The sequence below is a fragment of the Astatotilapia calliptera genome, chromosome 18, assembly GCF_964374335.1.
Source record: "Astatotilapia calliptera chromosome 18, fAstCal68.1, whole genome shotgun sequence".
In the NCBI taxonomy this organism is placed as follows: Eukaryota; Metazoa; Chordata; class Actinopteri; order Cichliformes; family Cichlidae; genus Astatotilapia; species Astatotilapia calliptera.
Genome location: NC_137439.1, coordinates 35172064 through 35244152, shown reverse-complemented (window position 1 = coordinate 35244152; position 72089 = coordinate 35172064). Strand labels below are relative to the sequence as shown.

The window sequence follows — 72089 nt, the reverse complement described above, 5'->3', positions numbered from 1 at the left end:
CAGGAAGAAGTCTGCATCCTTCAAGAAAAACATGATTTTCATGCAGGACAATGCTCCATCACACGCGTCCAAGTACTCCACAGCGTGGCTGGCAAGAAAGGGTATAAAAGAAGAAAAACTAATGACATGGCCTCCTTGTTCACCTGATCTGAATCCCATTGAGAACCTGTGGTCCATCATCAAATGTGAGATTTACAAGGAGGGAAAACAGTACACCTCTCTGAACAGTGTCTGGGAGGCTGTGGTTGCTGCTGCACGCAATGTTGATGGTGAACAGATCAAAACACTGACAGGATCCATGGATGGCAGGCTTTTGAGTGTCCTTGCAAAGAAAGGCAAGGCAAGCTAGCCTAAGTAAACAGTCTTCCAGCCAACCCAGGTGGCCTTGCATGGAATGGGAAGAACATACTAAACACAGTCGTTATCAGGGTGTTGTTGTTCAGCTCCAGCCTTGAGGCCGCAGCTGGTGCCAAAGGGGTATCCGCATGAAGTGATGGTGGTTTTTACTTTAGTGCAAACAGCTCATATGAATTTCAAAGCTGTTCTACAGTCCAACACTGGTCTCTCAATCTCCCGTTGGAGAGCCGTGAGCTTTGCCATACTTGCGCTCTGTGATGTTGTCATTTCTTGTGCTCAAGGAGCCGATTCTGAGAACTCGCAGCAGTGTGCCTCCCCAAGATGTCATCCAATTTGCGCCCAGAGATGTTATTCCGAGCGAGCCCTTCTTAGATGTATCCAGTCTGCAGTCAGAGATCTTATTCTGAGTATTCACAGCAGCCGTAGCCTCTCCAAGATCTTCTCCGTGCTGCGTTCAATCAGCCCATTTTGAGAAACTCACGCCTCTTCAGATTGTTCCAATCCCAGCGGGCAGCCTTGTGGGGGTTTGAACAGCCGGTTCCGCTTCCTTAATTCTTCGATAAGTCAGGGCCAAGCCAGCTCCGATCAACCAGAACCCTGTTACCATGGTTCCGAATAGGTAGATATCTTCAGCACTCAGGCTCACCCGAGCCCAGACTTCTCGTTGAGAAAGGGGTGTCAATTGCATTTAGGGACCAGTTGATCAAAACCATAATTCCTCTTTTAGGTTTTAGAGAACAGACTGTGAGAGAGTGTTCCAGGGAAAAGTAATACAAAAAACACGAGACTAGACAAGGACACAAGAGGCTAAGCAGGGAAGATAAGGGAGAGGAGAAAAGTGCGACCGCCTTCGTCAAGAGCAAGAGCAGGAATTTAACATACAGACAGCCTCCTGTATTGACTTAATGAAGGGAAGCCAAAACAGGAGAAACCTGCTCTCTCTTTCTAGTCCCTGTCAGGACTCTTGCTGCAGCATTTTGGATTAGCTGAAGGCTTTTTTTAGGAGTTTTTAGGACTTCCTGATAATAATGAATTACAGTCGTCCAGCCTGGAAGTAATAAATGCATGAACTAGTTTTTCAGCGTCACTCTGAGACAGGATATTTCTAACTTTAGAGATGTTGCACAAATGGAAGAACGCAGTCTGACATATTTGTTTAATATGTGCGTTGAAGGACCTGTCCTGGTCAGAAAGGACTCCAAGGTTCCTCACAGTGTTAATAGATTATAGATAATACTATCCATACTAATAGTTGGAAAAAAATAAGATGGAGACAAATGGAGAGAGATCATGTTATTTTGCTGTAAGTTATTTTTGTAATTTTGAAATTTTATTATCAAAACCTTATTATTTTCTATTTCCTGCTTAGTCATAATGCACACTATAAAGTTTATTCATACACTTAATCACTGATAATTATCACTGTGGATAAAGTCTGTTGCCACTTGTTAACTAATCAGGAGATCTTTCCCAAATTTCTTTGGGGTTATCAAAAGCTAACCAAGTTTGCTGTTCAGCACCATCTCAGCAGTCAAGAAGCAGCATCGGGGGAAAGTAATGCTTGAGTCTTCAACTAATGTAGTTTACAGGACTATAGGATTAGTGTCTGTCTGACTGTATAATACTGTCCAGTCAATATTTAGCTGAATCCAAACTCTGTGACGTTGCAGCACAACAGTGGCCTGCAGAATATCTCTCAAGTAATATGCAAAGTTCAGTTAGCCAGCTTAGGTTTTCTTGTGGTTTAACATGAATGAGTTATAACAATAGAATTTAAAAAATTTTAACAAAAGCAATAAGAACCAGAAGCCTCCTCCACTTCACCTTCTGGGTGATCATAAAACAGTGCAAACACCTGTGATCAAGAGGAATTCTGAAGTTGTACAATGCAGTCAGTTTAGTGACATGCTGTAAATACAAAGGTCACATTTGTTCTCTCCTCAGACTTCTAAACAATATTAGAGCCTCTACCTCACTCCCTGTGAAGCAGTTGAACATGTATTGATGCTTCAAGGAGATGTAAAAAAACAAACAAACATTGGTCTCTCTTTGTAAAGTTCAATTTAGAATATTCATGTTATAGTCATGAAACTATTCACCTTTGTTTGTCTTACTTGCCCTGTGGCTGTCCAACCACCTCAGATGTGTTCACATCTTGGCTAGTCTCTCTAGAAGATGTAAAAGAAAACGCCAGTAAACACCTGCTGCAGGTGTAAATGTCACATTTAGACATTCATTCAACTTTAGCTTCATTAAAATGCCCCCAAACTATTCAGAACACGATCTTGAACCACCACCGTCTTTGGTTAAAAAAACTGCCATAACATCTCATTTTTTGTTTTCCTAATGTTTCTATCTTTAACATTTCTCAAGCTGCCCCTCTTCTGTATATGCAGTTATTTTGTTTGAAACAAGATGGTTTATTACAGCCATCTAGTGGTATACCTTAAGAACCGTGACGTTCTCTTCAGTATAAATGTATAAATACATACAAGCACTACATTTTCTACATGCATATTTCATGACTTAAGTACATGATGAAGACCTTGGTTCATTAACATTACACAGTGTAATTTGTGTTGATTCAAATGGTTGAAGCAGTGTTTACCTGAAATGTCCATATTAAACATTTTTTAACAGCAATGCCATAACAATCATTATGCATCCTGAAGATACTTTGCTACTGTAAATATGAGTTTATTGACCCCAATAAAATGTTTCCAGCAATTAAACTACATTTATATTGATCAGTCCCTTTCCTCATTTTATGCATTCTACCACAAATGTAATATACACTGGTTAATTCTAAAAGCAGTGGTTACAGGAAGAGGGTGACAGACATTGAATCAAATCAAATCAAATCACTTTTATTGTCACATCACATGTGCAGGTACATTGGTACAGCACATGTGAGTGAAATTCTTGTGTGCGAGCTTCACAAGCAACAGAGTTGTGCAAAATACAATAATGTAAACAAGCAAAATACAAGAATGGCTAAATCTGAAACTAATAAATACATGTACAATATATAATAGTATATGCATTTCTGGATGTGTATACTAAATATTTTTCTATGTGTGTGTGTGTGTGTGTGTGTACACATATTTTACAAATTAAATAGAGTCAACAATAAATAAAATATATAAAAAGCAGTTAGCATTGAAGCAGTTAGAACAAGACAATGCTATTTCACATACAAGGGTCAGTTCTACAGGCAGAAACATGGGTGCACCATGGTTTCCCCAGTTTCACCCATCGTGGCCAATTTGCACATGGAAGAAGTGGAAAAAAGGGCTTTGCTATCCTACCCTGGAACACCACTTAGTCATTGGTTCAGGTATGTGGATGACACCTGGGTGAAAATCAAATCTCAGGACGTACCACAACTCACGGATCACATTAACTCGGTGGACCGACACATCAAATTCACCAGGGAGGATATGAACAGTGGCAGGTTAGCCTTCTTAGACTATGAGATTTCCATCAGTAATGGAGGACATCTAAAAGCTGACGTGTACCGTAAACCTACACATACGGATCAGTATCTAAGGTTTGACTCTCATCCTCCACTGGAGCACAAACTGGGTGTCATCAGGACGCTACAACACAGAGCAAACACCATCCCCACTGACACAGCAGCCAGGGAGGCAGAAGAACCCAGGTTATAGTGTGTGAGTATGCCTGTGTGTAGAGTATGATACTGAAAGATGTTTAAATAGTTAAGAATACTTAGAATAATTAGAAAAGTACACAGCAAATTCAAAAGTGTTAAATGTTTTGGTGTTAATAGTCTCCTTGCAAAAGTAGAGTTAATTTTACTCTAAGCAGAGTCACATTCTTTTAATGTAACTGAGGTGTAAAATGATAGTAGTTAAAATCGAGTGTTAAAAATGAGTGTTTCTCTGTCAAATCTGGAGGTGTTACAATGGAAACATTAACTCTTGACCTCTTAACTCTGAACTCCTACAGGGGCTATGACACCAACAGAGTAAATTCACAGACTCCGCCCCCAGCACGGCTCCAATCGAAGCTGAAGTGAAGCCGTTTCAGAACATTTTGCTCTACATATTTGAGTTGTTTGCCATGCTTGGTAAGTCATTTTTTCAAAGATTGTTTCAATTGTTATTATGAGCTTTTACTTCTGTGGCTCTTTGGAGTTGAGACAAAGCTGTGTGAAAGGCATTAGCCATGTTGCTCGCTGATAGCATAACATTCTGTTTTAGCTAGCTGAAAGGTATTGTTTGCGGGCAAATACCACAGCCTTGAAAAAAAGCTTGCATGTGAATTTTCAGTCAAACTTTTGGTCAAATACACCTAAAACAATGTCTAGAATGTGAAATGTTGGTATAATGGTGCTGCTTGAAGCCTGAAAACGATCGCCCATAAAAAAAACGAGCAAACAGCAGTAGCTGACGTCCTGACTGGATTCTACGTTAGCATAGATCCCTCCAGAGTTTTGTGCACACGGTTTAGGTAAAAATGAAAAAGGTTGAGGTTTTACATTTAGTTCAGTATTACCTGTTGCCTGTGTCCTTGTCTTTTGGGAAAATACTTTACACAAGTAATGGCTCAAAGAGGATTCCTTTTTTTTTTACTGTGCTGCAATTGTTTACTGGATTATTTGTGCCATTAATTAGTGTCAACTAATTTTTATTCAATCTCCGCACAGGATATGCTTGTGAAGATGGAATATGGGGGAGAGCAGAAGTGCGTTGAAGTTCCACAAAGGGATGAATGAAGGACATGCATATTGTATTGAAGAAATAAGTGATGAGATGCTGTTATTTGCATTTACCATGTCAGACCTTTTGATAAACAAAATTCTAATGAAAGTGAGAACATGTAGGGGAGACCGGGGATAGTTGTAACGTGGGTCAGTTGTAACACTTCCAATTTCTCCAATCAGGGCTAAGTTTCAAATGATGTGACTCATCCTGTGCATGCCCAATTCAGTTCTGCTATCACACGTGAAAAATCAGCACATTTTGTCAAACACAGACAATTTAACATGGAAAAAAGTAATTTGTATGCCAAAAAGTAAATTTTTCTACTTTATTTCAATTTGTGATAGCATTATCTGCTTTGCAGTTAAACTCATCAAACTTAAATTATGTTATTTGTATGTCTATGGGGATATATTCTGTGTAGGTCTTTAGTGCTAATGTTTTAGCCGTTGGCTGTAATGTTAGCTAGTTCATGGCTATAGGAGTCTGGGTCAGTTGTAACAGCAACAGTCTGGGTTAGTTGTAACAGCAACAGTCTGGGTTAGTTGTAACAATAATGCAGATGTTACAACTTGCCACACTATTACTTTAACTTATATTAAACAAGTTGGGGCAACGACATCAGCAGAGAGAGGTTCACTGGTCGCATTTGTATATGCGGTTAATGCCATTGGCAACACAATTCCTCCACTGTTTGTGTTCCCACATTATGCAGACCTCTGTGTCAGAGATGGGCCAGTAGGAAGTACTGGTAGTGGAAATAAATCAGGATGGGTGCAAGAAACAGATTCCCTCATCTTTCTGAAGCACTTTGCAAACCACACCAAGGTAAGCCATGATAAAAAGTAATGGAATTGCGATGCTGGTGAACAACTACATTTTTTCAGCTTCATTGTTATGTTCAAAATTGGTGCAAGAGTTGTAAGTTATAATGCCCACTGAGCCAATGAGGCCAAACTCAAGGAAGACCAACCAAAATTAATGTTCAGTTGCAGAAATTTCCATAATTTGTCTTTTTTTGGGGGTTGGAATATGTTCAAAAGCTAGATTTCTGCATTCTGTCACACACACACACAGCTACATAAATGGCTCTAAGTGCATTCATGTGTTGAATAAACAAAGATTACATGTTAATATTTTGTTAGTACCCTTATTTCATTGTGTTACATTTCACCCCAGGATATGTTACAACTAACCCAGACTATGGGGTTAATTGTAACATTTCACTCTTTGTGTTTGAGGCCATACCATGCACTGGGTAATTGTGCTGCAGAGAAAATAGCTGCACTATTTAATAGCAGAGACATGTAAATACTTTGCATTACATTTTGAATCCACTACCTTAAAAGAGCTCCAATTTACAGACAGAAATGTGAAAAATGTTACAACTATCCCCGGTCTCCCCTACACTGTTACATCTTTCAGAAAATGTTTTGAAATTGTGGTGCACAGTTCAGAATAAATGTTTTTCAAAAACCATTGCATCTTTTTAGTAAATGTTTATTTCCAAAAGAAATTTCTAGAAGTTCAGAACAGTAAAATTCCCGCTTTTTAGAATGAATTAGAAGATAACTCTTACGTAGTTAAACTAAAATACTCTTTGAGAGTTAATATATAAACTCTTAACACCAAGTGTTAAATTATCAACTCCAGACAGATTTGGTGTTTAACACTAAATCAGAGTTAACGTACCAACTCTCCAAAAAGAGTTAAATTAACACTCTCTGGTGTGGACCCATATAGACACTTTAATAGTGTTGAAATCAAATCCGACAGTGTTAATTTGGACATGCTGGATTTGCTGTGTACAGACTGTGTATTGTACCTGTGCATTAAAAAGTAGACAACTTCCTTTTTTTTCTTTTTTTGCCTGTCCCGTTTGGCTCTTTTGCATCAGAATTGTTGTCTAAAGGCAAAGAAAGATGCCCAACGGATTTACTTTACCAAATTGACCGTCCCAGCCTTGCCGTAATGGTCCATTTGATTCACCTTTTATTGTTTATTTTATTTTCACTTACTGAATACGGGACAGACTTGACTGGGGGAAAGAAGGGGAGAAAGAAAGAGGGAAAGAGAAACAGCTGAGAAGAGGGATGGGGAGAAGGGCAAAGAACAAAAACCAACAGAATGAGCAGAAAAAAAAGAAATAAAAAATGCATATATCAATCACCTGGATCACCTGCTGAGAAAGAAAAAAGAAAACAAGCAGAAGAGAACAAGAGCAATAGAATAAACAACATCACAATGATATATGGGAATATGACAGTAAATACTAAATATTAAACATTATTGTGCAGCACATAAGATCAACAGAACACAGTGTGCTTTGAGGTAGGAGCCAAAAAGGGTGTAGTTTGTGGGTGTGATCACCCGTGTGTACACCTGTGAGCATGGACGCGCTTGTTTTTAAAAGGTTCCTTCATGTAATAATCTGCTAGAGGGTGTGGGGGGGCCACAGGTATGGAGGAGATCAAAACTCCAGACATCCAGAGGCCCCCAGAACACAAGAGACCAAGGAAGACCAACAGAGGGGCAGCCGCGCCACTGTCCCAGAAAGAGCTGAGGAGAGTCCCAGATGAGGGCTCACTCAGCAGCCGCGGAGCAGAAGCCAGGGGGAGTTGCAGTGACGCGCCCGTGAGCTCCGCCGGCAGCCAGCCGTGCCTGAGTGACCGAGCCCCAGGCCGAGAGGCCGGGGGCACCCCACCTCCGAAATGACTCGAGCGAGCCCCAGGCTCCAGGCCCGCCAAGGAGTGAGCCGGTGTGTACCTGGACGCCCATCCCCGGACACAAAGAACCACCAACGCACCGACACCTGAGGGAGTCCGCCACTGGCAGGGGAAGTGGTGGTGGGTGGAGATAGGCCTCCAAACCTTGGAGGGCCTGAGATGTCCCCAGAGAGGTGGCGCCTGACACCCAACCTGACATATAGACACAGACATACAGGCACACACAGACACAAACATCCATTCCCACCCTCATGCTCTCATATGCACTTACTCCACACTCAACCAACGTGGAGACAGACATAAAGAGACGCTGTACACACGATCACACTCCCCAAGCGTACTCTACGAACCGGGTCTAGGTACCCTTGCCCTTGGAGGGGGGAACTGCACCCAGACCCAGGTGGTGTTACCCTTTTACCTGCGGTGGGGGGAGGCAGACCGCCCCGACTCCGCAGCAGCAGGTAGGCCCCACACTCCAGACCGCAGTCAGACAGTCAACTCCTCCTACTAGCCCCCCCGCTCCAGCAGGCCGCAGAGAATGGGGGTGAGAGAAGACTCCAAAGTAGACAACGTCCAATAAGTCAGTGTATATACATTGAGAAAAGTAATGTGCAAGTTATGACAGAAGTTTTTCGGTTGAGTAGTGCAAGTTACAGCGCTGATGTAAACATCTGTGTTTGTTGGGAGCAGGTCTGATTGTACAGTCTGACAGCTGCAGGGAGGAAGGACCTGCAGAAATGCTCCTTCATGCATCGAGGATGCAGCAGTCTGTCACTGAAGGAGCTCTGCAGTTCAGTAATATTTACATGCATAGGGTGGGAGACTCTGTCCATCAGAGATGTTATTTTGGCCAAAGTCCTTCTGTCTCCACCACCTGCACTGGGTCCAGGGTGCATCCCAGATAGGGCTGGGCGATATGGCCTAAAATCCATATCATGGGTATAATTTGAAGCATTTGTGGTAACGATATATATTGCAATATATTTCACTTAAAATCCTTTAATTTTCTCAAAAATCGACACTGTGCCTTATGTATGAATTCTGGTTGTGCTTACTCTCCTCGAATCGATTTTATGTGGTATGCGGCGCGCAGAAATCTGTCAAAATGTTTCAGTACAACTTTGGTAAGCTATGAAGCCGCACTGCTTGATGGATTGTCGGAGCATTACGGCTACCGTAATCAGGAGCTTCACGGAGTAATCTGGGTCCTAAACTCCGTCTTCTTCAGGTCCCAAAGTCAAACAAACACTGTAACATCACTGAGAGTTACAAACTTTCTAAATTCTTTCATTTTTAATAAAATGATCAGCGTTGGTGGTTCACCAGGTGTAACAATTAAGTTTAACATCCAGGCATCCATGAAAACAGAATTTATTAAGTTCAACGGAGTTAGAAGTGGTCATGTGATTGGGTTACCCTGACTACTTTATTCTTCCTCAGTCAAACAGCAGCACTCATGTGATTGTTTTGCCCCCTGAGCTCCAGGTGTTGTGCCAAAAAGTGATCGTCTACCAGAAAGTGTTTACCGCCCGTGGGAGCGTGTGGAGGTGCTTAAAGCTGTAGCGCCCAGATTACTTACAGCTACTTCCGTGCAACTGATGTAAGGTGCGGTAAGCTGAACACAGCTTCAACCATTTGTTTGTTGAAAAATAGTAATGTGACCACACCGCATTTTCCTGTTAGTAACGGTAACGGCGTTGTAACGATAGGAATAGTAATTAGTTCGATTACTTGTTACTGAAAAAAATAACACCGTTAGTAACGCCGTTATTTGTAACACCTGTATTCACATCACTGGTTGCTGATCACCTTTTCAGACGCACAATGTTGAAGACGCACATACTGTGGTCTTCTTGTCAGGTAATCAACAATCCAGGACACCAGAGAAGCATCCACCTGCATCGCTGTTAGCTTATCACCCAGGAGGGTCGGCCTGATGGTGCTGAATGCACTGGAAACTTCAAAAACATGACCCTCAGTAATCTGGTCCAGATGAGTGTAGGCATGATTGAGCAGATAGATGATGGCATCCTCAGCTCCAAGATGTGGTTGGTAAGCAAATTGAAGGGGATCCTGATGTGGTCTTACTATGGGTCCGAGCTGGTCCAGGATGTCTTTCCAGGGTCTTCATGATGTGGGATGTCAGTGCCACAGAACTGTAATCCTGGGGGCCACTGGGACGTGGCGTCTTTGGTACAGGGACGAGGCATGATGTGTTCCACAGCACTGGGACCCTCTGCAGACTCAGACTCAGCATGAACAGTTTATGAAAGACTCCACAAAGCTGGGGGGCACAGGCCTTGAGGACGCGGGGACTCACTCCGTCTGGTCCAGCAGACTTACCTGAGTGGAGTCTCCTCATTTGTCTTTGAACCTGGTCATGAGTGAAAGTGACAGGTGGGGGTTAGGGTTAGGAGTGGTGTGGCTGCGGACTGCAGGCTGACTACAGGTCAGTCTGCACGGGGGTGAGCATTCACTGCAGTGTCGAAGCTGTTAAAAAACACATTCAACTTATTAACTCTGTCCTCAACACCCCCCAGCTCCTCTGCTGATGGATGACCTGAATCCACTGATTGTCTTCATGCCACTCCACACCACTCTCGCTTTTGCTGGAGTTTCCACTCCAAGGGAAGAGAGAGGTTATTCTCCTGTAATTGTCCTTAGCCTCTCTGATCTTGCCCTTCAATAACACCTAAATCATTCTCACCTCCTCTTTATTGCCCACTCTGAAGGCCTTCTTCTTGTCATTCAGAGAAGCTTCGATGTCACTCACCCACAGCTTGTTTTTTGAGTAACAATGGACAGTCTGAGTTGGGACAATGGAGTCGGTGCAGAAGGCTATGTAGTCACTGATACACTCAGTAAGCCCACTGATGGGAAGAGGAAGGCACAATACAGTAAGGCACACATTAGAGGACAGGTTGCAAAGTGCTTGAAAGTAGCGCAGTAGACTTAGTCTGAACACAGAGTCTCTGTATTCACATGAGTCATTCAGATGTGTTTGTTGTTACAGAATTACACTCACTTGAATGTTTTGTTTTGGGGGGTTTTTGCCAACTTTCCAACCCTGCAGATATTCTGGCTCAAAAATGTAACAGACAGGAACATTTGATGAAAGTCTGATATGCATGTTTGTGCCGTACGATGTCAGTACGATGGATAACAGTAAATAGAAAACGTAGCAGGAAAAAGAAAAAAAATAGGAGCTTGTTATGGGGAGCAGGCGTTTGTGTCTTTCCAGCATTTCCAGTGAAAATTGATCCTCCCAGTTCATTTCTTTTGTTTTTTGTTAGTTTTTTTTCACTAGTTCGTTGTTATTGAGCTCAGACAGTAAGTAAAGTCTATTTAATAAGTGCTTTTCATAGACAGGCAGTCTGCACAGAAAGGGTAACATAACCAGAATGTTAAGTAACAAAATCAACAATATAAACAATACAAAAGGTTACACGTACATAAAAATGTCAAATTAAAAAAAACAGTAGATACAGTGGAAAGTTATTTGGTTTGGATTCTGCAGTCCCACAGAAGATTAGGTCATCTCAAAGTGATTATAAATCTGATATTGTTTCTCATATATCTCTGAATGTGGTTGAATCCAAACTATTTTTAATATTCTGATTTTCCTGTTGGAATCCCGACAGCATTAGATCAATGAAAATAAATATAGCACAGACCTTAGAGAAACCGCTGTCTGGGTTAATTCAAGTCCAGTGACCAAGAGCATGAACAGGTTTGCTTAGTGTTGCATTTTTTGTTCAGGAAAACTTAGCTGGTGAAACAAAACAGGACAGACGATTAACAAGCCCCTAAAATTAACAAGTGTCCAATGTCAGCCTCTTATATAGCCTCAAACAGAGTTTCTGTCTGATTTAGTGCTCAGCTCAGATAAAATAATTATTGTGGGTGATTTTAACATCCATGTAGATGCTGAAAATGACAGCCTCAACATGGCATTTAATCTGTTATTAGACTCAATTGGCTTCTGTCAAAATGTGAAAGAACCCACCCACCACTTTAATCACACTCTAGATCTTGTTTTAACATATGGCATAGAAACTGAACATTTAACAGTGTTTCCTGAAAACCCTCTAATTTGAGGTAATCTCAAAGTGTAATTGTTACGGTCGCTGACCTCTAGTGGCTCTGTGTAGGAGTTTTTTTCTCCTTTTCTTGTGTTGCAGTCCTGCCTCATGAGCCACAGCTGAGGTGTGCTCCAGCTCATCAGCCACGGCATATAGTCTGCCACGTCCCCCATTTTTGCCAGAGCTGTGAGCTGTAGTGTTTTGAGCAGCAGGTGTGTGTGTGTGTGTGTGTGTGTGTGTGAGAGAGTGTGAGAGAGAGAGAAGGTGAACTCTGTGAAACTTTGGTTTGCTTTTTGTTTTGGTTAGTGAGTACTTGGTTTGATTTCTAGCTAAAGGGGGTGTTTTGTTTGTTGTTTTGGCCTTGGAGACCCTGAAGAAAAGAGCTTCCCTGTGTTTATTTTTACTGTAGTAGTTTTGGGCAATAAATCATGTTTAATGACATCTATTCTCCGGTAGTTCATGTGTTCTCTTTCACTTTGTGTTACCCCTCACCCCAGTCAACACTTCATTTTTAAGTGGGGCGTAACAGTAATCAAAGGTAATCTCATTTCCTGATTACATTTACATTTACAATATAAATTCAAATTCAAATTTTATTCAAATTTTATTTGTCACGTACACAGTCATACACAGTACGATATGTAGTGAAATGCTTGGACAACTGCTCGTGACCTAAAGAAAACAAAAAAGGAAAAGGCTATGAATAAGATAGGAAATAAATATGAAAAATTAAAAAGGGTAAATTTAACTAGGAAGGAATAAAATATAAATTAAGGTTAAAAATGAAATAACTGTACAACACAAATTAGAATGAAGGGTAAATTTAACTGGGAAGAATAAGATAAAATATATAAATTAAAGTTGAAAATAAAATAACTGTACAACAAAATACACAATATAGAACTATATAAGAATGTATGAAGAAATCTAAATATAAATAAATATATACACAATAACAGCAGCTGTACAAGTATTAACCGGAAATGAAGAATATAGTGACCAGTGTTGTGCAAAACCAAAGTCCAGAAAGTCCAGTGTGTGTGTAAGAACCATATGTGTGGGTCAGTACTGTGTGGTGGTGTGATTGAGAGACCGTATCGCCTGCGGGAAGAAGCTCCTCCTCAGTCTCTCTGTGTTGGTCTTCAGGGAGCGGAATCGCTTTCCTGACCTCAACAGAGAGAACAGTCTGTTGTTGGGATGGCTGAGGTCCTTCACCATCTTCCTGGCCTTGGTCCAGCACCGCCTGCTGTAGATTGAGTGCAGGTCAGGGAGCTCGGAGCGGATGGTGCGCTCAGCTGACCGCACAACCCTCTGTAGAGCTCGTCTGTCCTGCATGGTGCTGTTCCCGAACCAGGTTAAGATGTTTCCCGTCAGGATGCTCTCTATGGTGCACGAGTAAAAGTTCCTGAGCACCTTGGAGGGCAGTTGGAAGTCTCTCAAGCGTCTGAGGTGGTAGAGACGCTGTCGGGCCTTTTTCACCACGGTGTTGATGTGACAGGACCATGACAGGTCCTGCGTGATGTGAACTCCGAGGTATTTGAAGCTGTCCACTCTCTCCACTGGGCACTCGTTGATGACGGGGGTCTGGTAGTTCCTCTCCTGCTTAGTGCTGAAGTCCACTATCAGCTCCTTTGTCTTACTGATGTTTAGAAGGAGGTTGTTCCTCTGGCACCAGTTCTCCAGATTCCTAATCTCCTTCAGGTAGGCCGTCTCGTTGTTATCAGAGATCAGGCCCACCACGACGGTGTCGTCAGCAAACTTGATGATGGTGGTGGAGCTGGTAGTGGCCACACAGTCATATGTGTACAAAGAGTACAGCAGGGGGCTCAGAACACACCCCTGGGGGGCTCCAGTGCTGAGAGTGGTGGAGGCTGAGACATGTCCGCCCATCCTTACTGCCTGTGGTCTGCCAGTTAGGAAGTTGGAGATCCACTGACACATAGATGAGCTGAGTCCCAGATGCTCCAGCTTGGTGGTGAGTGTGGAGGGAATTATGGTGTTAAATGCAGAGCTGTAGTCTATGAAGAGCATTTTAACATAATTCCCCCTTCTAGTGTCCAAGTGGGTGAGTGATGTGTGGAGGAGATGAGAGATGGCATCGTCTGTGGAACGATTTGGACGGTAAGCGAACTGTAGTGGGTAATTGATTACACTGGGCAGGGAACGGGCAGCACGGTGACACGGTGGTTAGCACTATTGCCTCACGGCAAGAAGGTCCTGAATTCAATTCCACCATCAGGCTGGGGTCTTTCTGTGTTGAGTTTGCATGTTCTCCCATGTTTGCCCGGGTTCTACCCGGGTACTCCAGCTTCCTCCCAAAGACGTGCACTCGCGGATAGGGTTAATTGAAAAATCTAAATTGTATGCGGGAGTGAATGTGAGTGCGAATAGTTGTCTGTCCCTGTGTGTTAGCCCTGCAACAGGCGACCTGTCCAGGGTGTACCTTGCCCTGAAAAGGATCAGCGGAAGCGGATGGATGGATTACACAGCAGTGGGGGGCAGAGTTCATCACAGTAGATGTCTTTCTGACTTAGAAATATGGTATCTAAGCAGATTCTTCCTCTGGATGGCATTACCTTGGCCTCCAGTAACACTGTGAGGAACCTTGGAGTCATTTTTGACCAGGACATGTCCTTCAACGCACATATTAAACAAATATGTAAGACTGCTTTCTTCCATTTGTGCAACATCTCTAAAGTTAGAAACATCCTGTCTCAGAGTGAAACTAGTTCATTATTACTTCTTTCATTATTATCAGGAAGTCCTAAAAACTCCCTGAAAAGCCTTCAGCTAATCCAAAATGCTGCAGCAAGAGTCCTGACAGGGACTAGAAAGAGAGAGCAGATTTCTCCTGTTTTGACTTCCTGTTAAATCCAGAATTCAAAATCCTGCTCCTCACATACAAGGTAAGTAAGTAAGTAAAGTTTATTTATTAAGCGCTTTTCACAGACAGGCAGTCACAAAGCACTGTACACAAATATTAAAATAAACAATACAATCAATAGACATTATACACAATGTAAAGGATCAAATGCAAATAATGCAAAGAATATAAAATACATAGATCAACAAAAGGCTTGTTTGAACAGAAAAGTTTTTAACTGCTTTTTAAAAGAATCCACAGAGTCAAGCAAACGTAATTGTAGTGGTAAACTATTCCACAGCCTTGGTGCAACAGACTGAAAGGCTCCGCCCCTTTTGTCTTCAGTCGTGTATGGGGAACAACCAACAGACTCGGAGTCTGTGAGCGGAGACGGCGAGCAGCAGAGTATTTTATAAGAAGCTGGGATAAATAATCTGGGGCCATTTGGTGCTCTGTATGTTAAAACATGAATTTTAAAGCGAATTCTAAACTCTATTGAGAGCCAATGTAAAGAATATAAGATGGGAGTAATGTGAACACGCTTGGTAGAACGAGTTAGAAGTCTGGCTGCTGCGTTTTGTATTGCCAGGAGGTGAGAGAGAGTCTTAAATAATCAGGCCCATCTTATCTTAATGACCTTGTAGTACCATATCACCCTATTAGAGCACTTCGCTCTCGCTCTGCAGGCCTACTTGTTGTTCCTAGAGTATTTAAAAGTAGAATGGGAGGCAGAGCCTTCAGTTTTCAGGCCCCTCTTCTGTGGAACCAGCTTCCAGTTTGGATTCAGGAGACAGACACTATCTCTACTTTCAAGATTAGGCTTCAAACTTTCCTTTTTGCTAAAGCATATAGTTAGGGCTGGACCAGGTGACCCTGAATCCTCCCCTAGTTATGCTGCAACAGATGTAGAACAGCAGTCCCCAATCCCCGGGCCACAGACTGGTACCAGTCTGTGAGTCGTTTGGTAGGAGGCCGCAAGTGTTGAGGCTCAGGGGTGAAATTTATGGTTTTCAGGGTTTTCAATCATTTTTTTATCATTATTGTTTTTGCCTTTTTTATCGTTAACTCTGTTTCCCTGAGTCTTTTCCCATGTGTTATGAATAAATACTTTTTTTGGGTACCGGTACTAGTTTTATTTTGTTGTATTTATCTGCGACACTGGTCCATGGCACAAAAAAGGTTTGGGACCGCTGGTGTAGCCTGCTGCGGGATACCCAAGACGTGTTGTGTTTAAACATCACACTGCATTGAATCATATCTGTTATTAACCTCTGTCTCTCTTCCACAGCATGTCTTTTATCCTGTCTTCCTTCTCTCACCCCAACCAATCACAGCAGATGGAAGAAACCTCCCCGAGCCTGGTTCTGCCGGAGGTTTCTTCCTGTTAAAAGGGAGTTTTTCCTTCCCACTGTCGCCAAAGTGCTGCTCATAGGGGGTCATATGATTCTTGGGTTTTTTTCTGTATGTATTATTGCAGGGTCATCTGTACAATATAAAGCACCTTGAGGCGACTGCTGTTGTGATTTGGTGCTGTATAAGTAAAATAAAATTGAGTTGAATCAGATATGCTTAATTTTTGTATGTATATATGAAAGAGAGAAAGTCTGAAAGAGCTGCTTTGCTTCTGGGTGTGTGTTTTCTGTTCGTGGTCGCTGAACTGTAACAACTATGATTTCCAGAAGATGGCGCTGTTTGACAGAGCATGAATATGGGAGTTCATTGAGATGACTTCGGATACACAACAGGTAAAATGAAGCATAGTGTTGCTGCTTTATCGCACATGTTTGAGTTTATAAATGCAAATTGTTTACCGACTTTTATTCTGAAATAACCTGGGACAACACTCTATTTTTGCAACAGTTTTGTTTTAAACGAGATAGCAAAGAGTTAATTGGCCTTGAAAAATCAAGACATCACAGTCACATTGATGTGTGTGACTGTACTAGTAATACAGTCACACACATCAATCATTTTCAATGAAGAAGGAGGAACATGACGTTAGCATTCAAGTAGTTTAGGACCAAAGTTCTGTGAAAAATGTATTCCAAAGTCAGTGCTTTAGGAATTAAAAGGAAAAGTAGCAGCCAGGTGCCGAATGATAATTAAATAGACTTGAATCATGTATCCTCTGCAAGTGTGACCACCTTTATAAAAGCAGACTTTCTTGCTGGTCTGCTGCATTCAGGTATGTGTTGTGAATGCAATGCCAGATTTTCTCCAGGAGTGGACATCCTAGAAAGTTTACCCCAAGTTCAGATCAAGCAATGCTTAGAAAAAATACATTAAAAAAGGGGGGAGGGGGGGGGGGGGCAGCTAAATCTCAGACTCTACGGGTTTTAGTTACCATGATAAATGTGCAGAGTTATGACAGTGCAATCAGAAAAACACTGAATAAGTATGGCTTGCTTGGAAGTGTTGTGAGAAGAAAGCCTCATCTTTCGAAAAAGAACATGACAGCACAGCTTACATTTCTCTAAAGTTGCATGTGGAGAAACAGCAACTGTTATGATATTTTGATACCACGGTAAGCATTTACAGGATATTGTTTTATACAGGAAAACTGTTACTCAATAAGGCCGATCTACTAGTTGTTTTTCTCTTTCTCTGTGACCCAAGAATTAATGTGTAAGACTCACAAGCTGGTACCTGAAGGTCAAAAACACCACAGAGATGAGACCACTTCCTTACTCCCATCCTCCCTTTTTCTTTATCTCCTGGAAAAGGCTCGTTAAAGGCCAGGTGGTTTGTTTCAGAATTCACTGATGAAAGAACTCTGTATTCTATGTCTAGGAATGTATTTTGCTGGGATGATCATAAATTATAGCTGAACTGATAAACTACACACAGGATACTTCTTGGCTCACAAGGCAGGAAGACGTTTCCTTATTTGGTCTGTACCGGTTTGAACTGGGAAAGCTGACACACGAACCTTTTTTCATCTATATAAACTGCTGTGTATCAAATAAACCTTTGAGTCGATTTGGGAAGGCAACCTGAAGCAGTCTGTGTTTCCTTGTTCTCCCAAGCTGCTCCCGACGTCGTAACTAACCCAGCTGAATGGCATACCTGAGTGTTACTTTAAATAATTAGGAATCTTATAAGGAAAGGACAGAACTCTGCTTATCGCTCACGCCACGGAGGAAACCCGGGAAGGCAATTTCCTTCAGCAACCACTTCTGGTCATAGTTTGGTCATAATGCACAGCACCACACTTGGAGTACATTAACTTAAACACGTCATAGCACCTCTCAAGCATGGTGGTGGAGGGGTGATCATTTGGTTTGATTTACTGTCACAGGGCTTGGGCACCATCTTATTTATTTGAGTATGAATTCTATTTGGACAAAAGGATCCATGAATGTGAGGCCTGTCTGACAGCTGAAGACTGGGCCAACGGGACGATGATCCCAAGAAAACCAGCTTATCTCAACCAGATTAGCTGAAAAATAATCATGGTGTCACAATGGCCCAGTCAAAGTCCATACCTCAACCTAACTGAAGTGTTGTTGCAGGACCTTGAAAAGCTGTGCATAAACGAATGCCCCCCCAGACTACAATGTACTGAAAAATACTTATGTTCCTCAACAACAGTGTGAAAGATGAAGTCAGACAGCAAACAATTACTTCAAGTTATTGCTGGTTCTAGAAGTCACTGAGTTATGGAATGTAATAGTTTGTCACAGTACTCTATTTAGTCACGTGAGAAACTCCAGGTCCACAAACACATGCATCTATCCATCCATTTGAGTAGCTTCTCAGCTCCCTCTGAGCAGAAGAATGCAGAGCACTGCATCAGCTCAAGATTATCATCTATATTAAGTGTATGCTTAAGGTTCTGTATGATCAGTGTTCATTTGTAATTTTACTGCAGCCTTTGTTACCAGGATTTCATCCTTTCGTGTTAGCCCTTTACTAGATCACAAGCTATCTGAACTAAGTGACACAAAAATAAAACTGAGGAATGAAAACGAATACTGTTTTTGACTTGGGAAGAAACAAAATACGATATTTAGGGAATATGCTGCCTTTTGTTTCACATTGTTTATAGCGTAAGTTATGTTACTATAATTATATATAACTAGACATTAATAATGTAACGATGTACAACTTGAAAACTATGAAGGCATTCCTGAATGTTTATGAATATTGAAGCGTCCCAATTAATTTTACCTCGTGTAATCAGATTCGACCCACGCAACAGGTTGTGGTATTATTTTGAAAAGTCAAACAGGAAGCAAAGTACTATTTGATCACTGACAGCTTTGAGCTAAATGACTTGTGAGAGACGAGTGGGGGAGTTTCCAGTACGCGGTATGGAAGCGGCTGTGGCAGCAGTGGCGACTGCTTCCCATCCTTCCACGTCCCTCTTTCAAATCCCGGCACACCGCTGCCGGTACACGCCGCTCCTTCATATCTCCGCCTAGAACTCCTGTTCTGACCTGGACTACACTGTCAGTCTTACATCACTTTTAACAGCAATTCGCAAAATCGGAACGTCACTGGAAGCTACAGAGTAACACTTACCCTCAAGTTCTGAATGACGGGCGGTCGATTCGACTTTGATGATGGGGGGACCTACTGCGGAGGGTGGGAGGATGGCAAAGCCCACGGCCACGGTGTGTGCACCGGACCCAAGGGCCAGGGAGAGTACTCTGGCTCCTGGTCGAACGGTTTCGAGGTAGTTGGCGTCTACACCTGGCCCAGTGGGAACACGTATCAGGGTTACTGGGCGCAGGGGAAGAGACACGGGCTCGGGATTGAAACCAAAGGGAGGTGGATTTACCGAGGAGAGTGGACTCATGGGTTAAAGGGCCGTTACGGAGTCAGGCAAAGCGTAAACACGCCGGCCAGGTACGAGGGTACCTGGAGTAACGGCCTGCAGGACGGGTATGGCGTGGAGACGTATGGTGATGGAGGTAAGATAAAACGGTGCACAGGTGTTGACTGTTCTTCAACCAAACTCCCAGAATAACCAGAGCACCCTTTTCTTCTGTACAGTAGTTTATCTTACACACTATGATAACGAATTTGTGTGTGTGTGTGTGTGTGTGTGTGTGTGTGAGTGATGTGATGTGATGTGACAGCACACTCTGGAAACCCCCACCTGGCCTGATCAAAGATACACCAACCAGCCCTCACGTTGAACATAAAAAACAACTAAAATGCTAATATTTAATTGTTAATGTGGCCATAATGTGTCCTCTGTGATAGAACTACTCACATGCATGTAAAACAGAAGTGGCCCATGTGTCCCTGAGCCCATCATGGATGTTTTGCGGCTGCTCTGAAAATGGGGATTTTAAATGGTGGCAGTTGTTTCATTCTAACCCAAATCAAAGGGTGATTAAAGGATTGCGAGGGGACATCAGGTCACACATAATGTTTTTGTCACCATCAACTAAAATGCTTGTGCTTACTAGTGATGTTCCTAGCCACTAATTTCTTTGTTGACTAACCTACCAGTGTAAAACTAAGGAACACTCAGTGAGTTAAATGTGAAAGCTGTTTAATAGAATATGTCAAAAACTGATAACAAAGCCGTTTTAAATCACTGATCACGTTCTTCAATAATGAATCATGCTGTGCCTTATCAACGTTACATGTTATATTTCTGTGAAGGTTCTCAGTCATCCAGGTCATCGTAGTCTAAGGAGCTTGGAGAGACTTCTGGACTTCTTTAAATTGCTTGAAGACATTAGGGGGTCCATTGTCCCTCCCACAGGGCTTAAATCTGGGACTCTCCACCATTTGACCCTAGATCTGAAGAAGCTTCTCGGATGAGAAGTGAAACGTCTTCAAGCAACTTAGAGAAGTCCAGACGCTTTTCTTTCCAAGCTCCTTAGGTTACATGTTATACTCCAGACGATGAAGAAGAAAAACACTTAAAACAAACAGATGTTAAATATGAAAACATGTTACTACAGAAGATGTTCACGTATTACTAAAATATGACAAATTAACCACTGAAAAACTCATAAATTGTGACGGAAAAGTGTGCCATGCATTATGAATGATGGACGATGTTTGAAAATCCATGACAACGCAATAAATCATCCTGCCATTTTCTTCTGCTTATCTGAAGAAAATTATCCCTATACCACACCTTCTCATTTAATGTTTTTTTTTACTTTCATGTCTATTTACATTGTAGATTCTCACTGAAGGCTTCAAAACTGTGAATGAACACATATAGTAGGGGTGGGTTTTGATTATCGATTTATCAATTAAAATCACTTCTAGCTTGGATAACGATTCATTAAAATCCTGAATTGATTTTTTTAATATAAATTTATTTTACTTCATGCACAGCTCTCTAAAAATCTGTTTTCTGCATTATTCGCTTGCTTACTACGCACCAGTCTACCGTAGTTTACAGGCTGTCGGCCGCTGGTTTTTTTTCCTTTTACTTACTTACTTACAAAGAAGCCTCATTTCTGCTGTTCAACACTGAACAAATTTAAACTTTTTAAAATTGAAAAACTCTCAGCTGTGTCTCTAATAAAACCTCTGTAACTTTGCTTCACTTCAGCAGCATCAGGTAACGTTCATATGTTGATTAATGGTTTTCTTTCGTTTTTGATGTACTGCTGAATATTTTTATAAAATCCCAGAACAGGAAAATCACCTTCATGTTTTTCTATGTTTTATTCTCAGTTACTTTGACACAAAGGCCTCTGCTGTGATGCTCACACCTTTGGTAAAGTCTCGCAAGTGTCAGTTTTCTTTTTATAGATATAAAAATATGGAAATGTACTGATACGTGATCTGAATTATACTATTTCTGACTGTCTGAGGCAAAATTTCCCCGAATTGAATCGAATCGATTCAAGAAATCAGTGACGATACCCAGCCCTAGTTTCTAGTTTCTAGTCACCCTTGCATTATTTAGTCTACCAGCCTAAATACATGGCTTGGCTTCTGTTTCATGACTATTTACATTGTAGATTCTCACTTAAATTATGTAGTAAACAAAAGTGTGAAACAACTCAAAACATGTTTTATATGTTAGATCCTTCCTAACAGCCGCCCTTTGCTTTGATTCCTGCTTTGCTCACTCTTGGCGTTCTCTCCATGAGCTTCATGTCACCTCAAATAGTTTCCAACAGTCTTGAAGGAGTTCAGAGGTGCTGAGCACTTGTTGGTCCTTTGCCTTCACTCTGCGCTCCATCTCATCCCAAACCATCTCCACTGGGTTTATGTCAGGTGACTGTGGAGGCCAGACCATCTGGTGCAGCACTCCATCACTCTCCTTCTTGGTCAAACAGCCCTCACACAGCCTGCAGGTGTGTTTGGGGTCATTGTCCTGTTGAACAATACATGATGGGATGGCATGTTGCTGCAGGATGCTGTGGTAGCCATGCTGGGTCAGTGTGCCTTCAGTTTTAAATAAATCCCCAACAGTGTCACCAGTAAAGCCCCCCACACCAGCAAACCATCAACTCCATGCTTCATGGTGGGAACCATGCATGTAGAGACCATCGTTCACAAAGACACGGCGGGTGGAACCAAAGTTCTCCAATTTGGACTCATCTTGTGTTTCTTGGCCCAAACAAATCTCTGCTTGTTGCTTTTCCTTAGTCGTGGTTTCTCAGCAGCTATTTGACCATAAAGGCCTGATTCCCACAGTCTGCTCTGAACATGTAGAGATGTGTCTGCTACTGGAGCTCTGTGTGGCATCTATCTGGGCTCTAATCTGAGCTGCTGTTAACTTGTGATTTCTGAGGCTGGTGACTCGGATGATTGTATCCTCAGCAGCAGAGGGACTCCTGGTCTTCCTTTCCTGGGGCGTCCTCATGTCAGACAGTTTCATCGTAGTGTTGATGGTTTTTCTGACTGCACTTGGGGACACATTCAAAGTTTTAGCAGTTTTCTGGACTGACTGACCTTCAGTTCTTACAGTAATGATGGGCTGTTGTTTCTCTTTAATAATATTAATAATAATGGATTGGATTTATATAGCGCTTTTCAATACCACTATTCATTCACTCTCACATTCACACACTGGTGGAGGCAAGCTATGGTTGTAGCCACAGCTGCCCTGGGGCAGACAGACAGAAGCGAGGCTGCCATATAGAGGGGTCGATGGCGCGATATGGCCTTTACTTAGCTGATTGGTTCTTGCCATAATATGAACTCTAACAGCTGTCAAATAGGGCTGTCAGCTGTGCACCAACCTGACTTCTGCACAACACGACTGATGGTCCCAACACCACCAATGAACCCTGACAGGCTCACCTGTGAGGCGAAACCATTTCAGGTGACGACATCATGAAGCTGAGAGAAGGCCGAGGGTTTGCAGCTGGGTGGCTTCTTTCTTGAATCTAAATTCTAAAACATATTTCGAGTTATTTATCTTTTCTTTTTTTGCTACATAATTCCATACATGTTGCTTGATATATTTGATGTAATTAGTATATATCTACATATGTACATATATTGTGCATATATAATGCATGTGTGTGTAATCATCACAGCTGCACAGAAAGATTAAATTGATTAAGTGCTTGCTGCAATCTTGGTGTTGCTGTTTAATGCTAAAGCTGTGTGTTAAAACTGATAAAATTAAAAAGCTTGATTTTTGTGTCCACTTCTGACACCATCATGCCACAAAACGAGAGTTGGAAATCCATTAATGTTGTTGCTTAATTTTATTGCTTGAATGGGCATTGGTGATAAATCGCCTACATATGCAACTGAAATCAAATCAGTATAATTTGTCAGCTCAATTTGTAATTCTTATATGGCACTTTGATATTTCAGAAGGCCTTCTGCTTCTAGATTATGATAGTTTTTTCTGTAAAGCGGATGTAGGTGGTATTATGAAAGGAATATAATGAAAGACTGGCTCAATAGACCTAAATGACAGAAATCATAACAGTTTTATAGTTATGTATACAGTTATTCATAGATCTTACAGAAACCAGTCTAGTCTGGTGTTTTCAGTCGGACTCTGGAGGCTTATGCCTCATTGCAAAGTAGCTGCTTGGAGTTATGTTTGGCCATCCAACAGACTTCTCAGTGTCTCAAGTTACTTCAGTCTTTTAAAATAGAACATCCTGACATTCTACAGCTGAAAGTACCAGTGCCACAGCTCTCCTAATCAGGCTACATAGCTAACAGTTTTTTTCACTTAATGTCAGACACTGGTCGTAGTTTTAGAATCGCAAAAACTCCCAACTGTCAAAATCTTTTCTTAGACTCAAACATGTTAAGAGAAACATACAGTTATTTGTCTCCAGTTGTGCTTATTGTTCATTTTTTGACTTCAAGACAAGCTCCAAACATTGCACAGGGTGTAGGATTTGGAAACGGAGCAGAGGATTGAAAATCAGCATGTATTGGAACTCATAGACAGTTAATACATGCAGCACAATAGCACACTATACTCGGTAAATGCAGGGCAGCACAGTGGTTAACTTTTTTTCTTTATTATGATTGTAAAGAAATCTAAAATGGAATTAGGTTGCACTTAACAATGAATATAAAAATATGTTATAATATAAATATATTTCTTTCATTCACGCACATTAAACATGGAAAACAACACAAGCCCACCAAAATGCATATTTTGATTTATTCCTGTAATTACTGCATGTTTAGTATATGAGGTGTGCTTTCAGTTCACTGTTCATGATGGTAGTGACTTTAAGGTAAAGACTGTTGGTGAATCGTCTGGTGCATGTTCTAATCGATGTTGTCCTGAAGTTGACAACAAATCTTTTTTCTAACAGCGGGAGATGAAGATGTCTTCCAGGACAGGCAGCTGGTTTGTTTGTCTTTTTGTGTGCTGCAGAGCTGCTCCCTTACTATAACAGAATGGCATAAGTGCAGACACCTCAGTGGAGTTCTGGTAGAAAGACACCAAGAGATGCTGCAAGAGATTTACTTCTTGAGCAGTCTAATGGGGGCATTATGCTCACTGTGTCATGGGTGTGTCGTGATGATTTTGACCTCACATGTGTCGCCCACAATCCTTGTGGTGCATCGGCGGATCACGCTCCGCTCGCTTTCTGTAACCCGGGTCTTTGTGCTGCATCCACCGCAGTAAGCCGAAGACACGACTACAATCGTGTCAGTTTTTACCACCATTTTCTTTCCAAGCTTCTCGGACCACCACGACCTGGGTGACTGTGAACCTACACAAACCTCTCAGTTTAGTTATTGTTTGCAAACTGTGTAGTTTTGTTTTATTCGATTTTTAATTGACTTGAACATTTTCTTTGTGCTTCACCTTTTTTTTTTTCTGGAGAAGACTTTTTCAAGAATACAGATTGGTGTGTGTGTTTTCTTTTTTGGTTCAGTGTTTTTCTGTTTTGCCACCGTCATTCAAAGCAAAGGTGCAATTAACAAATAAAGTGGAAGCGACTGGCAACAACAGCAACTCAGCCATAAAGTGTTAGGCCACATGAAAGCTGTTCTACCTGCAAAGGGTGGGCCGACATCCTATTAAATCATCTGGATTAAGAATGGGTTGTCGCTCAGGTTCATATGTGTGAAGGCCAACAAGGAAATTCTTCTGCAGAATATAGTGTAGATTAGAGTTGGATGTCTCGAGACCAGTCGTGGTCTCGAGACCAGTCGTGGTCTCGAGACCACTTTTACGTGGTCTTGGTCTTGTCTTGGTCTCGACGGACTTTTGTCTTGGTCTCGCTGTTTCGGTCCTGCGTTCTCAAATCGACATAGTGTTCGGGAGATTTGGAGTCAACCATCAGCGGAGCGGGGGGGTGGCTTACTGGGCTTAAGCCCGGGTCATTTTTTCAGAAGCATGGGGTCTTTTGGAGTGTAATTTGTTAGCTAGATGCCTGACTGACAACTGTATAAAACAAAAACAACACACGAAGCACAGAGCGCACCGTCGTAAATTCCCCCTAATTTTGGTATGATCCGAGCTCAGGCACTAGGCGACTGAGCACAGCACCCATGTGAGCGAGGGGGGAGAAGCTGCTGCCTGCGAGTTTGCTGCAGACAGAGGAGAGCTTAAGTTTGACCAGGTATCAAAGCAAATCATTCGTACTGAACTAATAATGTAAATATGACGGTGCATCACAAAAGATTGATATCAAACTGATCACTTGGTTGCGTTACTTGCTCTTCGAGTGAATCAACAAATGGACAAATAAAAAGCCGAACAGCAATGCTGATTTTTTAGAGAGTCTTAGCTTACACTTCATATTTTCAGTTGTTTCCCTCCATGGCTAAACAAACTCTCTAAATCGGTTTCAGTCATGTACTGATGTACACAACAATGGACATAAGGAGCTTCTTTCAAAGAAAAAACTCAGGTAGATGTTATTTTATATATTATGCTTTGGATGTTGTTTAGTATATCTATGCAAAACAAGAGGAATTTCAATACACAGCAGGATATTCACAGTTGAAACCAGATATTTACATACACTTTATGGAGAAAACATAAAAACTTTTTTTTACTGTTAAACATCAATTTAGAGTAAACTTGTTTTGTTTTAGATAAATAAATATTGAAATATCTTTTGAATTAGTTAAATGTCAGAATAAAGAGAGACAGAGCTTCTATTTTTATCACTTTCATCAAATGTAGGAGTACATATACACTAAGTTTATTGTTAATTAATAAGAAAACTGCAGACGATTCCATTCTGAGCTGAAGAAGCTTCTGATTGGTTAGTAAAGTCCATGTGAGTAAATTGGTGGCACAGCTGTGGATGCATATAAGGCAAAACACAGAGGCTGTTTCTGTGACATGGGAACATCAAGAGATGTCAACCAAAACACCAGGAAGAGAACTGTGGAGCTCCATAAGTGTGGCTCAGTTTGAATACAATTTGGTGCCGTTTACAATTAAGAAATACAGATAGTTTATCTCTTTACTCTTAAAGTTAACAAATGTGTTTTTTATATTTATCAATCTAAAAAAATAAACATTTAGTCTGATTTGATGTTACAATTAAAAAAGTGTTTGTGTTTTGATCTGAAGAGTGTTTAAATATCTGGTTTCAACTGTATATTTGATGATGTTGGTGTTTGGCTTGATTGCCAGCACAAAGAGGAACAGAGAGAGAGGGAGAGAGAGGGAGAGAGAGGATGAGGACAGAACAGAGATGAATAAGAGCAGGTGAGACACACATGTTAGTCAAATGGTTGTTTGCCAAAACTCATCAGAACATGTATCTCGTACCTAGTGTTTCTTTTTAGGTTTGTTACTTTTCAAATTCTGTATTTATTAAGTTATGCAGGCTTGTTTGCACAACAAGGCTAAATAATTATATAAACGTTTCTCAATCTAAATAGTGGACTTTGGTAGAATTAAAAAATAAGTGTAGTGCAGGTCTATGATGATTTTTAGTGCTACTATCATCTAGTTCTGATTCTGGTTCTGTCTTGGTTAAGTCCTCAGTAGTCCTGATTTTGAACTGTTGTAGTCCTGTTTTAATTCCGGATCAGTTCTGGGTCTGGTTGAATTGGGGTTTAGTCCTCGTGTCTTGATACAGCCCTGACTTTGTTCTGCCTCGCTGCTTAATTAAAAAACTAGTTTAAGGTGTCCTGCATATGTATATATAATAGCATCTGGCTGCAGTTTAAAGACTTTTTTTGTCTCGGTCTTGGTCTTGGTCTCGTCTCGGTCTCGGTCTCGTCTCAACTTGGTCTTGGTCTTGTCTTGGTCTCGATACCCTCTGGTCTTGGTCTTGTCTTGGTCTCGGATTAGGCGGTCTTGACTATAAGTCCAGTGTAGATTAGGGAATTTAAATTGATGTCCAATACTGATAAATTGTTGCATCCTAAATGTTATGGGGCCATTTGCCTTCAGATGGAGCACTGTTGTTTACAAACATAAATCTGCTAATTTAGACATGAACACTATTAGAATGAAAGAGCAATTTAGCTTTCTCCGAAGGGTGGGTGGGCTGTCCCTCAGCGACACAGTGAGGAGTTCAGTCATTCGGGAGAGGTTCAGAGTGGAGCCCGTACTCCTCCACACCCAAACGAGCCAGCTAAGGCTGTTGCCTCGTGGGCACAGTGTTTCAGCCGGGCATGCCAGTTGGACCCAGAACACACTGAAGAGATTGCATCAATCAACTGACCTGGGAAAGGCTCAGGATTTCCTCGGATAAGCTGAAGGAGGTGGGTGAGAGGGAGGCCTGAACTTTCCTCCTTCGGCTGCTTCCCAGCAGCCTGACATCAGATAACTGGAGGAAAACCCTGAATGATTTATTGATCTGTTATTTCAGATTTTAACTTTCACTGAAGTGGTTTTAATGAAGTTTCGTACATCATTCATAAAGCATGGCTCAATGTGCTACACTTTTTACTTGCTGTTCAGTTTTTTGGATGTTGATTTGTCATATTTTAGTAATATGTGAACGTCTTTTGTAGCAACATGTTTTCATTTACATGTTTATCACATCATATTCAGTTTAAGTGTTTTTCTTCTTCTTTGTCTGGAGTATAACCTGTAATATTGATGATGCGTGATGCTGCACAGTTAAGCGACTGAAAAATGTGATTAATGGTTTCAAATGCCTTACAGTCTTTGACATTGTCCACTAAACAGTTGTCAAATTTAACTTAATGTCTGAGTGTTTCTTAGTTTTAGACTACTCAGCTAGTCTCATTTTTACCCTCATTCAGTCAACTAAGAAATTCGTTTCCAGGAACATCCCCAGTTTATATACTGTTAATACTCACACCCACACCCCAGAAATCTCTATCAGCATTTGCCCCAGTGATTCTGAACATGAAATAAAGCTTAACATAGAGATACACAAATTTCTAATTGACTGTTGCATTAATAAAACCATCCATTTCAAATATTTTTGTTATTTCCCAAAAATTGGGATATTTTTATTGTCTTGTGAGTGAAAAAATATTTTCATTTCGGAGTAAAAAGAGACCTACAATACAACCATGTGTTTGAATAAAAACTCAACAACATTAAGCCCAGCACCCAGTTTTAAACATCGCTAACACAACAGCTGCACTGATGATGACGCTGGCACAGTTTAATGTGGAGCCATTAGTGACATGGCGAGCTCAAGTTCAGTAAAAAAACACAACATGTTTCTAGCGTCCAAGACAGCAGCACTGTTTCTGTAATCACCATTAAAACCTTTACTGTGAAAAAGCTGTTGGGCGTCTTTCATCATAGCAACCATCAACAAACTCGGACATGAAGACTTTGAGCAGCTACAATCCACCACCGTTTGTTTTACACCGCGAAAAATCTTCCAAGAAAAAGAGTAAAGGTACTTTTTTTTTTCATGCCTTAGTTATTTCACTTTGACTAAAATTATTTATATATTTTTTGCATTTAAGAAAACATAACATTTTAGCACGGCACATAAATACTATCACAGGTTTTTGTTTTGTTAAGAGATGTTTTTTGCAGTTAAACTTTAAAACGTTGTAATTTCTAAAATGGACACTAGTGAGCAGTTCATTTTGAAAAACCTGTTTTTTCTCTTTTGAATATTCATTACTATTCATTAATAAGACAAAAGTATTTATTATCCATGGTATTTTACTTGATTAAGTCATGGAATAATCAATAGATTACTTGATTACTAAAGATGACAATATTTGTGGTTATAAATAGGCAATCTTGTTGTTAAGTGATGACTTATCAACTCAGATAAGTCTGAGCTCAGTCTGCTCGTGCGGCTGACCGGCCAGCTACCTAGCCTGACCGGTCTCTCCAATGTGATGTTTGTGTATTGTATGTACGGTCGGCAAGGTCAGTCTCGTAATTGCCCCTTGGGAATAAATAAAGTCTTCTGAATCTGAATTTTCAGGTCCAAGCCTCTGCTGTGCTAACTGAGGCATTGTTATTAACTTTTTGTTACGGTTTGTCATGAGGACTCACACGCAGGACTCCGTGATAGGAAGCTTCACAAGCAATTTATTTACACAGTTCACCAAATGTATATACAAATGTGCAGAAATACTGCTATATATAAAAGTGGGGGGACGGGGCTCCAGGGAAATCCAGGGAAACAGACTCTCGCTCCTCTTCCAATAATCCACAAACACGATCAGGCTAGAGAGACCAGGTTACATTTGTGACACATGGAAGACATTGTGAATCCGCGTATTCCGGGGCAGTCTTAGATGGACAGAAACAGGGTTAATCAGGGTGTCAATTTCAAAAGGGCAGATGAAGGTGGGAGATAGTTTTTTGGATTCAGACCTGAGTAGGATGAACCTGGCAGACAGCCAAACCTTCTGTCCGGGCGCGTAAGGTGGTGCCGGGGTCCAGTGACAGTACGCCAAGCGCTCGGCCGTGCAGAGAAGGGCGGCTTCAGTGGCTCTCCTGGCGCGCCGACTCCTCTGGCGATGCTGCTGGAAAGAGGGCACAAAGTGCTCACCTTCAACGGCAGGAAACGGAGGTGGTTGGTAACCTAGGGACGCCTCGAAGGGGGACACTCCGGTGGCAGGGGAGGTGAGGCTGTTGTGAGCGTACTCGATCCATGGGAGTTATTCGTCTGGTTGGTGGATGTCAAGCATTGGAGTGCCGCTTCGAGCTCCTGATTGGCCCACTCCGTTTGGCCATTTGTCTGCGGATGGAAACTGGAGGAGAGACTGACCTGAGCTCTGACGACGTTACAGAATTCCTTCCAGACGCGCAACGTAAACTGTGGACCCTTGTCTGAAACTATGTCCGTGGGGATTCCATGGAGGTGTAAAACGTGGTCAGTCAGGAGCTGGGTGGTCTCTAGAGCAGAGGGGAGCTTGGGGAGGGCAACAAAATGAGCAGCTTTAGAAAAGCGATCGATGATTGTGAGAATGACTGAGTTACCTGATGAAGGTGGCTGAACGGTGATGAAGTGGATAGCAATGTGCGACCAGGGGCGGCTTGGCGTAGGCAGTGGTTGGAGTAGGCCGGAAGATGGCTGATGGACGTTGTTGTTTTGGGCACAAATTGGACAAGTGGCAATGCATTCACAATCATCTTCTGCAAGAGAGGGCCACCAGGCGAAGCGCTGAAGGAAGGTAATGGTGCGGTGGACCCCCGGGTGACAGGTGAGCCCAATGTAGCACTCGTGACCTAACAGAGGTCACGAGTTCTACAAAGAGTAAACCTGGAGGGCCCGTTCAGGGGCCCGGTTCTGTTCAATGACCCTCCCTAATGGCAAATTTGATCTCCCAGGTCAGGGTCCCAATAACACACGTGGGAGGGAGAATGGGGGAGTCCTGAGCTGTATCTTCTGAGGCAGTGAATCGGCGTGAGAGAGTGCCGGGTTTGACGTTATGAGAGCCAGGTCTGTAGGTGATCGAGAGCTGGAATCTGGTGAAAAACAGGGCCCACCTGGCTGGCCTGGCATTTGGCCGTTTAGCTGACCGAATATACTCCAAATTCTTGTGGTCCATCCACACCACGAATGGCTGGGCAGCGTTCTCCAGCCAGTGACGCCACTCCTCCAGGGCGAGCTTGATGGCTAGCAGTTCGCGGTCTCCCACGTCATAATTTCCTTCTGCGGGGGAGAGACGGCGAGAGAACTAAGCACAAGAGTGAAGCTTACCACTTTGTTGCTGGGAGAGCACGGCCCCCACTCCGGCGTCCGAAGCGTCCACCTCCACGACAAACTGTAGACTGAGATCTGGTTGGAAAAGGATGGGCGCCGAGGCGAAACGTAGCTTCAGATGAGAGAAGGCTCATCCCAGCTGACAGGAACCTTGGGTGAGTTGAGACGAGTTATTGGCAAAGCAAGCTTACTGTAGTCACGAATGAAACGAAGGTAAAAGTTAGCAAAACCCAGAAAGCTTTGGAGTTGCTTGCGGTTAGAAGGGGTTGGCCAGTTAATGGCGGCTTTAACCTTAGCTGGGTCGGCTCTGAGGTTACCTTGCTCAATGATGTAGCCCAGAAAGGAAACTGTAGTTACGTGGAACTCACACTTCTCTTCCTTAACAAAGAGATGGTCCACAAGGAGATGTTGTAAGACCTGTCTGACATGGCGTTCGTGTTCGGTGACGGAGCGTGAGAAGATGAGGATATCATCCAGGTAAAAAAGACAAAGTGGTTGATGAAGTCCCGGAGCACGTCGTTTACCAGAGCCTGAAAAACAGCTGGAGCATTGGTGAGACCAAACGGCATGACAAGATATTAAAATGGCCAAGATGGGTGTTAAAGGCCGTTTTCCACTCATCCCCCTCACTTTTCCTGACCAGGATATTTGCATTTTGCAGGTCTTAGTGAAGATTGTGGCCCCCTGGAGAAGCTCGAAAGCGGAATTCAACAGCGGGAGAGGATATTTGTTTTTAACCGTAATGTTGTTGAGGCCTCGATAACCAATGCAGGGCCATAAACTCTTGTCTTTCCTGGTCACAAAAAAGAAGCCAGTGGCTACTGGGGAAGATGAGGGGCGAATTAAACCTGCAGCAAGTGACTCGTTAATGTACTTTTCCATGCTTTCACATTCAGGCTGTGAAAGGCTGTATAAACAGCTGGTAGGGAGCGGTGCGCCCGGGAGAAGGTCAATCCCGCAATCGTACGGCTGGTAAGGAGGCAGCGAGCACGCTCTATCTTTGCAAAAAAAAACCAGTTTGAGGTCACTCCTCCCCCCACCCCAGGTTACTCTCCTTTCTCCAATCAAGGACTGGGTTATGTTGACGCAGCCAGGGGTAGCCTAAGACTAGCGGTGTGAGGGGGGCTTTGAAAACTGCAAGGTTTCAGAATGATTTCCAGAAAGGGTTAAAGAAATGGGCTCTGTAATGTGGGTGATGTCTGGGAGACGCTGACCACTAAGGGCTGTAACTTGAAGAGAGTGTGGTAGTGTTTCAGTGCTTAGTTTTAGCTTATGCGCCAGCGAAGCGTCAATAAAGTTCTGTTTGCCCCAGAGTCAATCGGAGCCCTAAGAGAATGAGTCTTGAGTTGCACAGTTCATTTTGCTGCAATCATGAGACGTGGAGGAGACCGTGAACAGGAGACCTCATCCACCCATACTCTCCTCTCTACTGGCGGGCGGTCTTTTGGCCAAGCCGGACAAGCGTTGGCGATATGGCCTTTGCAACTGCAGTAAAAACACTCACCGGCCCTCCACCGTCAATGTCGCTCCTCAGGCATTAGTCTGGAGCGCCCCAATTGCATGGGTTGTTCACCCTCTTCCATACTGTCTGACACCTGATTGCCTCCGCCACTGGTCGCGCCTCCGCCCAGCGCCATTTCCGTGTGTCCCAGATGCCTCTGGGTAATATAGTTTCCGGTTCCCCGGCTCGCTCTTAAATGCTCGTCTACCTTCATACACAGTGTAATCACATCAGAGAGAGTCAAAGGTAAGTCCCTCATTACCAGTTCATTTTTCAATTCATCACAAACATTATTCAGTGAGGTACTTATCAATGCCGACTGCCCCCACCCGGTCTCTTCAGCCAAAGTCCAAAACTCGACTGAGTATTCCGCTATACTCCGTCTCCCCTGCTTTAAGTTCAACAATCAAAGAGCAGCCACCTCAGCTCCGGTGCCTCTTTCAAAACCACTTTTAAATTTAACGAGAAAGTCCTGCTAAGTGATCTCAGGGTCAGTTCTTAGCTTGGCTTGTGCCCAGTTCAATACCTGCCTGTAACAGCTGAACAATATAGGCAATTTTGGCCCCATCAGTCTCATAGGTCTGTGATCTGGGTCAAAAATCCTGCACACTTATGAAACTCACCCGAGTAAGATTCCATAGCAGGTAAAGATTGCTCCGGGGGTTCTGGGTGAGCCGGTGCGGAAGAGGTAGATGGTACGGGCGCCAGAGTTTCGGAAGCCGGTAACTGTGGAGAGACATGCAGAGGAGGCGTGGATGGGCGTTGAGCGAGGGCTTGGGTGAGCGTAGCCAGTTGCTAGTTAGTGTGCTGTAGCATTTGTGGCATTCCAGAATTGCTTCCGGGGTGAGGACAGGCTGCAGGGTGGGGGTTGAGTCTGCTGAGTCCATGGTTGGCTGGATCATTACTGTTACGGTTTGTCGTGAGAACTCACATGCAAAACTCAGCGATAGGAAGCTTCACAAGCAATTTATTTACACAGTTCACTGAATGTATATACAAATGTGCAGAAATAGTGCTACGTACAAAAGTGGGGGGACGGGGCTCCAGGGAAATCCAGGGAAACAGACTCTCGCTCCTCTTCCATTAATCCACACACATGATCAGGCTCTCTTTCTCCAACTATCACCACACAGGAAACGGGGAAAAGGTCAAGGGAGTCTGTACACAGGGAAATGTTTGTTAGTTCAATGCTCAGAAACACAAAGGGGAAACTTAGCTGGCAACTTGACGACACTAACACGAGTCAAACACAACGATCCAGCGAAGAACAGCAGTCATCGCCTGGCTTAAATACTGGTTGCGTTAATGAATCTCAGGTGCTTCCTCCTCTGAGGGGCGTGGGCCGAGGACAAGATGAGTTGAGAATGAGTTCCACCCCGGAGAGCGAGAGAGAAACAGTTTATCAGCGCCCTGGTGATCCCCCAGGCCGTGACCTTTTATTGAGATCAAACCAACCCTCTTCTTACATCTTCCCTGTGCTACTGTGATTATATTAGCAAAACCACGGCTCTGTAGCTAGCCACCAGCCACCATCATTACAGTCCATCAGCTAGCTTAACTTCATTAACTGTCTAGTCAGTGTGTTATTTTGTTTCCTGTATATTCGTTTACTTTCCAAGTTACAGTAGAGCCGTATGATGCCTATTCACTGAGAAACTGTCAGTCACGTGTAGTTAGCCAGTGAGAGTGCATTTCAATCATATTTGACCCTCCTCATCACGTCTTATTGTATATTTTTTTTTAAACAAAGGCTTTTTCTTGTGACATTACCAATAAGTTTGATGTGTCACATGGCCCTCTTCCTATTGAAAAAAACAAAAGTTGTATCCAAGATGGCCGACTTGTAAATGGCCACCATGGTCACCACCCATCTTGAGGAGTTTGCCCCTCACATATACTAATGTGCCACAAACAGGACTTTAATATCACCAACCATTCCCATGTTATTACAGTGTATCCATATAAATGGCCCACCCTTTACTTAAACATGGAGTCTGCCTCACAGTGTTTTACACTTCACACGTGTCCTGGATATGTCATGCTTAAGCACATCTGTTGAACACTTTTGGATATAGTTATAATCACTGATACATTTACACAATTATATGATAACGACTTTGTAGATGGGCAGCCTGTTTATGGCAGTTGAAGTTTGTACAGTCTCCTGACACATTGCTAACATTTCTGTTGGCTAGGAATGTCACCTAAGTTGTTGATAAAATAAAATTATATTTTTACTCTACCTCTGCAGTGACTTTGTTTTTGTTTGTTTTTTTTAGCTTAGTATCCTACGCTGTCATAAAGTAATGTGGTGTGGTACGATATTTGTCTTGCTATAATGATGCATGGCCAAAAGGTTGATTAAAATGACTTTCATTCGACTATAGAAAGTAGTTGGTTCATTGATTCATTGTTGGAGCTCTAGTTGCATCCTTCTTTGCATTCTTGATCTTTTTTATTTACTTTGGTAGCCTCTATCACTCACTTTGTATTCTACATTATTCTGTATATGCTTTTTATTCTGTCTCTGCTTATTTTTTTATGCTTTACTCACAGTCTGTCTTCTCTCTGTGTGTCTCTCTGCTACTGCTATAGGCACGTATCAGGGTCAGTGGAGTGGTGGCATGCGTCACGGCTATGGAGTACGTCAAAGTGTTCCTTATGGCATGGCTTCTGTCATCCGCTCACCTCTACGAACTTCGCTGTCTTCACTCCGCAGTGAGCAGAGTAATGGTACAGTACTGCGTGACAGCCTATCCGATAGCCCTGCTGGCACACGTGGTGGTTTTGTGCTCAACTTCCAATCAGATGGAGAGGGTTCAGAGAAGAGAAAGGGTCTTTTTCGCCGTGGCTCCTTTTTTGGTAGCCTTCAGCGACTACGCAAATCTGATTCACGCTCATCAATTTCTAGTAAGCGCAGTTCAGCACACAGTGACACTACTATGAGCCGCATCAGTTCAAGTGACGCCAACTCTACCATTAGCTTTGGAGATGGAGACCCTGGCGATGACTACCTGCCTCTTGAGGACAGTGTGGATGCTACCACCACCGAGTCGTATGTGGGCGAGTGGAAAAATGACAAACGCAGTGGCTTTGGTATCTCTGAGCGGTCTAATGGCATGAAATATGAAGGCGAGTGGTTGAATAATAAACGCCATGGCTATGGCTGCACCATCTTTCCTAATGGGACGAAGGAAGAAGGGAAGTACAAGAACAATATGCTGATCCGGGGTATCAGGAAGCAGCTGTTCCCACTAAAGAATACCAAGACCAAACAAAAAGTGGATCGTGCCATTGAAGGAGCAGTGAGAGCAGCAGCCATCGCCAGAACCAAAGTTGAGATTGCCATCTCCAGGTAAAATATCCTGAGAACCATAAGGAAGTTACAACTACTTTTACCACCTTTTTCTTTACTACATTGGAAGTATATTGGGTAGTATATACTATCCAAAGTTTTATCCATATTTTATCTATACTATTGTCAGAGCATATACTGCTCATTATTAAATACTATTAGTAATACTCTTAATACTACTCTGCATATTTTGGCTTGACACAAAGACATTTTATTGCTCATTTTGACACACTGGCTTACAAATGTAATTGAAACTTCATAGTAAGCATATGGTACTTAGTATTCTGTGGAATGAAAAAATATTTGCTGCTTGTTAGTTTGGGATTGTCTTTCATATGTGTCACATGTTTCAGATGATCAAATATATTTTAAAACTGGACAAAGATAACCCAGTATGTAAATGCTCATTTAGTTTATTAAAAGAAAAAAAAAGCTATCCAACCCTACCTGCTCTATGTGAAAAAGTAACCGTTAAATCCCCAAAACCTTTGGAAAAATATTCTGTCTAAACTTTTTTAAAGGGTTGAGTCTGGTTACATCTGGTGTAAAACTAACACACCATTTCAAGCCTGTTTTTCAACTGTTTTAACTGCACATCCCCCATCTCAAATATCATCAGCACCCCTAGATGCCCTCCTCCCACTGCCTCACTGATCTGACCTCCTGTGACACCTGCATATTCACCTGTACTCCTAACCAACCCCGAAGTCCCCACCAGTCAAGCCAACACCAGCATCACTTCCACCTCAATCTCCTCTGCCGGCATGCATCTCAGCCCCAGAAACCCATTTTAGATGCCATACCTAGAATCTACTGGAGCCACTCACTCAATTTTGGGCACAGTGACCCAAGTATTCTGATTACTACAGGGACAACAGTTGCCTTCAGCTTCCACGTATTTTCTATCTCCTCTCTCAGCCCTTGTTATTTCTCAGGTATCTTGTTCCTATTTCCTGATGTTGCTATTGCTACATCTTATCACTACAGCCTTCCTCCTCTGCTTGGACCCAACTACTGGCTGGTTAGCCTTAGCACTTCCAGGCCTTACTCGGCAACGGTGTTCCTGCATACTATGCCATCCACTTCATTATAGCTTTCCATGTATGATCTGCCAACTAGTATTTATGATCTTTGCTGTTCTTGCTCCTTTTTTCTCTTGGGTTTCTGCTGCCTGAGGTATCACCAAGCACATGATCATTCCTGGCCATCTTTCTGATGTACTGATGGATTGTTGTTGTTGTTCTTACATCCTGGATAGTAATTCTACACTCACTATTCGTTGGCCAGGATTTGGCATGAAACCTTCGATACGTGGTAAAGGCTTTTCTTTTTTTAATGTCAGTGGTTTCTATCTCCTCCCTTGGCTAGCTTATTATTCCAGCAGGGTATCTGGCAGGGCATAGGTGTTGATTACCTAGAGCTTGTTCTTCCCATTCAGCAGACTCCTCAGGATTTGCCTTGCTCTTTGGCGAAGGCAGCTTCTCTAGTGGCCTCTTCATTGTTCAGTTCACCTCTTGTATTCCCATGTAATTCTAGCTATCCTCAATATCTGGAATATTGCATTTTGATATTGCAGCCTGCTCAGTTCTGACTACTTTCCATCTTTTTGTTGTTCAGGCTTACGTAGAACAGCAGTGGGGACAGGGTAGGGCTTTATCGCTGGGCGATATGGCCTAAAAATCCATATCACGGTATAATTTGAAGCAAGTGCGGTAACGATATATATCGCGATATATTCTTTTCTTCTGTATCACGTATTTTACACACTATAAGGCGCACTTAAAATCCTTTAATTTTCTCAAAAATCGTTAGTGCGCCTTATGTGTGAATTCTGGTTGTACTTACTGACCTCGAACCAATTTTATGTGGTACATGGCGCGCAGAAATCTGTCAAAAATGTTTCAGTACAACTTTGGTAAGCTATGAAGCCACACCGCTTGATGGATTGCCGGAGCATTACGGCTGCCGTATTCAGGAGCCCCGCGGAGTGATCTGGGTCCAAAACTCCGTCTTCTTCAGGTCCCAAAGTCAAACGAACACTGCGGCATCACTAAGAGTTACAAACTGTCTAAATTATTTCCAGTGTTGCCAACTTAGCGACTTTGTCACTATATTTAGCGAGTTTTCAGACCCCCTTAGAGACTTTTTTTCTAAAAAAGCGACTAGCGACAAATCTGGTGACTTTTTCTGGTATTATTGGAGACTTATTTATGACGACTTTTTGACGTTAAAATGCATATTGCTCTTACTCTCAACAAGCAGCGGTGCTGCCGTGGGCACCTCACCCGTGCCAAAGTGCTCACAGGCGGATGATGGTCCTCCCCCATCTGCTATCAGGGCACAGAGATGTTGACCCCTATGCGTCCAAACTGCAAATGAATCGCGCATGAGCGAAGCCGCTGCTCTCGCACTGACTGTAACGCAGTCAGTTCTTCTTTTACTGTTATGCTGTTTTGTGGATCACAAGGTTTAAAACTACTTATCAGAATCAGAATCAGAATACTTTATTGATCCCTGGGGGAAATTATTTTATATATATATAATTATAATAATTATATATAATTTATATATAATTATTTATAAACAAACACACACACACACACACACACACACACACACACACAGCAACTCCACCAGAGTGCCAATTTCGGGTCACTTTTGCAGGTGTTCTGGGAATCCATCCTACCTCAAAAAACATCCTACCCAATGTTTCTGCGCAGACGCGGCGCATGTGCACAACACCAAAGCCGAATTAACTTCTTTTTCTCTCACCCATCTGGAATACTTAAGGTTATGGTTATGGCGCTTTGGGTGCCTTGAAAAACGCTATATAAATCCAATCCATTATGGTTAGGGTTATGGTTAGGGGTAGGGTTAGGTTTAGTCACAAGTCACCGTCAAATTATAATACGGGTAGGACGATTTGTCAGAGTAGGATGGTTTCTCAGAACACCGGTCCAAGCCCGGATAAAGGAGCAGGGTTGGAATTGTGACATTAAAAAACAATAATTGCTAAAAGAAATTTAATTTATAGTTCTAAATAAATTCTAACTGCATTTAGGACATTTTTTGCTCACTTTTTGCCTCTTCCACGATGTTATTTCTCTGTAGGTTACAGAGAGGTTACAATTACATTGGCAGAGGCTTCCATGTGGTGTTAGGCAGTTTATTGGACGTTAGTTAGATGGGACCAGTCCCTTCGAAGGGTCCTTGGTAATCAAGACTGTCCAGCCTTCAGTTAGCTGTTCCAGTTGCATCCATTAGCAGCTGGTTCATTTGTTCTGCCAGGTGCTCACTGAATACAGTTAGGCTCTTAGGCAGTAGGTGTGAATGATGTGCGGGCCTGGTGCTGGCGAACTCATGCTTGAGACTCTTTCTTGGATGTGATGGTCACATCACATGACATGCAGTTTAGAGTGGTTGCTATGGGGTGCTCTTAGATCCACTAAACACTGAGTATTGTTGTTGTGTTGCATCCATCTCCCATATGCTATTCCAGTGTTGCTTCATCTCCAGCCTTGGTGGGACTGCTCTCATATTGTTTTCCTGCCTTATATTAATGCATCTTTGATGGTTTAGTAGAGAACATCTGGTTTATTCTCATGGTTTCTACTTCTGGTATACCTCTTAAGGCGGTTAGCCAAGACTGTGTATATTTGTTTGGTTGTTTCAAAGGCCTCAGAATTAGCAGCTTGTTGTACTTCTTCTACACTCCATTCTTCCTCATACCTTTCTGCAGTTTAAATATTTTGCTAACTTCCTGCAGTTTTCCCTTGATCTCAGCCTCTTTCTGCATGGCGGGTATTGCTACTTGTGGCTGGTCAACTTATAGCCAAGCATCTCAAGGATCACTGTTGCTGTGGTATAGATCAGCTGGTTGGTTTTAGTAATGATCACAGCAGGGATTTTATGTAATGTTGGATTCAAATGTTGCATCACTTTGACCTTCAGATACTAACCCCAAGTTGCTCTCCGATACATCCATCAGCGTATGCATGTGTGTGAATGCTTAGATAGAATGCACTTAAAGTGTAGAAGAAAGTGCTTGTGTGCATGGCTGTGAATGGGTGAATGTGATCTAAAGTGCTGTGAGTGCTCCAGGAGAGTAGAAGTGCGCTATATAAGAATCAGTCCATTCACCATTTTAAGTCTGGATGAGCTGAATAGTGTTCATAAAAATTGATGCATATTTCTAATCAAATGTGATACCCATGTAACCCTCTACATAATTTTAATGTTTCTTTTTCTATACTGTTCCATTTTAATCACCCTTTGGTTTTTACCTCTTTAGCCAGTTTGGCAGAAATACTTTGTTAGATTGACAGAGAAACCACATTCCTCAGTACAGCACCAAGAAAGCTCTTAGGGGTTTATACCCCATCCCTAAGACATCTGGGAAGCTCTTGGGGGGGGTAAACAAACATATGTGTTAGTTTCCTCATTATTTCATCATTAAGGAGATAAAAGAAGTGAAGTTTATTCCTTTAGAAAAATATCAAATCAAATCAAATAAATTCAGCAACACTAAAAGCCCTGAAAGACCCCTTGTCATGAACCAAGCAGGCAGGAACACAGGCACAAATGTAAACTTCAAAAAATGGGTTTTATTATACCCCCAAAAAGGACAAGATGATTACAAAAATTCAAAATAACAAAAAATAAAGTCTTTAAGAACCAAGTGGGCCCATAAAAGAGGTTAACTTAACAGACCGCTACTCAAAAATCACTTAACAAAAACATAACTCAACAAACTGACCTGCCCAAATGAGAAACAGCTCCAGTTATATAGCAAATGAATAAACCATTATATACACCAAAGGTGAAAACTAAAGAGATAACAGATAACCATCATTCAAGAAGAACCCCATTCCCCCTGCATGATCACAATAGATGGTCCAGTCCACTTTATTGGCTTCTGCATTTGAACCAGCTCCACCCTCAGCCTCCTCTTTCAGCCAAACCAGGAAGGACTGGAGCGGAGGTCAGGTAACTCAGAAAGAGCAGAAATATAATCACCCACCTATATAAAATAACAAACAATGCAAAGCAAAGTCTATGCCACCATTTGGGCTATAGCTTAGTGCTGTCATGCATTACAGGTAAACTCAAAATATCAAATTAATTAACTTATGATCACAGAAGCTTTAGAGCATAACGTAAACATAAGACAAAAGACCAAATGAATATTACCCAAGCATCTCAGTTGTGTGGTTGCATGCATCCATCACACCCCTCAAGGCAATGAAAGTAGATATTTACAAAATCCTTTCCTTGATTAAGAGAAAAACTCTTCAGTTACTAGCCAAGTCAAAAACACACAAAGACGAAGGCTTATCGTTGTCAAAGTCTACAATTAAGAGAAATGTCCAGCCAATATCAAAGGAGAGAAAAAAACCTAAAAGCTGTGTGCATCACATTTCTTCACAGCTGCCTTGCATATCAATGCTTTTTAGAAGCCCCAGATGGCAGCCCCATGGAAACTATTGAAACACTTCCAAATAAACCAGACAGAGCACACTATGCTGAGTATGTTAGTTACTAATGAGTATATGGATTCTTGCAGGACGTCCCATGCCCGGGTCAAAGCAGAGTGTGCAGATCAGGCTTCACAATCAGCCTGCCAGGATTCTGATATTGCCCGAGCTGTGGCCAGGGAGCTCTCCCCATCTTTCCATCAGCCAGGTACTGTAACACCTGCACATGTTGTAGAGCTGCTGCTTGTAAACATGCGATGTTGAACTTCTGTTGTTAGGTTTAATTTGTGACCTTCTGTATGATTGAAATGCCTAAAAGGTTATGAAAGGTTTTAGAACAACTGTTTGAAGGTTGGGTTTGAAACCCTTTGAGGTTGTCTTGGTCCTCCCCTATTTTCTTCAAATTTTGCTACCAAGGAGCCAGATCATATTGCAATGTTTTTTTTTTTAAATGGTCTTTAGCAATAGTTTTCCATGCCTTCTGAAGGTTCTTACAAAGGTTTGGATATCGGCTGCTTTTTCCACAAATTTTCAGTCCGGTCTTTGTACCTGATCATTTTCAGTGGAATGTTTTTTGTTAACATTAACCTGTGAACTTCAGACAAAAAAAGGCGTGAAACAGTGTTGTATCTGCACACATTTTAAATTGTATCTTCAGGCACAAAAAAAACTATTTTGATTGTATGATAAATGCCAAATATAACACAGTTTGACAGGCATAAGAGTATTTTTACATCGAAAAGTGATTTCCAAAGAGCTTTTAGTTGAAACCTTGGCATATCTTGGCATGGTGTGTTCTTTAAAAAATTAAGAACCGGGGTGGCAGGAAGTAGAGCAGATCATCTACTGACTGAAAGGTTGGTGGTTCAATCCCTGGCTCTCCCTAGTCTGCATGCCAAATATCCTTGGGCAAGATATTAACTCCAAGTTGCTCTCTGGTACATAGTAGTTAGTAGGTAGTTAGTAAGCACTTCAAAGTATAGAAGATAGTGCTTGGCTGAATGTGGCATGTTGTGTAGAGCGCTTTGAGTACTCTGGGAGAGTAGGAACTGCTATATAAGAATCAGTCCATTTACCATTTTTAAATGATCTTTAGGGCTGGACCTGGTGACCCTGAACACAGCCTTAGTTATGCTACAATAGGTCTAGGCTGCTGGGGGTTTGCATGATGCACTTCTTCTTCACTCACCTCTTTTTTTATACAGTGTGTTTATACAACAATGATTCAATCATTGGTTTTAATTAATCGTTAGTTATTGTTAATCTCTTTCCGTCTTCCTCCACTCACCCAACCCCTCGTGCCAGATTACCACCCCTCCCTGACCTTAGTGCTGCAGGAGGTTTCTTCCTCTTAAAAGGTTTTTTTTTTTCTTCCTACTGTCGCCAAGTGCTTACTTAGGGAGTGCAGAATTATTAGGCAAGTTGTATTTTTGAGGAATAATGTTATTATTGAACAACAACCATGTTCTCAATGAACCCAAAAAGCTCATTAATATCAAAGCTGAATGTTTTTGGAAGTAGTTTTTAGTTTGTTTTTAGTTTTAGCTATTTTAGGGGGATATCTGTGTGTGCAGGTGACTATTACTGTGCATAATTATTAGGCAACTTAACAAAAAACAAATATATACCCATTTCAATTATTTATTTTTACCAGTGAAACCAATATAACATCTCCACATTCACAAATATACATTTCTGACATTCAAAAACAAAACAAAAACAAATCAGCGACCAATATAGCCACCTTTCTTTGCAAGGACACTCAAAAGCCTGCCATCCATGGATTCTGTCAGTGTTTTGATCTGTTCACCATCAACATTGCGTGCAGCAGCAACCACAGCCTCCCAGACACTGTTCAGAGAGGTGTACTGTTTTCCCTCCTTGTAAATCTCACATTTGATGATGGACCACAGGTTCTCAATGGGGTTCAGATCAGGTGAACAAGGAGGCCATGTCATTAGTTTTTCTTCTTTTATACCCTTTCTTGCCAGCCACGCTGTGGAGTACTTGGACGCGTGTGATGGAGCATTGTCCTGCATGAAAATCATGTTTTTCTTGAAGGATGCAGACTTCTTCCTGTACCACTGCTTGAAGAAGGTGTCTTCCAGAAACTGGCAGTAGGACTGGGAGTTGAGCTTGACTCCATCCTCAACCCGAAAAGGCCCCACAAGCTCATCTTTGATGATACCAACCCAAACCAGTACTCCACCTCCACCTTGCTGGCATCTGAGTGGGACTGGAGCTCTCTGCCCTTTACCAATCCAGCCATGGGCCCATCCATCTGGCCCATCAAGACTCACTCTCATTTCATCAGTCCATAAAACCTTAGAAAAATCAGTCTTGAGATATTTCTTGGCCCAGTCTTGACGTTTCAGCTTGTGTGTCTTGTTCAGTGGTGGTCGTCTTTCAGCCTTTCTTACCTTGGCCATGTCTCTGAGTATTGCACACCTTGTGCTTTTGGGCACTCCAGTGATGTTGCAGCTCTGAAATATGGCCAAACTGGTGGCAAGTGGCATCTTGGCAGCTGCACGCTTGACTTTTCTCAGTTCATGGGCAGTTATTTTGCGCCTTGGTTTTTCCACACGCTTCTTGCGACCCTGTTGACTATTTTGAATGAAACGCTTGATTGTTCGATGATCACGCTTCAGAAGCTTTGCAATTTTGAGACTGCTGCATCCCTCTGCAAGATATCTCACTATTTTTGACTTTTCTGAGCTGTCAAGTCCTTCTTTTGACCCATTTTGCCAAAGGAAAGGACGTTGCCTAATAATTATGCACACCTGATATAGGGTGTTGATGTCATTAGACCACACCCCTTCTCATTACAGAGATGCACATCACCTAATATGCTTAATTGGTAGTAGGCTTTCGAGCTTATACAGCTTGGAGTAAGACAACATGCATGAAGAGGATGATGTGGACAAAATACTCATTTGCCTAATAATTCTGCACTCCCTGTAATATCAGATATTTATATTGAACTGAATAAAGACAAAAACACAGCTTTTTTGATATTTGCATAGAAAGTAAAATCAGATTATGACAGAAAATGTAGATAGATACAAAGATACAGTTTAGTGAGAAGTAAAAAACTTAATGTGTGAAAACTATAAATAATTCTGCACTCCCTGTAAGGCATAGGTGTCAAACTCTGGCCCGCGGGCCAAATTTGGCCCGCAGCCTAATTACATTTGGCCCGCGAAGCCATACCAAATGACTATTAGAGCTGGCCTACTGGTATTATACAGCTAATATATATATTGTTTAGTATTAAGCTTTGCTTGTTCTATATTCAGTTTTTCAGCAAAACGTGCTTGAGTCCATAAGAAAAGATTCATTCTTATATCTAGAGGAAGATTTTTTTTTCAGTAAATATTAACGTTAGCCCGCGACTTTGTTCCAGTTTTGAATTTTGACCCACTGTGTATTTGAGTTTGACACCCCCTCTGTTAGGGTTCATCTGATTGTTGATCTTTTCTCTGTAGGGTACCTTACAAAATAAAGTGCCTTGAAGAGACTTAAATGGAAGTGTACAGAGTGCTTTCGGTTCAGCACCCACGTCACTCAGCTCTCTAGCTGACTGCACTAAAAAAGGAAAAACGCTCATTGGAGAAACTATCATCACCTGCTGGTTAATGTTTTAATTACACAGGTGGGTTCCACCTGAGACATTTGTTGGTTTTGAAGTCTCTTCATGTTCAGTGCATTGTCAAGAATTGTCGAGACTTTGATAGAGGGACAGACATCAGTCTTTTGGGCAACGGGTGACATGGACTGCTGTGGTACAGGAGAGTAGTGGATAGGCCAGGCACTACCTGTGGGTGACCCCACAGGAACTAGATAGATCCAGTGTGGTGACTGTGGGTGCTGTTGTTGACCAGGACACCAAGTGGTGGTGATAGTACCAATTATCTCCATGAACACTTGATGTTTTGCTTGTTGCTGGCCTTGCATAGACTGGAATCTCCTTTTCTCTGCCTCTGCTGCGCTTTCAAAATCTATCAAATGCTTCATTTTCCTGTTTTAGACATTTCTGCTCAGCTTCATATAGTTCCTCCAGCTTCCTTCTCTGTTATGTATGACTGTGACAGATTCAAAGTTGTATTAGCTTTGGCCTCGTGTTTGCTCACATGAGCCTCAGGAATGGCCAGCCTTTCACAGCTTCGTCCACTCTCACCATCGTAGTCTGGATTGTTTTGACTTTACCAGGGATGTGTGCTGAAATGCAACAACAGGGCCACTTTTTTTCTCCATAACTCGGTGTCCTGATGGAAGTTTCTCATCTGAATATTCAAACAGTTATATGCTACGTACTGTATACATGGCATGCACTAAGTTGTCCACTGTCAGAGGCCATAAGAAGATCATTTGTAACCTTCACTAAAGCTGTTTCTGTGCTGTGATGAGCTCTGAAACCTGACTGAAACTCTTCAAATAAGCCTCTGCAGATGATCTGTTAGCTGTTTGACAACTACTCTTTCAAGGATGTTTGATATGAAAGGAAGGTTGGAGATTGGCCTATAATTAGCTAAGACTGCTGGGTCTAGAGATGCTTTTTGAGTAAAGGTTTAACTACAGCCAGCTTGAAGGCCTGTGGTACATAGCCGATCATTAGAGATAGGTTGATCATATTTAACCTCCTAAGACCCGAACTCTTCCACGGCATGCATTTTTAATTTCTATTTGGTATTTGGGCTGATTGGGTCCTGATGAATGTAAAAGCAAAGATTTGCCAGATTTTTTTTTTACCTAATTTTTGTTTCTGAGAAAAATGAGAGCCACATATGAGGATATTCATTTAAAATTTCGATAGAACAGTAGCAGTATAATGTCCTCGGTGGAGTGGATATCAGGCTCTTGTAGAGCAAAATTGAGTATTTTGGTCTAAATAACCCAAAATGTGATGTCCACATATGTGGACGCCAGGTCCTAGGAGGTTAAGATCGAATAATTAATTAATGGCAGGACTTCTTTGAGCAGTTTTGTAGGAATGGGGTCTAAAAGACACGTTGATGGTTTGGAGGAAGTAATTATTGAAGCTAACTCAGAAAGATCAATTGGAGAAAAAGAGTCTAACTTAACATCAATGGTACTAAGAGTAGCTGTAGATAATAATACATCTGTGGGATGATTATTGGTAATTTTTTCTCTAATGATAAAAAATGTTATTTGTGAAGAAGTTCATGAAGTCATTACTAGTTAACGTTAAAGGGATGGTTGGCTCAAAAGAGCTCTGACTGTTTGTCAGCCTGGCTACAGAGCTGAAGAGAAACCTGGGGTTGTTCTTATTTTCTTCAATCAGTGATGAATAGTAAGATGTTCTGGCTTTGCGGAGGGCTTTCTTATAAAGCAGCAAACTATTTCTCCAGGCTAAATGATGATCCTCTAAATTTGTGACACGCCATTTCCTCTCCAGCTTACGAGTCATCTGCTTTAGGGTACGTGTTTGAGAATTATTCCACGGAGTCAAATACTTCTGATTAGAGACCTTAGTTTTCACAGGAGCTACAGTATCCAGAGTCGTACAATATAATTATTTTATCTGAGCTCAGAACTAAATCAGATAAAAAGTCTGAGAAATCAGACAAACTCTGTGTAAGGCCCAGGTGGACGATAGATGATAACAAGTAAGACTGGTTTCTGAGTTTTAAATCTGGGGTGGACGAGGCTAAGCATCAGGCTTTCAAATGAATTAAAAGTCTGTCTGGGTCTTTGGTTGATTAATAGGCTGGTGTGAAAGCGTTGTGCAGCTTTCGATACTGTCGACCATAATATCCTATTAGAGCGATTAGAACATGCTGTAGGTATTACAGGTACTGCACTGCAGTGGTTTGTATCATATCTATCTAATAGACTCCAGTTTGTGCATGTAAATGGAGAGTCCTCTTCACACACTGAGGTTAATTATGGAGTTCCACAGGGTTCAGTGCTAGGACCAATTCTGTTTACATTATACATGCTTCCATTAGGCAGCATCATTAGAAGACATAGCATACATTTACACTGCTATGCTGATGACACCCAGCTCTATCTGTCCATGAAGCCAGATAACACACACCAATGAGTTAAACTGCAGGAATGTCTTAAAGACATAAAGACCTGGATGGCCGCTAACTTTCTGCTTCTTAGTTCAGATCAAACTGAGGTTATTGTACTCGGCCCTGAAAATCTTAGAAACATGGTCTCTAAGCAGATTCTTCCTCTGGATGGCATTACCTTGGCCTCCAGTAACACTGTGAGGAACCTTGGAGTCATTTTTGACCAGGACATGTCCTTCAATGCACATATTAAACAAATATGTAAGACTGCATTCTTCCATTTGTGCAACATCTCTAAAGTTAGAAATATCCTGTCTCAGAGTGACGCTGAAAAACTAGTTCATGCATTTATTACTTCCAGGCTGGACGACTGTAATTCATTATTATCAGGAAGTCCTAAAAACTCCCTGAAAAGCCTTCAGCTGATCCAAAATGCTGCAGCAAGAGTCCTGACAGGGACTAAAGAGAGAGCATATTTCTCCTGTTTTGGCTTCCTGTTAAATCCAGAATTCAAAATCCTGCTCCTCACATACAAGGTCTTAAATAATCAGGCCCCATCTTATCTTAATGACCTTGTAGTACCATATCACCCTATTAGAGCACTTCGCTCTCGCTCTGCAGGCCTACTTGTTGTTCCTAGAGTATTTAAAAGTAGAATGGGAGGCAGAGCCTTCAGTTTTCAGGCCCCTCTTCTGTGGAACCAGCTTCAGTTTGGATTCAGGAGACAGACACTATCTCTACTTTCAAGATTAGGCTTAAAACTTTCCTTTTTGCTAAAGCATATAGTTAGGGCTGGACCAGGTGACCCTGAATCCTCCCTTAGTTATGCTGCAATAGACGTAGGCTGCCGGGGGATTCCCATGATGCATTTAGTTTTTCCTTTCCAGTCACCTTTCTCACTCACTATGTATTAACAGACCTCTCTGCATTGAATCATATCTGTTATTAACCTCTGTCTCTCTTCCACAGCATGTCTTTATCCTGTCTTCCTTCTCTCACCCCAACCGGTCGCAGCAGATGGCCCCGCCCCTCCCTGAGAGTGGTTCTGCTGGAGGTTTCTTCCTGTTAAAAGGGAGTTTTTCCTTCCCACTGTCGCCAAAGTGCTTGCTCATAGGGGGTCATATGATTGTTGGGTTTTTCTCTGTATCTATGAAGCGCTTTGAGGCGACTTTTGTTGTGATTTGGCGCTATATAAATAAAACTGAATTTAATTGAAAAATTGCTGCCACACCGCCCCCTCGGCATGTGCTTCGAGGTTTCTGGTAGTTAGAATGACTCGGGGGTGTTGATTCATTTAAACTAACATAATCATCCTGCTGCAACCAGGTTTCTGTAAGGCAGAGTAAATCGATTTGTTGATCAATTATTAAGTCATGTACTAACAGAGACTTGGAGGAGAGAGACCTAATATTTAATAATCCACATTTCACTGTTTTACTCTTTGGTTCAGATGTGGATACTGTATTGTTCTTTCTTTGTAATTGTTTATGTTTAAGTTGTTTGTTGCTGGTTTTTAGTTTGTTTTTTGTCTGTTTGGAAGCTGACACAGTCTCTATGGAGATGGGTTTTTGGGGAAGTAGCAGGAGGAGAGAAGCTGCAGAGAGGCATGTAAGACTGCAACTCTGCTTCCTGGTCCCAACTCTGGATAGTCATATTTTGGGGGGTTTAATAAATTTGTCCATATTTCTAGAAATGAGAGCTGCTCCATCCAAAGTGGGATGGATGCCGACTCTCCTAACAAGACCAGGTTGCCTCCAGAAGGTTTGCCAATTATCTATGAAGCCCACATGCTCCACCAACCTGGCTGTCTGAAAGTGGTAGATGCTGGTCCAGATAAATTGAATCTCTAATAATTTGCACATTTCTTTCAGTGTGAAAGACATGAGCGATGTGCACTAGTCAGTCAGTCAGTATCGCTTTCAAGAGATACTCACCCACTCTGACTCCAACCCTGGGTTAGATCAGAGTTTGGGGGACCAGGTTCTGGATGCAGCCCAAGTCCACCATATAGCCTTGTGTATACCCCCTTGGTAACTTACCGGTGTGCTGTACGTCCCTCTCAGATGGATAGAGGGTGTTGGAGGGCCTGCAACATGGAACACCTGTCTGACCTCCATCCATAGACATTCCCAGCAGATGTGTCCTTATCACGTGCACCTCCAACACTCCTGCCCCAAGCTCGTGTGGGTCCTGGTGCAGTGCCTGGGAAGGCAGAACAGGGAGATGTGATTGCAGCACAGAAGGGAAACCAGCATCTCGGAGCTGAGACTGGCCTCATCCCACTCGTTAGGCGGCCGCGTCTCTCAGTCTCCTCTAGCCATGCTGCTTGTGGATCTCTGCCAGCATGACTACCACCTCCAGGCTCGCTGGTCGAGGGCAGTGGACCCATTGCGCTGTCTTCCCAGGGAACCCCTCCACAAATTGTTCAAGGTCCACCAGCTCAAACTGCCACGCTTCCCCCTCTGATCCCCCGGGCTGCAGCCACCACATCAGAGAACCGCTGGGCCCATGAACTGCTGAGTGAAGGGCCAATACTCTGCCGACATTGCACTTTTCCAGAATTGCCAGCGGTCCAGCATGGCCCGGCAGATGTTGGGAAAGCACCGCGATGCCGGCAGCAAGCTCAGGGCCACCATCTAAGCCTCCCTCCATAGCAGCAGCAACCACTCGTCCATAGGCCACTGACACCCCTCTGCTGTGGCCAGGAGTGTCTTCAGTTTCCCCTTACGCACCACCATGTACTGTTTGTGCACGGCTGTGAGCTCTGCCGCCATCTGACCCAGCAGCTGGGCCAGCTGTACAGGCTATGGATCTGACATGCGTCCTGCGTTTTCGGGACAACTGTGATAGACAGACCCAGTAAACAGCGTTTTCAGGTAAGTGACCATTTATTTAAAGACTTCTTTGAGTTTTGTTGTGGCAGCTTTGCAGCTGACATGTCTCAGCTTGGCAACAACAACCCTCTGCCAGGTCCCTGCGTTAGTAAAAAGGAAGAGCCTGATTAGCAGACTGGCCCCAGCTGCACTGCCAGCCTCTCTGGCACTGTGCTCTGAGCCCACTGTGCCACCCCTCTTCTGCAGCGGAGCTACAGACCACACCTCCACCACAGTGGTGTTGATACATGGTGTCCAAATTTGTAACTGTTCCAACTGTAATTATTTTTTGTTTTTTGGGGGGGTTTTTTAAGGCAGCTGTGTCCGATCTGACTTTGATCTGTCTTTCAAACTAAGTGTAGAGAACAAAAAGTCTGTGTGTGTGTGTGTGTGTGTGTGTGTGTGTGTGTGTGTGTGTGTGTGTGTGTGTGTGTGTGTGTTTGTTTCTAGGACCCGACTACACACTGCAGAAGTACAGTGACTCCCAAGATGTAACTGAGAAGCCCAGAGAGGAGACAAAAGAGAAATCTCTTTCGGGGAGCCCACATTTCTACAGGAAAGGCACAACACCAACCCAGTCTCCATCTGCAAGCCCAGGTCCCAGCCCTAGTCCTTCACCTACTGCTGCTAAAAAGGCTTTTTACAGCAGTAAAACTCTTGCCTCTGATGCAGCAGCGGAGGCTTTGACAGCAGGTAAGCAACTTTATTGCATGTTTGTCTATCAGATATTAGCTGTAATAGTAATACAGCTAATTTCTACATATTTACTGCAACAGGAGGTTTCCCAACAGTCTGGAGGAAGTTCTCCTGAAAGCTGTTATTTTTTCTTTGACTCTGTAGTTCATCTCATCCTGAACCATCTGTGTTTGGTGGGTTTAGGTTGGATTAGGTTATAGAGACCCATGGTTTGCCAATTAGGAAGCTGGAGGGTCTTTTTGCTTATTGTCTTGCTGAAAATTAACAGCATCCCGCAGATACTGTGAAGCTGAACTGAGATGTGAAGGTTGACTGAAAACTTGAAATTCTACCTCCTGAACCAGTATATTGTATACGCATTAGTCATTTGGTTAACTGTGGTCTCCATTACTCCTGTCTTTTTTTCATTGTACAGGCATAACAAAAGCAGCGTCAAAACTTTCTCTGAGACAGCAAGTAAGGCAACAAGAGGCTTCTCCAGCAGTCAAACAGTCTGCTACCACTACAGTCAGCAGTTACTCAAGCAATGGACAGATTCACTCCCAGTTCCATGGTTACCATGTTAAAGCAACTCTTAAGATTCAACCCCCTGAAGAACCAATTGGTGTAGTGGATGATCTTCACCCATCTGACCTTGTACACTTGCTGCCATCACCTGTCAAACAAATTCAACCACCAGCACCAAAACCCCTGCCAGCCCCTATCCCTTCACAAGTTCCAGCAAAAGATGGCACCAAAGCACAAGAGCCTCCCAAGGAACCGCAAAAAAAGGAATCAAGCAAATCAAGGAGCCTTGCAGAAACCAAGAAAGCCAGTATGGAAATGGATCCTGAAATTGTAGAGGACAAATCGGTGAGTTGAGTTGCCACACATATTTTTATAATATAGTATTCTAACAATCAGGGAGAATCGAACGCACAGTGAGTGTGCGTGTTCAGATTGTACTGACATGACTTATACTTTCTAGAATTTCCCACCAATGTTACAATAACTATAATCTGAATATGGATATATGTCCAGAATTAGGGCTGTTGCCATATCATGGTGCCCACGGTAATACCACAATACATTTTTACCTCATATAAAAGTGCCATATTTTGATATTAATGATATAACAATGCTATACATTTACATTCCCTAGCACACACACACAGACAGACATGTTTAGCAGTGAGGCCCACATGTCAGCCTTCAGTGGGATCTGATTATTCCAGATGTTGTGTGCGATGAGATGGATTTAAATTAGAGTCTGGATTTAACAGGAAGCCAAAACAGGAGAAATCTGCTCTCTCTTTCTAGTCCCTGTCAGGACTCTTGCTGCAGCATTTTGGATTAACTGAAGGCTTTTCAGTGAGTTTTTAGGACTTCCTGATAATAATGAATCTTTGAGCTCAGAGAAGAAATTCAGCTGTTTTTACAGGAGGAAGACATGCATGAAGTTGCAAGGAAATGCTGTAAAACTTGTGAAAATCCAGTTAAAAGTCCAAAGTTACTGGTTGTACTTGTTTGCGGTGAGCAGCAGATCAAACAAGTTAACAATTATAAATGGTTTCAAACACACATCCAGGCCTGTGAGACTCATTTAGACACTCAGACACTGACCGTGGTTCTCTGGTACACTTCTGCATACTTTTTGTATATTTTGTGTAATATGTGTAATAAACTGTAAATTTGGACTTTTTCAAGGAAGCATTTTTTTATTCAGTGTTTTCATTTTTTAATGAATTTACTCCTACTGGGGAGAACACACATGAGGTTTAAGGCCTGGACGATGATGAAACCTGGAAAATGGTTACAAATAAATATGGGTACCACTTTAGGCAGCTCCTAATTTTATGGATTCGGCACCCAGCTTTGCTTGTCTTTTCACTTTTTCGCTACGCGATTGCATTTAATTCCCGCTCGTCTCTTTCTGTAGCTAGCCTGTATCACTACACTAGCTGTCTTGAAAGCGTCTAACTCCCTCCCTTCTTTCACATAACAGTATGATTACAGTCAGTCTTGTGATTTGCTGCATGGTGTGCCCATCAAATTAAAGTCCTTCCTACATGGATTCTCAGCAGGGTTGAAGATTCAGCTGCCACATACCAACAGGCCATTAATCAGAATCAGAATCAGAATCAGAATACTTTATTGATCCCTGGGGGAAATTATTTTTTGTTACAGTGCTCCATTTTAAACCAACATTAAGACAAGACAGACAATACGCTAACTAAGAATAGTACAGTATATACATATATATACATACATACATACATAAGTCACTCATAAATAAATAGCTGAACAAGAAACATGTGTAGTTGTAGCAGCAAACAGTGTGTTAAGTGGATGCGTTGTACAGGGAGCCACAGGCAGGAATGATTTCCTGTGTCGTTCAGTGGTGCTTTTCGGTAATCTCAGTCTCTCACTGAACGAGCTCCTGTGACTGACCAACATGTCATGGAGTGGGTGGGAGGTGTTATCCAACATTGTCTTTATCTTGGACAGCATCCGCCTCTCCGACACCACCTTGAGGGAGTCCAGCTCCATCCCCACAACATTGCTGGCCTTACGGATCAGTTTATTAAGTCTGTTGGCATCTGCGACAATATTGACATATGAAATTATGTCGTAGGCCGGATGTGGCCTTCAGACCGTTTAGGAGCAGTGCTCTCTCACACAGGGTTTAGTGGGGGTGGGGTGCTGCTGACTTCAACTGTGGATATAGTCGGACAGCAGGAAGAATACTTTGAGGACCTGCTTCTGTAGAGGACGCAGAGTGTGTGGATGAGGGGCACGATTTGCCTGTCACCAGGGGCAAGATCAACAAAGTAGTTAAACAACTACTTGGTAGCAGCAGGGCCTCTGGGGTGGATGAGTTGCTCTGACTTCCTTAAGGCTCTTGTTGTTCTAAGTCTGTCTTGAAGATCTGGCAAGGTGCTTCTGGATTGGTAGACTGGAGTGGTGATTCCCATCTTTAAGAAGAGTTTCTGGAAGGTTATAGGGGGATCACACTACTCAGCTTCACTGGGAAGATAGACTGTACCAGGGTACTGGAAAGGAAACTTTATCCATTAATCAAATCTCAGATTGAGGACTGTTGCAAGAGCTACAGTTGTACACTGCCAGCAGTCAGTGTTGGACTTATTCACAGTAGGTGTTGGACTCAGTCACCAATCCTGCTCATTATCTTTATGAACAGAAATTTTAGGCATAGCCTCGTGCCTGAAGGCTTCCAGTTTGGTAGCTTCAGAATCTCACCTCTGCTTTTTGCAGATGATGTGGTTCTGTAGGCTTCAGTAGGTGGTGGCCTGTTTGACAAGTATTTGTCTTGCAAAATTTAAATAAAAATTTGCAGTTCAGATTTATTAACAAAATTCATAAATGGTATAATAAAGGTTGTACGCAAACGAGCAAAAAAGAAAAGAACGACACACACGCACACACACACACACACACAGGGTGATATGAGTCTCTACAAGAGCAAAAGGTGAAGCAACAAAAGGATTATAAGAAGATGACAAACAAATGTTACCAAAGACCTTCTGCAGAAGAAGAAAGTGGGAACTCTGAACTAGACAGCTGTCTTGGACAACTACTATTTTCTGTGGCCATCACCCTGTACAACTCCTCCATCTAATACGCTGTAAACACTGCAATAGTTCCACACTGTTGCACACGCTCTACAGTAAAAAGTTCACAGGTTAGAATTAGAGATGGACCGATCCGATATTACGTATCGGTATCGGTCCGATACTGACCTAAATTACTGGATCGGATATCGGAGAAAAATAAAAAATGTAATCCGATCCATTAAATATCACAAAAGCACCTCGCAAAACTTGCAACACGCCGTAACTCGCCTCAGAACATTAGCAGTCGGAGCAGTATGCATCACGTGATAGAGCGGCTGTGGCATGCGGGACCTGTCGGTGGTCTGGATAGCATGTGGAGCTTCGCTAGCAACCTGGCATTTCATCTCCGACAAAGTTATCCCCGAGAGAAGTAAAGCAAGTGTGTAAGTCCATCTCTGAATGTTTGTAAAGCATTCCTGCGTTAAGCTTAACGAGCGACTGCCTCTCTCTCTCCGGCTGCTACTTCAATCGTGAAACTGCTTAAATGATCAGCTGATCGGCTTTTCTGTCGCGAGTCCGTGTCTCTTGTTTGTTTTTGGCCCACTTTGCACCAGAAAGAGGAAACCAGCGGCTGAACAACAGCAGCACGTTTAAGCTTGATCAGCTGTTGTTAGAATGTATTTAATATTACTTTCTACACCAGGATCTTTTTCTACGTAGCTGACGGCTGGTAACTGTGCAGGGGCGGATCTAGCAAAGTTTAGCCAGGGGGGCCGATAGGGCATTAACTGGGAAAAGGGGGCACAAAGACATACTTTTCTTTCTTATTCTCATTTAAAATGTCGAGCTTTTAATAAATAATTATCTGACACCCAAAGTTTTAATTTGATGTAAAATGAATAGAAGTCAATTACTGTATATAGTAACTATTAAGTCTAATATATACCCTAGTAAGCTATAGTACTTTTTCCTTTGGGAAGGTACCATCTGTGCAGTCTGCAATTTTGTTGAAGAAAGATGTTGAATCTATTTAATATTTCTTGAAAAATAATTGATTTCTGTGCATTTTTTTTCACACTGCATCAAATTAAGGTTGATTACGTCGATTAAGCATCATGAGGTGGCGCGTGAGGGGTGGTTCCCTATTTTTTATTTATTTATTTTTGTTGTTGCTGGGAGTTGGAACCCTATTAGTTAGGTTGCTTAATATTTACGCTAAGTACTCTTTAAAATACCAGAATAGGGAGGATGGTGTAGGTCTAAGTTTATTAGATTGATCAGTATTGCTGAACTATGAAATATTTTTTTTGTATACAGGTATAACAGAATAGCTTTAGTGTAGTTGTTGTTTTAAACTTGAGTATGAACTTGCAGACTTGCAAAATGCAGCAAGATATTTTAAAAAACAGTTTTGTTGATTAAAAAACACTATATCGGATTCATATCGGTATCGGCAGATATCCAAATTTATGATATCGGTATCGGTATCGGACATAAAAAAGTGGTATCGTGCCATCTCTAGTTAGAATTAAATGTCAATCATATATATTTCACCTCTGTGATACTCTTCATACTTATAGTTGAGCGATTTGTGCCAGCTCTTAAATTGGTAAACTCTGTAACATATTGTATTATTTAAATAGTTTAGTCTGTTACTGTTACTGTCTTTGGGCAACTGTAATCCACACAATTTCCTGAGGGATTAATAAAGTATTCTGATCTGACTGAACTGAATTCAAGAGGATATCTTTACTAGTTTCCACTACATACTGCATGCTGTCAGTGGGGCCCACTGCTTGTCTTGTTGATTTTGATAGCGTCAGTAATCATAATGTTGCAAAATAAATGAAATAACTTAAAGAGCTTTCTTGTGTGTCTCCACAGGGCCCTAACTCTATCTTGGTGGTTCTTGTGATGCTGTTGAATGTAGGTCTAGCAATCATTTTTGTCCATTTCCTCACCTGACCAAATATGGGCTCGGGTAAGAATTTGCAGCTGTATGAGTATTTCACAACTGAAACTGGTTTGCTGTTGTGTTTATCGTGCACTCAGGAAAGATCGGTCATTTAGAATACAACCTCAATACAAACTGTATATAAAAACAGAAGTGCAGTGATCTGCAAAGCTATAATTTATTCACAACAGAAAACAGAAAGAGTAGCAAATGTTTACAATAAGACAATGTACCCCTTTAAGAAAATATTACTTTATAAAGAAGTTAAGACGGTGGCAATAAAAGACTGGAAACTGTAAGTGGTACTAAAAAGAGGAACATTTTACTAATACATACTAATTATTATCATTTTACAAGTAATCAAAAAGGAGTTATCTTTAAAATCCTTCTATTGCTTTATACAGGTCCCAATGCTTTTCCCTGCTTTGTCCCCTCTCCACTACAGTGTCAGACCTCTCAGGTCATCAGGTGCACATCTTTAAACTGTTCCCAGAATTAGATCCGAGTGTGGTTGGGGGGCTTTGAGTTACTGTGGTCCTTGTTTTTGGAACACGAGTCCCTCTTTAGTCCAGACATGTTTTCCACGAACGATCTAAAGAAGGACCATCTTGCTTTGTTACCTGTGCTCAGTTCAAAAGTCTGCATATCTGATGCTATGGGATGCATTAGTGCTTATGGAATTGGCAACGCCATCATCAATGCTAAAAGTGTTTAATATGTGGTTCCAGCTATATGACGTCTGATGTTCTTGCACATTTTTAATTTGTTGGTGTAAACATGATATTTTCTGTTGTGAATAAAATATGGCTTTATAACATTTGCAAATTATTGCATTGCATTTTACACATTTTTGGATTAAAGGCTCATCAGTCCGAGTCAAACATGGCTGCTGATTACATTCAAAACTGTATTCACTCCACTGACATGACTGTTAACACATTTTTGTTCTATCCCTGCATTGCACCTTCACAATGGTACGGTTCTACAGTTCTGCTGTGGTAATTCTTCTGTTTTCAGTTAGCCTGGAACGTTTGTGCTCCAATTAGCAAAACTGACCCCTGGGCCTGGTTTGAATATATGTTTGACACTGACGGATGCACAGGACACGATGGAGTATCCATGGAGACTCCATCCTTGCCTCATCCTCTGGTGAAAGGACTACGAGGAAGAGAGAAATTAATAATTCAGTAATTTTTTCCAATCATTGTATTTTTTCAGGTTTCAGTGTATTGCACATCAAGTGTTACTGTGATGCTGTGGAAAGCCAAGTGAATAACTGGAACTGAGTGCCTAAGTAGACTGAGGGAAAGTGAAGCTTAGTTGGTTGTTTAAAGGGCAACACTGGTCTTTTTTTAAAAATTGTTACTACTACTATTGTCCTACAAAAGGACGATAAACAGCTACTAACGGTGATGTAGCCCTTTTCTCCCGTTTTTACAGAACATAAAACAGAACACTGTCCCACTGGGTGGCGTTCCTTTAAAACAATGAGTTCTAGAGTTGGTCTAACAGTTACAGATGACCAAAGCTGTTGTCATGTTCAGACACAGTCCTGTTTACGCTGCTTTGCTTGCTTCTTGGCCCACAATCATGACCTATAAACTTTAGGCCAAGAAGGTCTCGATCACTCATCCAGGTAAGTAAATCAATCTGGATGTAGCGTAATTATGTGATTCCGCTACATCCAGATGAACAGAATCAACCTTTTGGGGTTTAAGCTAAGGAGAAATTTAAGATGTGAGGTAAAACGTCCTGACAGTCCTGTATTTCTGACACACAAGAGCAAACTATATTAGTATCAGCTAGAGTATTCAGAATTGTGAGGGCAGCTTTGGATATTATTAATTTCATGAACTGTTTGTAAACAAACTGTAGTTTTCAAATGGTTCATAAAGAAAGGAGACTTTACCAGGTGTTGCTTTGTTATGTGCTTTTAATAAACTAATAGGTGTTGGTAGAAATAATTAATTGTTCACATGAAAGTTGTGAGAATCATTCTGTAAAGCAGACATGGGATCCCTCTGATTTATACACAGGTTTCTTTTCTTTTGTGGCTTAAATTGGAAACCTTAATTCAAGTACACATTATAGCATTCAGTTGAAGGAAGTCTTCTGTCTCACCAGCCGGACAGACATAAAAACTACAAACATCACAAAGCTTTGCTGGTAGCAGGTCGATGCTCCAGGAAGCAAAATAAGTACATTTGAGTCTATTGTATGATGGATTTACCTTAACCATCAAGTTCTGCTGCTATTTTAAGAGCACTCCACTTTCTGTCTGCTTATGAAACTGTGATGTGAACAGTATATTATTCAGTGTGTCACAATGATGACAACACTTTAACTTGAACTTTGTTTGGGGATGGGGATGAACATGAATGGAGTACGATGGGGCAGCAAAGGCTGTGTTGGTCCCATGGATGTGCACACAACAGCATGCAAGAGCTTGTTTGCAGTGAATGAATCTCCTGTGATAATGCTCAGTTTATTAGAAGATTTGCTTCTTCCACAAATTTGAGATCACATAAAAGTGGTCTCAGTGGAACTCTGAGCCATCTAAAATAGCAGTTGTACTGGAAGTGGTCCAGAGATACCCAGGAAGGCACATATGTATAAACCAGTGCTGTGTCTACACATAAGACAGTTTAGCAAAGAACCAGTTTTAAAATGTATCTTTGCTAGCAGCAGCATGTTGGAGGGGAAAAAACATGATTTGCTTCTAATTTTTTACTTGAATTTATGAAAAAATTTGGTAAAATGCCAAATATAAAACAGTTTCACATTTATAAAACTAAAAATTCGATTCAGAATGAAACATTTTAAATTGTTGGTTCAAAGTATCATCAATCTGTAGGAGGGGGTAAGATAAAGGCCCCGGGGTGGGTGTTGACAGCCATCTGTAAAACACCGTGGATGCTCTGCCACAGTTTGGGGCTGAAGTCACTGATGTCATTGATCTCGTCAGTATTAATGGAATTATGAGCAAAGAGAAGTACTGTGACATCATCCAGCCTCCCCACAGTCTGGACCTCAACATTATAAAACTGTGAATCCCACTGACAGAGACTGGAACAAAAGGTGCTTCAGAGAGTTCAGTCTGTATTGAGTAAAAGTCACTTTAAGCTTGTTAGAATTTTTTTCTGTTTTTAACCTAATATACTGTATTTACATATATGTGTGTGTGTGTGTGTGTGTGTGTGTGTGTGTGTGTGTGTGTGTGTGTGTGTGTGTGTGTGTGTAAATGTAATTTTTAAAAAGGAGTGACTTTACACTCTTTATGGTCCTTGGAGAGTGAGTGTGTTTGTTGATCTGTTCACATCCATTGCATATAAAACTTGATAACTTGTTCTCTGCAGCAGTGACCGGACTCCTGAATGACTTTACTCTAACAGCTACTTTTGTGACCTTGCAGTGGATCCATCCAGACTAGTCAGAGGGGCCTTTTTAAAAAACGACAGCAGACAGAACAGCAGACACAGACAAAACGGAGGCCTGAAAATAGCCGGGTGGAGGAGAGGATAAAAACACATGGAGGAATGAGGGGGGTGGCAAGGGAGAAAGATGAAACCATCACCACCCCTGGACTGTGTGAAAGTCTTTGGTGCCCAAGTCCAGCCTGATTGGACTGTTGATGACGTGTGACTTCAGAGTGCAGTGAAAGCTGAAGCTGGGAGTAGCTAGTTGGAAACCAGGCCTTTACCCTCAGCGAGATGAGCCAATGGGAGCAGAGTGGATTTGAGTGTCGGGCCTAGCATCTAGACTGCCCATAAAAACCTGGAGTATGTGCCTGTTTAGCAGTCAGTCTGACTGCTGAGTAAATTTTCACGTTTTGAAATGCTGCAATAAAAAGTTTGTTCCTTATCCAGCTGAGATGTAAAGAATTTGTTTTGTATATGATCAGTGAACAATAGCACGGACATTCAGTCGTTATGTTGCTCTTCTGTTCAGTTAGTTAGCCGTCATTTACTTTGCACCAAGCATACATTGTCTAGAAGATAACTTTGCACTGATGCTTCAGTTCAGCAAGAACAACTCACCTTTTCTCTCACATGTAAGTTCTCATAAGACTGTTGTGATCTAGCTTGTGCACAGATTTGATCACATATGTGTGTGCTTCAGCAGTTTGTGTGTGAGAGGATGGGCAGGTGTTGGGCTGGATAAGTTCAGAGATGCACTTTGAGTTGATGGAAGCCAACAGCTGCCTTACCGTTTTACAGAGTGACATGGTAGTGGGTAAGAATGGCTGGACAGGAATGTGAAGCACCAAGCTGCTTCCCTGTGCCAGCTCCTAGGAGAGCAGCTCTATTTCTATTGGTCTGTTTAGTGATCTGTTCACATCCATTTTTATCTGATTCTGTCTCAGTGCCTGCTTTTTTACTTTATTAAAACTTAACCATAGACGATATTTTCATTCACAGTCCACATTATTTCATTTAAAACTGGTTTATTGCACTTATAGTTTTGATCATTATGATGGCTGAATACCAGTCTGTATATGTTGAATGTTAATATTTTAGTTGACAAATGAATCTGTCTTCCAGTGGGCTGAAAATGCACTCGAACCTCCACCGAAGCAGCTCACTCTTTGGACGATATTTACTTTTAAAGGAATATTATTTTATTTTGTATGTATCCATTTGTTTTCTTTGTTCTTTTTAAACCTTAGTTTATAGTGCAGTAAAAAGAAGTGCAAAGTGCAGGCTTTTGTTTGCCTTGTTAAAATCTATTTTAATATAAATGACAGAACTTTGAGTATAATTATTTTGTATTTATGTGGATATGAAACATGCACCATTCATTTTATTGTATAATGAGTTTAAATGTGTGGTTCACTTGATGGCTATTACTCTGTTGACCTTGAAGGAGAGGTCACAGGTCAAATATGACATAATATTACCTTAATAATATTACCTTAATAATATTACCTTATATTCGAAATATGGTAGTTTTTGACAATGCACTCTTTCACATTGTGCTTTCTAAGTTCTGAGGTTTTTTGTCAATTTTCAACCAATAAATCATTAAGTTGACCTTGAAGACCTGGATGGATGTAGCCCAAACTTTAACATGACCCCACTCTAGACCCTACAACGTTTTATCAAAATGTGCTCAACACTTTTTTAGCTATTGTATTTTCAGACAGAACGGTACACACATACATACACATGCAAACATGACAAACAAACATAACCATCTTGGAAAATTTAAAGTCTTATTAAAATTCTGGATTTTCCCCCAGAATCCTGGACTGGCTGGTGGAGCGACGGAATAAGACTTTGAAGCCCATGATTCATAGGTTTATTCACGGGGATGAAAGCAATCAGGATCACGGGTTAGAACCTTTGTTGCTTGCAGTGCGGGAGGTGCCCCAGGCCTCCATGGGATTTTCTTTCTTTGAGCTGCTGTTCGGCAAGAAGCTTGATTAAGGAAAACTGGGAGGAAGGTCCAAGCCCAGCTAAGAAGGACATTCAGTATGTTCTGGACCTGAGAGCAAAGACACGCACTGGGAAAGTTATCACGAGAAAATTGTCTCCAGGCTCAGGAACTTCAGGAGTGCCTGTATGGCAGAGCGGCTAGAGGGAGACAAAGTGCTTGCATTACTCCCTTCTTTCATCTCAAAGTTGCTCAGCAGGTTGCAAGGAGCCTTCATGGTCACACAGGGGCGATCGTGGCTCAAGAGTTGGGAGTTCGCCTTGTAATCGGAAGGTTGCCGGTTCGAGCCCCGGCTTGGACAGTCTCGTCGTTGTGTCCTTGGGCAAGACACTTCACCCGTTGCCTACTGGTGGTGGTCAGAGGGCCCTCCTTCCCTCCATTATGATCACACGCAGGCTGAGCGAGTGAATGTTGCTGCGTTGCAACAGCATTTTGCAGATGTTCTCCCCATGCCCAGCCGTACCTCTCTGATAGAGCTCCAGTTTGAAATGTGTCCTGGTGTGACAGTGCACTCACAGCCCTACAGGTTACCTGAAGGACAAATTGTTCAGAAAGAATTGGCTGAGGCGCTAACGATGTGGGAGTATTTCACTAGCAGGGTCCACTCCCTTGGTAACGATGAGCAATGAGGGATGAGGGAGTGTGATTAGTGCTGCGGTTTGGGGAAGGCCTTGAAGGGGACTGGCGATGGCTCTCAGGCCGTGCAGAACCCCCTGTACTAACGAGAAATAAAGGGAGGAAAGGAAGAGAGGAGAGGACAGGAGAAGAGAGGAAAGAAAAAAGGGGGGGGGCATGAAAATGAGAACAGCGGGTATTGGAGAAGGGGGGCTTTTATGGCCTGAGGCCAGAAGGGGTGTGAAGGAGGAGTAGTCCCGCTCCTGAAATTCAGATGATATCTCCACTTCACTAGCAGGGACCACTCCCTTGGTAACGATGAGCAATGAGGGATGAGGGAGTGTGATTAGTGCTGCGGTTTGAGGAAGGCCTTGAAGGGGACTGGCGACGGCTCTCGGGCCGGGCAGCCCCCCCAAAGACAGCATCCCCTGCAGGAGCAAGACTGGGCATAACGGAGGCTTTGGAGAATGTTGTGAATGTATACCAGGTAGGCTTGTGATGACCATCGACCCAGGAGCTTGATTAAGTGGTCAGGGATTCCTTGGCAGGAGGCAGTAGTCACGACGCCGGTGAGGAAGGGATGGCCAGGGATGTGATTTGGAGGAATCCCGGAAGACGAGGGCGCTTGGCGAAAGTGTGAGAGGAGCCATGTCCTGATTGAGGCGTGGCCAGATTTGGTGATGAACAGAGGATCCGAAGGTAAGGTGTGCTGAGATTTTCTGAGGTCAAGGTAAAGGGTTAGTGAAGGGTCTTAAACAAGAGTTTATTTTAAGTAGTATTTAGGCGTGGTGCTGCCCGATTGATTGGTTTGCTTCGTTTGAGGATGAAAATGAAGCGGATGAGGGGTTCGAGGATTCGAGGATGAGGAGGTGAATTCAGAACAGCATAAGCCGAAGAAGGCGAGTAGGAACGTGGCCTCGAGTGTGCACGCCAGGAAGTAATCGCTATGCTTCAGCTGGATGGTAGAGATGCAGCAATTTTGTAGATCTGAAGTTAGGGGTAAGCAGTGTGGGGTTGTGGCAGGTTGAAGTTGTGATGCGATGAATGGAACGTGTTCTGAGCGGTCCAATAGGAGGACAATGTGCTTGCTGCAAGGCTATTTTATAATCGCTTCTTGGGAGATGCTGATGAGTTCTGCGATGCTGGGGTTTAGATCTCGAAAGACGTGGCTGAAAATGGAGGACCTGGGGTCATAGCTGCCTCTCCGTGGGGCGCTAAGGCTCTGAATGTCTTCGGCCGTAATAACCCCCAAAGCCGGCAGAAGGGGCGGCATCTGTGAAAAGCAGGACGTCGTCGGGGCGGGGCAGCCGATTGTTGTAGAAGAAGGTGATGCCGTTCCAGTTGGCGGGAAGTTGCCAGAGATGCGGTTCGGCCCTGGGAGAGCTATGCAGCATGGCAGAGTCGAGGAGTGGCCGTTTGGATGCAGCGGGTGAAAGCAAGTGAGTTTAAGCATCCCAACGGGAAGAGCAGCCGTCGTCTGAAGCAAGAGAGAGCGAGGAGGAAGCTTTGGGGAAGAAGGGTGATGCGATTGGGCTTTTCGATGGGCAGGGGAGCCTGGAAGCGTTCAGTGTCGAGGGTTATCCTAAGGAACTCCGGGGATGTTAAAGGTCCCGCGTTTTCTCTTCCGACGAAGGGACGCCGAGTTCGGAGAAGACTGACCTCAGAGTAGATAATCCGTGAGCTGGTGGTGACGTGGGAGGGGGTCAGACTGGGAGCCATCAAGGGGGTGAAGCACCTATTTTTTTTTTTTTTAATGAGGCAACTTCTGGTGCCAGAATGTGGACAGGGGTGGAGGCTGGTGGGGTTGAGGGGTCATGCAGGGCGGGAATGGCCGCTGTCGCAAAGGGAGCAGCAGTGAAGATAGCGGCATTGAGGCAAGGAACAGCTGGAGTCGTTGAAGTCATGGCAAATGGTGCGGCCTCCGAGGTGCGTGATGGGCCTGCCCCGCCTGTCTGAACCGTGAGGCAAAGGCATGCTGGGGTGGAGATTGCGGGTTTAGAGGTTCTGGTACGGGAGCTGGGGTCAAGCGGGAGAGAACAGAAGGACGGCACAAGGGCTGAATCATTTTGGGCTGAGGCTATACAGGTGGAAGCGGGAAGTGATGGAGCGCCACACAACTTGCGGGAGAGAGAAGATGGGCGGCGAAGACGGCAGTAGATTTCCTGATCGGGACTGCTCCGGTAGGTGTCTTGGTTAAATTGCTGAAGGTGAGCAGCTGCCTGAGAAGCGAACTGAATGAGGTACTGACAGAATCCGGTGCCGCCAAATCGTAACGCGAGGTTGAGAATAATGATGAAGTCGAAGTCTGGTCTTCGGGAGGGAAAAGCGGTGCGGAGGACGTCTCTATATAACGAGAAGGCTAGAGCAAACTCAGCCGGGAGAGCTCTTTCAACTGAGAAGGGGCCACACCACGTATAATAATGGAACCATCGTGGCCATTGATCACCTAGGAAGAGCAGGTTGCGTGAGAGGAGGAGGAATGAGCTCGGCCAAATCCACATGTTTACAGGCGGTGATTAGTTAGCAAAGGTTAGCAGATACAGGAGAAGGCTTTGGGGCCGGTGGGTTGAAAGGAAGAATTGCTGTGGCCAGCAAAAACTGGATGGTGTTAGCTTGGAGAAATGGGGCCTGGGCGAAAAGTCTAGGCCAGGTGCAGCTCTGAACTGGAGGTAGGAGCAGTCAGACGGCTGGTTTGAGGAATGTTAGCTGAAATACGGTGGGAAGTAGCGGAGGTGAGAGGACCCGGCAACGCTGTGCAGATGTTAGCTGTGGCGTTTGACGGGGGAGGAATGAGTAGCTGAGAACCTAGCATCCCGGTGCTGAGGTTACCTGTGGTGTTTAGCAGAGGAGGAGAAGGCAGCTGAAAACCTGGCATCCCGGTGCCAGAGTTGGTGGCAGAGTTTACCAATGGAGGAATGTGTGGCTGAGGGCTTGGCAACTCTGTGCTGAGAGGGTTTGTGGGGCAAGCTGCGAAGGGGCTTATAGGGCACGCAGAACTGGCAACCCTGGAGTGTCACGCTGAGTGGCAGGAGCAGCTGAGGAGGGAGCGTGCGGAGAGGTGGCAAGCTGCCGCTATAGCTGGTCAGGTGAGGCTGAAAGGAGCAAGGAGGCGTTGTTCATGGAAGCGCTAGCTGCATTTGTGCCCGGAAGAGAATTAACTGAGTTCGGTGAATGAGAGCAGGGGTGCTGAGATGTTAAAAGAAACGGAATAAGTAGCATGTTGGACCCGGCAATGCTGTGTAGGTGTTAGCTGTGGCGTTTAACGGAGGAGGAATGAATGGCTGAGAACCTAGCATCCCGGTGCTGAGGTTACCTGTGGTGTTTAGCAGAGGAGGAAATGGTGGCTGAAAACCTGGCATCCCGGTGCCGAGGTTGGAGGCAAAGTTTAGCAAAGGAGGAATACGTGGCTGAGGGTTTGGCAACTCGGTGCCAAGAGGGTTTGTGGGGCGAGCTGCGAAGGGGGAATAGAGGCACGCAGAACTGGCAACCCTAGGCGAGTGTCACGCTGGGTGGGAGGAGCAGCTGGGGAGGGAGCATGCGGAGTGGTGGCGAGCTGCGGCTGTAGCTGGCTGGGTGAGGCTTGTCACTACCTGATCCGTACCCGAAACCCGATCGGTACCCCGCATGCGCAAATCTTACGTCACTTCCTCTCTTTGCCAACATTGCGACATTCAATATATTTGAATGACACGGTTAGCGCCCAGTTAGCTCCTAGCATTTCTCAACAGCTCTGCCTCCTTTTCGACTACCGGGACATTTAAACAATGGATAATCCGTATACAAACAAATTTATGCTTTTCTCCTCAACAAAGAGCGTCCCCCGATTGAACAACAGCGCCGTAAAATAAGAAGAATGGCGCCTAATTACAGAGTTAATAATACAGACTTTGTAATATGTCACGTGTAGGTTCATCAGCCAGATGAAGTGTTTACTGACAATTGACAGTGATAGCGGACATCATCATCACTATTCCAATCAATCCTCTCCACACAGACAAACATAAACGCACTCGACTATCGCTAAATCAAATTTAATACACGTTTGTAATGACGCTAATTCAGTTTACAATAGGGTTCATTTGCTCGATCAGCAGGTGGCAGTATCCTCGTACACTGGGGAGTACACTGCCATTAAACGAACACAGGAAGAAGAAAACCCCTGCACATGCGCGGTACAGATCGGGTAGACCCGATTTGTACAGTCCGACTTTGTACATGTAAGTAAGGATCGGGAGTCCTGATCCATAACTATCTTTTTATTTTTCCTTTTTGTCTACATTATATTGAAATGTTTCATTATTGGAAACATTTTAAGAGATACTTGTTATTCTTAACATCTTAACAGATACTCTGACCCGTAACTATCGTAAAACGGTCCAATGGGCTGAGCGACGGGGAATTCGTGGTGATGAGCTGAAGGGTGAGTAGGAATCGAGCTCTTAGGATTTGCGAGGCGTCTGATGACGACGAGTGTTCGCATGAAAATGAGAACAGTGGGTATTGGAGAAGGGGGGCTTTTATAGCCTGAGGCCAGAGGGGGCGTGAAGGAGGAGTGGTCCCGCTCCTGAAATTCAGATGATATCTCCACTAGAAGAGTCTTACAGCGCCTTGTGTAGCCCCATAGTTCGTGTGGGAAACAAAGATGGGTCTATGTGGTTCTGTGCTGACTATCGTAAGGTGAATGAGGTGTCACTTATCCCAGGGCCTGGGTCGACAAGCATCTGGACCGGTTAGGCACTGCTCATTGAACCAAGGGATAGTGGCAGATTCTTTTTGTCCAGAGTTTAAGGAAAAATACGTCGTTCTCCACTCAGTACGGTTTGTACCAATTTGTCACACTTCTGTTCGGCTTGTTTGGAGCCCCAGTCAATTTCTAGCTTCTCATGGACCAAGTGCTGCGTCCGCATGCTGCATGTGCTGCCACCTATCTGTTTGGCTCGGTAGGCTCGGCCAGATGGCTCCCCGGCCTCAGGGCGGCGGAGGTATGTGGTAGGAGTGGTCTGCGGCTGTGCTGCAGAAGAATGGAGAGGCAGTGGGCTGGGACTGCTTTGGGGAGAGCTGTGCCAGGAACAAGTCGGCTGCAAAGCTGCTCAAAGTGATCTTTGGAGGGGGGGATGCAAATAAAACATTACTAGTACTGCAACAGCGTGTAGTACATTTTATTCCTGTTTCTGTACATTTTTCACTTTGAATATACAGTACTGTGTGAAACTTTTCTAGTCTAAAATAGGTGCGGTGTTATTGAGCTGTGCAATATACATGAAAATACAGTCCATAAGGCAAAAGTAGAGTTTGCACAATTATAACAAGGTTTAAAGTCAGTATTTGGTAGGACCAACACAGCTTGAACTATCTTCAAGAAGCTGTTTGGTAATATTTTTAAAAGTAGCCATCAGAAATAGTTCTTTGGGTTTGTCGAAGGATATTTAAAACTCTTTGGATGTTGGCTGACTTTTTTCTGTTCTCTGTCCAGGTGACCACACACTGCTTCAATAAATAACGCTGTGGAGAGACCCAGCCATACGCTAAAATTGAGCCACTGAGTAATTCCACCTGAAATGAACATAGGCCTTCTGCTCTAACAGTCTCCGATTTGCACAAAATATATAAAGATTGACATGAAATTTAATCTTCATATATCAAATACCTGATCTTTTTTGTCAAAGGTCAAACAAAGGTCCATCCTGCAATTTTCAGTCCTTTTGGTTTCTGCACATTGAAATTTGAGGCAATATTTGAACATATCTCAAAAACTCTTTACTGCTGTTTCTTACCATCAGAATTAATCAGGAGCTGTAATTTGTGTTAATTAATTTACTTTAGGCGGTTAATTAAAATATGGAGAAAAAAATCTTGCTGACCTGTAAACAACTTAACTTTGCAAAAGATTAATGATAATGTCTGAATGGTATATAGTTATATTTCACATTAATCCAGAATAAAATATGTCCAATATTTTTTTTAACACGAAATTCTTATTTAACAAAATGAAGAAAATATTTTCAATGAACTTTGAATTGTTGAGCACATATGACAAAAATAGTAACATCATCAGAAAGGCTTATGTGAATGACACAAAGTTTGGCTCTGTGTGTCAGATACTGTTTGTCTGATGTAGATTTTAGATAAAATTATAATTTGATTCTAGTCAATACTCTGTCGCCTTTGGAAACGTTTGGTAGATTCAGACCTTGGAAATTCCAGCGTCTTGCTCCTTGGAAGAAAAATATGTAAAAAAACAGGGATGACTCAAGACTTTTGCACGATGCTGTAATTCTGAAACTATTTGCTCTTCCAGTTTTTTACAGAGTGCTGAATCCTTCCACATCTTTACATTTGGAAGTTGCATTGAATCCTTTTTGGAAATCAGGTTGTAGACGACCGGATTCTGATTCAAAACTTAACCTGATGAAATCGTCTGTTCTACTATTTCCTTCATGCTTCTCGCTACAGACTATAAAATGATCCCGTTAACTTTCTTAGATGTCAGCTCCCGTCTCAGGAGTACCATGCAGTGTTGGAGCATCTGACAGGCTGATTAATGTATAGTATGTCATCTTCTCAATATAGCAACAGGCCCACACATAACAGGCCCTCCTGCTTTTTTAGTGCTGTGCTATTTTAAGCCTGAACACTTGCTTATTAGGAATAAAGTCTGTGTCTTTCCATGGTCGAGGTTTATGGCAGGCAGTGCGTTATGAAACATAATATTTTACTCAGGTCTGATTTTTTTCTTTTCTTTTTTAGAGTCCAAGAAAAACTGTTGATATAGAAAGAAGTTGTATGAGTAGCAAAGAGATGGAGACAGCCCAGGACTGACAGTTTGATAATATGCTGTTTGTGACGACAGACTGGGAGAGTTTCTTTATGGAAAATAAATGTCTGTAATGTGTAAATGATATTTTGTCTGAGTTAGATTTCAGCCTTTGTGACAAATAAAAGTATGTGATTGGATTAAGCATTAATATCTCTCCTGTGAAGTCTATTTTAGTATTGATTTTACACCAACATGACAGTCTCCTCTTTTCTAGGGTTTGTACTTGACTCTATGCTGTGTGTTTTTGAGGCATTTTAAGAGTCTTTATTTTAAGGGTTTTTTAGATGTAAAATGTCCACGTAGTCAGGCCACTGGCTGCCCAGTGGGTGGCAAGTATGGAGTGACACATCAGTGTAGTGATTTATGTGCAAGTATACCATCAACACTGACACAAATACAAGACAGCAGCCTTTGAATAGCTGTCCACTGTAGTGACCACTATGGCTTGACTTCTAAAGGTAATTATCATCTTGACTGTTACAAGTGATACGTTTGTCATGTTGTCACGTGTTATTGTGCAATAAATGTTTATTTTCTGTTGTTTTTTTCCCCTCAGTTGTTTCTAAGGAGATGCATTTAAAACTGGATTTCATGTTACATGATGTGTTTGTGTAATCTGGTCCAGTGTCTTTGTTTTCAGTCTGTGCCAAGGAAATTATTGTTACTGTAATCACTTTGGTAAAGTGGAATATAGATAATTAGATCACATGCATACCAAACTTTGATGCCGTGGCATTCAACAGTCAGGGCCGTTAGGGAATGGCAGGGAGCATAACGCTGTATTTTCCTTCTACTCTGTCCTATGAGAAATCCTCCAACTCATAAGTGGGCGTGGCTTTTCTATTACCAAAATGGTCATGGCTGCTGGAAAGTGCAACACAACATCAAAGATTATTTTTATTGCAACTGTGAAAGAAAATAGTGTCATTGTCACTGCTAAAAATAAACTTGTAAACTAATCTTTAGGTTCTTGTTCTGTTTTTATTTTATTTTTAGTGCTGCACAAAGTTGAGTGATAGATATTACACAGACGTGTTCTTAGGTATGTCATTCATTTGATTCCATTCATCATTCCGCATGTAGACAGTCCCATTTTGTTACATTTGTGTAAGATCATTTTAATTAGTTGTAGAATCTAAGTGGTGCTTTTTGTCCGCTCTAATAGAAAGCTTTTTTTATTTTTATTTCTTTTGCCATGCCCGTGATGCCGCCCCCCACCACGATGCCGCCCGGGCAACCGCCCGTGTCGCAATTTAAGATAACTTTTACTAAAGGACAAGCTTAATCTACTTTAAGTATTTCTATGTTACGTGTTATGTTGCTTCTATTCTGGCATATTTTGGATGAAAATATTGTACTTTGTATATCATTCTAGTTATGTTAAAAACCTCTGTTTCGTCTATGGAAACATTATTATATATAAAGCTATCCAGCACCATAGACATAATGATCTGCAATGATTCAATAATATAATGTAGATTCTGAAAAATGCCATTCTACGTAATGAGTACATTTACTTTAGGCAGTTTAAGTAACTTGTGCACAACGTAGCTTTTCATGATTCTTGGTCTGTGACCCGGTGTTTTGGACTCTCTGTTTCTCTCATTTAATGTTTTTGTGTCATGCTTCTAAGAAGAACTAAAATTAGTTCTTTTTGTCGTTTTTGCAGTCTTGAGTTGTGACACATTTCCGGTTTGGTTTCTTTATGTTTTCTCATGTGTTTGGTGACATCTGGTGGCCAAAAATATGAAGAGCAGCTTGAATCATTATGATTGCCCAGTCTGCAGAGCCAGCTGATAGCTTCTGTTTAGTATGGCGTTATTTTTGAGAGTTAAACGCGCACGGGCAGAAATGTTGAGAGCGCGAGCAAGACATTGCGAGCGAGCGCAAATGCAAAAACTGAGCGAGAGGGGCTGCTGGTGTGTGTGTTTGTGGATAATAGCCAACACTGGAACACAGTTTTTGCACGCAGGAATGAATTTTGTTCACTCAAATTTAGCTTTTCGTCGCTCAAAATAAATTTCTCCTCAAAATGCAACACTTGCACTTGCAAATTTTTTACGTGCGCTCAGAATAGTGGCACAACTGTTCTGTGTGATACTGAGCTCCTATTTTGGTGCTTTGAACTTGCATTTTGGGGGGGTGAAAAAATGATGTCATGTCCTGTTGATTAATAAATGTATGCTTGTGCTGTAAGGTCCCTGCCTCCACATGGCTTTGTAATGGACCAGTGACAGGTACATTTACATGTATAGTCTATTTCTTATTTATGTTTTGGACCTGTGGGTAAAATTGCTTATGAACTGGTGAAATAAAAACATAACACATTATGTTATTCTGTTTGAACCAGTGAGGAAGAGAGGAGTTCAATCTCTGTCATTGTGTCGCACACCGGTCTGCTATTTATCACAACACAAATCCCACCAGTGATTCACTTTCTTATAAACCACAGAATCAGGTCCCTGAGTGACGTAGATCACTGCTTTGATACCGAGCTCAGTTGTTTAGTAAATGGCCTGTATTTGTGT

At 42.5% G+C, this 72089-nt stretch overlaps 1 protein-coding gene and 1 long non-coding RNA gene across 4 annotated transcripts; both read left to right on the top strand.

The window, feature by feature from the left end:
* The first annotated feature begins 4306 nt into the window (after positions 1 to 4306).
* LOC145421980 (uncharacterized) lies at positions 4307 to 5202 on the top strand. Its single transcript, XR_013903342.1, has 2 exons — positions 4307 to 4447; positions 5027 to 5202. It is a non-coding gene; the product is annotated as an uncharacterized LOC145421980 (long non-coding RNA).
* A 13838-nt stretch (positions 5203 to 19040) lies between these two features.
* On the top strand, positions 19041 to 60557 carry LOC113011001 (junctophilin-1-like). 3 transcript variants are annotated; one of them, XM_026150360.2, is made up of 7 exons: positions 19041 to 19668; positions 35348 to 36107; positions 41671 to 41789; positions 50943 to 51185; positions 51604 to 52040; positions 56627 to 56723; positions 60109 to 60557. In XM_026150360.2, the coding sequence occupies exons 1-6, from the start codon at positions 19290 to 19292 to the stop codon at positions 56705 to 56707; spliced, it is 2019 nt and encodes a 672-aa protein (XP_026006145.2). In that variant the 5' UTR covers positions 19041 to 19289; the 3' UTR covers positions 56708 to 56723; positions 60109 to 60557. The 3 variants fall into 3 exon arrangements, with proteins under 3 accessions (XP_026006145.2, XP_080148862.1, XP_080148861.1); XM_080292736.1 differs by having other exon boundaries at positions 57101 to 60557; XM_080292735.1 differs by having other exon boundaries at positions 56627 to 60557.
* The last annotated feature ends 11532 nt before the right edge of the window (positions 60558 to 72089 follow it).

Coding starts and splice junctions, on each gene's coding strand:
- LOC113011001 (XM_026150360.2), top strand. CDS start 19,290: ATGACGGGCGGTCGATTCGACTTTGATGATGGGGGGACCTACTGCGGA. Junction 41,790..50,942: donor CCCATCTTTCCATCAGCCAG/GTACTGTAACAC, acceptor GTTTGTTTCTAG/GACCCGACTACACACTGCAG. Junction 52,041..56,626: donor AAATTGTAGAGGACAAATCG/GTGAGTTGAGTT, acceptor GTGTCTCCACAG/GGCCCTAACTCTATCTTGGT.